Below are 72,089 nucleotides of genomic sequence, written 5' to 3' on the forward strand. Positions count from 1 at the left end.
CCAGCGCCAGCTGCAGGCTTCTAGGCAGGTCTTTGGGCCCTGGCACCTAGTCTTTTACCAATTAGGAACTCTTAGAGGGGTAATTAGAAAGTTTTGCTTCCCAGAGTGAGATGCGAGGCTGAATGATGGCTCCCACTGGCTGGGGCATAGCTTGGTCAGTAAGGTTGGGGGTTGACCTTCTGATTTTGTAAAAATATCATGTTAAAATATATTGTACAACAAACATGGCAGGTTAGGGGGTTTTAAGGGGAAGTGAAACGGGAGAGGAATGTGGATTGGTAGTGGTACCAAGGGAGAGAAATTACAATATTTTGTTAAATAATTTACATTTTTGAAGACTTTCAGCACCGAGAGAGGGAGAATTGCTGTCTGTGTGCATGAAAATAGCCCTGGTGAAATCCGATAGACGCCGCACCATACCCGGCTGAAAGCATCCAACTATTTACCAGTTCAATAATTAGGGGGGTGTAACACCCCAAACACCCCCTGATATATATGCCCATGTCCGCCGGGTACTAGCTGTTGTCTGACTTGCCATTGCAGCGGCTATGCCGTTTTTATGCTGGATTGTGATGAATGTGTAAGTGCATAGGGCACACCACCATGCGCTATGTTTGTGAGAGATTTCGGAATGTCCATCTTCCTTTCTGTGGCGTTGCCTTCTGCTAATGAGTTGAAAAGTCTTGTGACCTTACTTGCTTAGCGACTCTTGTACTCTGACTGTACTTCATGTTAGTCTGATGGCCTGCAAACTGAAGCATGGTGTCCATGAAGTGCTAACTGTGACATTGATTTAAGTGCTTGCTCAGTTATCACTTAACATTCGAAAGTGGAGTAGCTAAGCAAGGAGGCTAACCTTATTCCAGTGACAAGGATCTGTAAACTTGTGAATGGTCAAAACTGTGCCCCTCCCCAGGGGAGGCGTAACGAGGGGAAATAACTTTATTTCACCTCTTTTTTCCTCTTTCTAGGCGTATACAGTCTGCTGCACACCAAGGTGCAAGGGTGTCTGCGTTGGCACTAGGCAGCAATATTTGCACAGGCAGAAAGGACAGGAATGCACAGTATTTCATTAACACAGCACATTCCTTGCTTTCCCTTTTGACTCAGTGCAGTGAAGCAAGATGGCTTGCAGCACTGCCCTGTGCCAAAAAGTTGGAAATTAGGCCCTTAACGTCTAGTTGTGTATAAACCGCATTGGGCAACAGCCTTGATCACAACTGGATCAAATGTATTAGGGACAGCTGCAGTGGAATAGGGGGAAATGGGCATGCTGGGATTTGTACCCCAAATGTTTATTGTACAAGGCGCCGTAAGTGACACTTCAAAGCACACAGAACCCCTGCCAGTCAAAAGAGGATGGGATGAATGCTCATTTTGAGTTTGGGTATTGTCTCCCAAGGGAGTTTTGCTTCACTGTGCATTGTATAAAGTGTCATTATAATGAAAGAGCAACAGAAATGTGACGAGATTACATGGCAATATATATTTTAATTTGGATGCTAAGGCCCTGGAAAGATTTACAAACATTTTCCATTGAAATCAATGGAAACTCCATGACGAGTTACCCTTGTCATTAGCATCCAAGGGGTTAATGACATTGTGAAGTCTGCCATGGTGATAGGGCGGGGCACTGTAAAAGCAAGCATTGAGGCAATATTTGTAACCTCACTCTTGTTCAGGAACCTAGGAGTAATAGGTAATTAACATAAAATAACATGCATCTTTAAAACTCACATTTACCCACTGGGGCACCTTGGCACTGAATAATAGTTCTTTACTAATACCCAACTCAATGGTACACATTTTGTGGGGAGAACAACACTTACAACGCAACTTTTACATCGCAGAGCCTTTACAACGCAACAATTACAACGCAAACTATTACAACGCATTACTCTGGGGGGCGCTCTAGGATAGGGAATAGGTTAATTTACTATCCAGTAACCTTCCCTAGTGTCCACGGGGACTGGAGTTGGAATAGTAAATTAAACTATTCACTATTCAGCGCCCCAAAGCACTATGCGTTGTAATGAACTGCGTTGTAATACTTGCGTTGTAAAGGCATGCGATGTAAATGCATGCGTTGTAATGTCATACATCCATTTTGTGGCCTCAGAATGTGGCAGGCAGAGTGGACCCACCATGATTTGATCCCAGCAAATGGATCATTAGCTGCAATCAAAGCAACCGCCCGTGGCAAGAGGTGGTAAGCTTTCAAAGTTGTGGTGCATAAATAGAGTATTGAACTGGGCTGAGCAAGCAAGATTCCTTTAACTGGTGTTGGTAATCTGGCCAGAGGCATGGGAGGTAACATTTGCACAGCAGTGTGGAAAAAGTATGCATTTACCAGCACAATTTCCACATTAATTGGCCAACAGTTTGAGGCTCTGAAGGGGCAACAATAAAATATTTCAAAACAAATGTGGTTGCCTCTTGTAATAAGGAACCAACGATGGACTATGGGGCTTCCAAACTGTTTATAAATGATCCCCAATTATCACAGAAAGTGGCATGATGGGCAAAAAACAGCCAACTAGAAGAGGCTGCAAGTGATTAGAAGTGGCTAAGTAGAAATCAAGCATTACATCCATTACCTTGTTGACTGGTACGCCAAGTCATGATTCCATGCTCACAAGCTCACTGTGACTTAGGTCTCAACCTGCACTCTACTCAGGAGGGCCAAATATGGCAGCACTAGCCTGGGGCTCCTTGTGTTCTCTTCTGGAGGGGGCCTAAGCCTGCCAGTTCAGGATGGACAGTTCCCACAAGAAGCAGGGCCATTACTGATTTGCAGTGGCATGGTGGCAGAAGAAGGATAGATTGGGATATGGTCCAAGCAATCGCAAGTTGCTGAGAATAATTCAAGCATGTGTCATAAGCCCCGGTGTTCACAATTAAGTGCCGGTGCTGGGCACTGGAATCCACCGGCTCAAATTAAGCACTGTTCTCATCACTCATGGAAAATCTGCTGCAGTTGTTTTTTTCATGCACAGAAATTCAGGTGAAACACCCTGGACCAAGTGGGCTGCAGACAGGCAGATGATACACAGGCTGCAACAGGGGTATTTTCTAGTTGCATCTCAGTCTGTCAAGAGTCAGACAATAGAGCAGTACACAGAAGTAGCACAGAGCAGCAAAACAAACCATTCTATGCTTGTGACACCAAGGACAACATGGCAACCCTACAAGAAGTCTACCACCACTATTTCTTTCCCCTACTATTCATAAGGTCATGGTAATTGCATGCTACTGCCCCGGAACGGAACTAAGATAGTGTGCGAGGCACCTGCCGTCTTTTCCTTGATGTTTCAGCTCTAAAAGCACTAAAAGCACTCAACACCCTCTCCTCTGCTTCTCCGTTTGTTGCCTACCACCTCGCAAATTTTGCTTCCCCCCTTTCTATCGCTTCGTCCTACGCTTCTCCCAACTTCTCTTTCCCTTCCATAATTTCTTGTTCTCCTTCCCTCCTTCTCTGTCCTACAACTCTACTCCGTGTCTTCCTCCTGCTCCTTCCTCCTTCACTGTTTTCTTTCTCACCTCCATATCTCAGCTTCTGTAATTCTCCTCTCCTCCCACCTCCATTATCCTACCTCTGTTATTCCTTCTTTCTCTATATTCATTGCTCTCTCCTATTACCAATCTTCCCTTCGCCCTCCTGTTATCTCCATCTCTTGAGCACCTTCTACTCCCCTCCGCCCTTCCCTCCCACCACTCCATCTTTCCCTTATGTGTCTTTTCCTGTTCTCCTCTCATCACAGGGTCCAGGACAGAAGCCCCTCCTCAACCCTCCAGACCTCTCCCTCCAGACACCACCCACACACCCAGATAAAGGGCTAATTTTGGGAGTCCGTATCAAACCACCCATACAAAGAAATTCCACTGACCTAGGGCCATATGTATCAAGCAAATTCGCATTCGCCACTCAGACCTTTCAGACACTTGAATAATTTCCTCTTAGGTCTTAGTGATGGAGCACTTTATTCAAGAGCGAGGAATCCTGCAAGTGAATATATCTGTCACAAAACCCTTTAAGCCACGAGTTTCAGATGGACATACCCCTATTAGAGGCCGAGATGAGATGTCTAGACAGCATGTAGAACCGGGGAACCTTAGTTGGATATTATTGAGCAGCTTTCTAAGGTCATATGGACATGACTGAGCTTACTTTGAGTAGCAGTTAATGGAATGATATTAATGCAGGTGTTATGTTGTATGTGTGATCAGCAGTGGTGCAGAAACCCTTTCTGCTCCCTCATACCAGTTAATTCATGGCTTCTGGTTGTTTGCGGTTGATAGTAGTCCAAGGGACGTAGACCTATCAGTCCCTGCCCTACAAAGTTCTGTGCAAGGCTGATTTGCAGTTCCCTTGCTCCCCCTTTGGTTTGTGAGAGCAGTGTGGTATTTAGTGCATGCTCTTTTATTTATTTGCAGCCTTCTGTAGTGAGATCCAGACCCCGAGGGGTCTCAACTTTCCAAAAGCTCAACTGAAAAAACATAAACAAAGTTACAATGGAGTTAAAGCAAATATAGGAACTAATTAGTCTGATTACATGAGGTCAATTAAGCATGCATTAGAAGTTAGTGGTTCATAAGTAGATCATTTGGTTGAAAAATATTGCTGTAACATAAGGATTTTCAGTGCCTTTTGATGGTGGATGCGATGGCATTCCAGATTTTGCGGGCAGCACCTGAGAAGAATTGCTTTGAAGTTCTCAGTGTTTTTTACGATACAATGAGTTGGGTCTTCTGAGGGAACGGGAACCATCTAAATTGGTTAACCTATTGGAGAGAGAGTTTAGTGAGCCTTCTTCTAGGGGTTTCTGGATAATGCAGTCCAATTTGAAAGTACTCGGTGTTTTAATGGGAGCCAGACAGACAGCTCAGACAAGCCAGTCATCGCCAGGAGCGTTTCTGGCGGAGGTATCGGGATCCTATCGAAAGAATAAATCACAAAAGGAAGCTATCTCAATATAAGGAGGCTATCAAATTAGAAAAATCATTTTATTTCACAAAAACTGAATTGCGCAAATCTCCTATGGACTTATTCAAAGTGATTAATATGCTATCCTCCCCGCCTGCTCCATTATAAAACGACTGTTCACAGGATTTTTGCGATAAAATGGCCAATTATTTCCACTCAAAACTTTACTTCTAGAGGTCCATTCCTTTTTGGAAAAAACTAAACTTTGAGCTCTCAACTACTGCCCAACAGACTAACTCTCCACTTTTTAGCTTTCTCAACATTGACCACTTTTCTCCCTTTATCTGACTAACATACTGATAAACTCCTAGGGGTAAAAATACATAAGGCTCTCCCTTAGAACCCTGTTCCCTGAAGCTTATGAAGCTTGGAAGACAACTTATTGTCCTCCGTTAAACATCGATTCTTAATATAGTTATCTCTTCTGGACATTAACATTATTAGCTGTAAAACAGCGGTTGTTAAGCCTATACTCAAGAAACACAACCAGGAGCCCTCCAAGCCCAAAAACTAGCGACCCATTTACCTGCTACCTGTTCCCTCCAAGATTTTGGAAAAACACCTAAATACCCAGTTGAGCACCTACCTTGAGTAACAGCATCTACTTGACCCTTCCCAATAGAGATTTAGGACAGACCAGAGATCTGAAACTGCATTAACAGCTGCTGTCAGTAACATTCTTACCGAAGTTGATGCTGGGCACACTACATTGCTGATACTGTTAGACCTATCTGCAGCCTTCAATACCAACTCTTCGCAAGGCTGACTGATCGTCTACAGGAAATTGGGATGTTAGACTCTGCCTTAGACGTTTTGTTCTCATTCCTTACAGACAGGCTACAATAAGTGAAGATGGATAAATTCTATTCTGATCCTATATCTACTTTATGTGGAGTCCCGTAAAGCTCCTCCTTAAGTCCCACACTGTTCAACATATATTTCTCTCCACTGGACAAGTTGTTTCAATCGTTTGGATTGAAGGCCCAATTTTACGCTGATGACACACAAATAATTGTGTCCATTACAGATAATCTAGAGGCCTCAGCAGCAATTTCAACAGCTGCATGCAGGCTGTTGCCTCTTGGATGGCAAACAACTTTCTCCAACTTAATGGGGACAAAACCGATGTTCTCGTCTTCGGCCACCAACAAAATATATGGACTCATTCATGGTGGCCATAAATGCTTGGATCATGCCCTCACCCTGCTGCCTCGGCAAAGAATCTTGGGGTCATAATTGACAACAAGCTTTCCTTTGACCCTAGGTGAACAGAATGGTATCTTCTTGTTTTTTGGTCATTAGGACTCTGAGGAAGATCTTTCCTTCTTTATCTCATCTATCTTGAAAACAGGCAGCGGTTGCCCTGGTTCTGTCCAGATTAGATCATTGTAATGCCCTCCATCTGGAAATTAACAAGGGATTGTTAGAAATGGGGGTCTCTAGTTGGCAGAGGTAGGTACCTTTGACCATATAGAGACCCTTGCTTCTAGTCAGGGTAAGGGGGATACACACTTTAGATAACCCCTGCTCACCCCCATGGTAGCTTGGCACAAGCAGACAGGCTTATCCCAAAGGCAATGTGTAAAGTATTTGGACCAATACCCACAGTAACACAGTGAAAACACCACAAATGGACACCACACCAGTTTACAAGAATAAAGTATCTTTATCTAAACTACACAAGACCAAAAGAACAAAAATCCAACATACAAGACCTCAGTAGAATGTCTTTCAAAAAGTTGTTGCAAACATACACTTGTAGATGATGAAATGCAACACTTTACTCACAAAGTACCTAAGATGCATAACGCAAAACAAACAAAAGGGTCGCAGAGAAGGCGATGCGTCGATTCTTCCTGCGCTCCTGTTCAGATGCGACAAGATGGCGCCTTGATGCTTTGCGATAATCCAGTGTCATGCGAGAAAATTGCATCTTGACAGCGGTGCGTGCATGGCCATGTGGCAAAATCTGGTTTTCTGAGCCACGACAGGACCTCCAACACGCTTCACCCGTGATGCAATGACACCCTCGGTGACAGCAAGACGCTTCTCCGGTGTTGCGGCGATGATCAGAAGCAGCGTGCTTCCTCAGCGATGCGTTGGCCCTGCGGCACGCTTCTCCGGTGAAGCGAGGGCAGCCTCTGTGTGGCTTCAGGCTTTTCCTGTGATGCGAAGGCGAACACCGCCGGTCGCGACACGCTTCCTCGATGATGCGGCAGTGGCTGCTGCGGGGGCATCACACTTCTCTTGTTACATTGCACTTCCAGCTTCCTTCAGCAAAAAGGCCTCACACACAGTTATAGGCCCTCCTGGCATACTGGAACTCCCAGCAAGGAAGTTCAGGGAAGCTGGGGGTGAAGTCCTTTTGTGCCTGGGACTTCAGAAACAGGAGGCCAGCTCTTCTCAGGCCCTGGGAGACTTTTCTTCAGAGGGACACTGCACAAAGCAAATCCCTTCTTCAAGCAGGGGACACAACACACAGAAAAGTCCTTTAGTTCTCTCCTCAGTAAAATCAGCTGCACTCTGCCCCCACCGCTCTATGGGGCCTTGCGAAACCCTGGTGGGCCGACTGGAATGTGGCTGCCATTTTGTGACAGGCGGGCTGACTGTCCTGCTTACTGCTCCTTGACGAGTTAGAGGGCTTGCTAGATGGATGATCGCTGAGCCCCCTGTGGACAGCTTCGACAACACGCTGCAGAGAGCCAGGGGAGGCACATGAAGTTCATTTGCTATGACCCCAGCGCAGAACCTGTGCATGCTGCTTACTGACCCTTGAGCCCCTGTGGCTGCTGACGCAGGATCTGGCGGGCTAGAACATTGGGGTGTTGCTTCTCTCACCGGGCGAAGATACAGACTAGCTGGAAGCGAGGTGACACTCTTCTTCATGGCCCGTGATGCAGGGGGCCCACTACGGAGATTGCGGCAGGTGCCACTGCGCCGCATTGCGCTATCTGTGCCTGGAAGGATGGGACTGGGCACTCTCCTTGGGAGGCAGGTGAGACAAAGTCCTGGTGGTGACTGCCCTAGTTGGGAGAGAGCCTGGTGCCATCACTAGAAGACACCCACTATATCCCCTGTGAAGACGCGATATCGGTGCTGCAACTGCTCTCATGCAAAGATACGGAGAAGCGAGCATGAGGACACCCATGGGAGGTCAGGATGGGCCGAGTGGACAGAGCGCAACTGAAACTGACGTTTGACCAGAAGAGGCGCTTCGATCGAGGATGGAGCCAGGGAGCAGGACCAATCAACTGCAGGCCAACCCCAGACACACAGCAAGGGCAGTACTTCTCCTCAGTCTCGTCAGCTGAACTTCTTTGGCAGGGATTTCTCTTGATCACAAAGTAGTTTTGGAAACTTTAAATGCCTGTGTTTCCACAACAGGAGCCCAGCTCTTCTCAGGCCCTTGGAGACTTTCTTTTCAGGACACAGCACACCGCAAAGTCCTTCTCCTTCCTTTGGCAGAAATAGCAACTGCAGGCCAACCCCAGACACACAGCAAGGGCAGTACTTCTCCTTCAACTCTTCAGCTTTTCTCCTCAGCGAAGGTTCCTCCTTGATTCCAAAAGTAGTCTAACTTTCAGGGGTCTCAGCTCCCATGTTTATACCCCAAAAGTCTTTGTTCAATAAGTGTGAGAGGTCCTGGACCCAGTCCAAACTAGTTCTGGGTGCACTCTGCCAGTGCACAACTTCTTCCTTTGTTAATGTGGGCCAGGGTCATCAGACACATCACAGGGGGTGGAGCCAGCATTGTGGAAGATAGGCACAGGCCTATTCATGCCCAGGTGCTACTCCTCCCACTACTCCAAATGCAGCAAGGTCTATTCAGCCTAGTGCTGACTCACCCAGACTCCTGGAGCCAGCCCTGCCCCTGTCACTCTCAAACCAGACAGTCAATCCACAAACAGGCAGAGGCACACAGAAAGGATGAACAAGAAAATATCTAAAATAAAGAGGAGCCCCTTTGAACCAAAGGAATAGGGCACCATACAGTGATCAAAGAACAGTATCCTTTGGACAAAATTATATTATCTAGACATCATCCATTCTGTATGTTACATTCAAACCTAGTCTCTCACCTCCAGTTGCACCTAGTCCATACTCAAGAAGATTAAACAATATATTGCCAACAGATAATCAGAACACAAAAATTATGCAAAAATACAAACCGATTTATTGATTTAAAAATTCAAAAAAGATCCTCCCCGTCAGCTAGAATAGCAATCAACGGTACCCTCTCCAACCCGTTTCAACTCTATCAGGGCACCAGGCAAGGCTGCCCACTCTCTCCAGCACTTTTCCTCCTAGCCCTCGAACCCCTCCTAACTGATATCAAGTGCAACGAAGACATTGCGGGCGTCTCTTTCGGTGACACTCGGGTAAAACTAGCAGCCTACGCTGATGACATCTTAATCGCAACGGAAGACCCTGCTAAATCTATTTCTGGACTCATGTCCTCAATCGGTAAATACTCAGCCCTATCAGGTTATAAATTAAATAGGACAAAACTGAAATCAAGCCCCTAAATGTCCATACCACCAAGAAGGTCTTGGGTGACTCTGGACTAACATGGCAAACGGATGTTATTAAGTACTTGGGAATAGAATTCACTGACTCTCTTCTAAGCACACTCAGACACAATGGAACCACTACCCTTACCAAAATTAAATGACTCCTTGATGGTTGGTCCCCTCGTTTTATTACGTGGTGGGGTCGGGTGGAAACCATAAAAAATGATGGTATCCCCTTTAGTCAACTATCTCAGCACAATGTTACCCCTTACCCTCTCCAAAGAATTCCATAACAAGCTCGACAAAATGCTTTCCTCCTTCCTCTGGCAAGTTAAAAAAGCAAGAATTAGTCTAAAGAAGCTACACTTAGATAAAAACCTGGGAGGCGTCAATCTAGCGGACTTTAAGTTATACCAAACCGCCTTTCTGGCCAGACAGGGTTCGTATTGGATAACGCCACAGTCGGACTACACCCCGGTGTGGCTGACTGTGGAAAAATCCCTTCTCCAAGGCCTCGACCCCTCCCCCATTCTCACCATTAAACTTCGCCCCAGCCTAGGCTCAGGCCCCATCTTTAAGAATACCAAAACGGCCTTACTCCAGGTGAGCAAACACCTGCCACACCAATTCCGGAAATCAAAATGGGAATCGCTCTGGCAGAACAACACCCTAACATATAAAGGGAAACCATTGCATAACACCACATGGATAGCCAAAGGTATACACTTCCGGCACCAACTCTATGAGGGCTCGTCACCGCTCTCCTTTAGTGCACTACAAAATAGATATCAACTCCAACACATAGAATTCTATAACTTTTTACACATCAAAGTAGCACTCACAAAGGCAGACTTAAGTGATCTCACCCCCTCACTCCCTGGCTTCCTCACTACGCTCAATAGACTTGGCCATCAAGTTTCGAGAATCTACAAATTAATCCGCCCACAAAGTACCACCTTGACTGACTCCCTAAGATTATTTTGGGAATCTTATTCGTCCACACCAACTTCAGAAATAGAGTGGGCCAGGACTTGGGAATCCACCACACATTACAAAATCAGCCCTATTCTTTCCCAAACTAAGTTCTGGCTACTCCACAAAGCCTTCTGGACGCCCAAGAGACTATTCCTACATAACATTAGGGACGACAACACCTGCTGGAATTGCAGGGAAGAAATTGGGGACCTCGAACACTTAATACTCAAATGCCCTTGTGTCACCACCTACTGGAACAGAATCTTTGATTTCATCACCAAAGTCTTACATGTCTCGCTTCCGAGAGAATTCTCATCCCTCGTGTTGGGATTTACCAAAGCCTGGTACTTTGTGATTTATATAAGATACTCGTTAACCACAGCCCTTGTTCACAGATTGTGTGGTTTACGAGGCGTCAATGCATTTCGATGGCTATCTTATACCACCATCTTTATCAAGACAAAGGTTTTGACTCTCTTTGATATAAAGCTTGAACGTGATCAGTTAAAAACACCTATAATTGGCAAGGAAAGCCACTCTCGATATATTGGGCAAGTAATTTCTATAGATCTAGGGGCATAGCCTCCTCTGTTTAATCCAGATTGCACTGGGATATATCTTAGTGTCCCCTGGTTATGCCCCTAAAATGTGCTCGTGCTATACAATATAGCCGATGGGTGTATAATGTTCCAGGCCAAATGTTGGTATGACTTATGATTGAGGACAGCAATGTACAATTAGACTTCGGGCTACTTTAATCTGGGACGGTAATGGCAGTTTCCTCCTATAATTACTCAAAGATATTGCATTCTGAAATTCCCTTTTATAATTAGGGTCCTGCCAGAGCTTGAGTTTGGCCAGGATCTCTATGTGGTGATTACTCGTGCCTCTTTGGTCATCGAGTTCTAGGGGACAGCCAAAGCGTAACTCTTGTCCTTTTATTACTGCTTAGCTCGGGTGCGTGAGCTCAATTATCTTCTGCGTCCCTGTGATTAATCATAGAGCGACGGAATCATGTCTTGCCTCCTCGCTTTTGAATTCCTCACTGAGGCTGGCCGGCCGTGTCTTAAAGAACGGATGATGTCTAGATAACATCATTTTGTCCAAAGTATACTGTTCTTTGATCACTGACCAAGAACATAGCCACTTTCTAAAAGTGCTATTTTCAAACACAGAATTTAAAAACCATCCTTCCTAAAAGATGTGTTAGTAAATTCTGAGTTCGGGGGTAGCAGATTTCAAATTTCTATCTTGCTCCTATGGGAAGAAACACAGGTAAACATGTTACACAGCCTTCCTCATTCTGTCCTATGGACAAGATAGCCTTTCAATATTGAAAAATGAAATTGGCAGTATTTCACTATCAGGAAATGTTAAACACACTAGTTCATGTCCTACCTTCTACATACACTGCACCCTGGCAGGGGGGTACCTTGGGCCTACCATAGGGTTGTCCTAGGCGTAAGAAAAGGGAAGGGTTAGGCCTGGCAAGTGGGTGCACTGGCCATGTCGACATGGCAGTAAACAAACTGTGCACAGGCACTGCGGTGGTGGGCCTGAAACCTATTTTCAGCGCTACACATGTGGGTGGCACAATCAGTGCTGCAAACCCGCTAGTCATTTGAATTACCAGCCCTGGCACATTCACTGCACTTTGCTAGGGACCTACTGGTTAAACAAATACACCAATCATGGATAACCAATCACAATAACAATTTACACAGAGAGCATATGCACTTTAGCACTGATCAACAGTGGTAAAGTGCCCAGAATCCTATAGCCAACAACCACAGGTCAGGAAAAACGAAGAAGGAAGAAGCAAAAGGTTTGTGGATAACCCTGCAAAAAGGTCCATTTCCAACAGGGATCCATTCATAAGTTGTAGCTTGTTTAGAATGCTGCAGAAAGATTGATTTTAGACCTTCCAAAATTTCAATCGATCTCTCTTGCCATTCGCAAACTGCATTGTCTTTCTGCCGAAAAGTGAATTCTGTTCAAGGCCTTATGTATCGTTCATAAGGCACTTTTTAACGTTGGCCCCAAAGGTAAACAATTTCTATTCCAGCGCTACGTCCCTGTTAGACAGCTGCGTTCTGCCAACAAGAACTGGCTGGTAGTACCAAGGTTCAGGAAGGCAAAGTCGGGAGGAAGAGCCTTTACTGTGGCTGCATCCAAGCTTTGGAACACTTTACCTATATCAATTTCTTGTCTAGAGTCACACACCCTATTTCGTAAATAATTAAAGATCTGTCTTTTTGCCCTTAAATCTTTAAAGTACTGATATCTACCTTCCCCGACCTGGCTTCTGCTATCAGCGCCTTAATGCCTTTAGGCATTGTTTGCGCTCTATAAGTTGACTATTCATGCATTCATTCATTTATTCATTCATAGGGGTGATATGGTCAAAACATCTTGTGCCAGATAACAGGCAAGAGTTGTGTGATCCAGTTTTGAGAGGACTGTCGATCGAACAGCATTTTGAAATCATTGGTGGGTATTAGTGGTTTGACCCATTTAAGAAGATTTATTTGGAAACAGGGCATTCTTTGCTATAGCATTGATATGTGTGTGCAAGTTGAGATTAATGTAAAGGGTAAGCCTAAAAATGTGGCCTTGTCTGCAAGTGGGGGGCAGGGGTTTAAGCCAAGAAGCTTTGTTTAGGTTATCCAGTACTGGTGAGCCTCACAGCTTTCTAGTAGTTAGGCTAGGAAAGGGAGATTGGAGATTAAGCAGAGCTTTTTACAGTCATTAGGGTCTACATCTGGTTTCTACAGAAGTGGAGTGATCTGGCCTGCTTTAAGGCAGTCAGGCACTACACGTTCGCTTAGGTAGAAGATTATCATTACAGTAATGAAAAGGATTAGGGATATGGCTAGTTGTTAATGTTTTTTCCGGGACAACATCAGCATAGTCAGAAGAGGGTTTGATAGCTGACACTGTGATTTCTAGTGCAGGTTTGGTTAGCAGTTCAAAGTTAGTCTGTGTTCTTTGTATTTGCATGGCAGTACTTCAGGTGGAGTAAGGAGGAAAGCTTTTGGGATGGATAGATCAATTTTGTCAATCTTGCTGGAAAACAATTCGGGGAGATTGTAGCAAGATTTTTATTTGTTAGGGAGATTGAGTTTGAAAACTTCAAAGAGCATTTTGGGTGTCTTTTTCTCCAGCGACATTTCTCTTCTGAAGAATACTGCTTTGGCTTTGAGGATATTGCATTTGTACTGACTGCACTTACAGTTTAAGGTTTTAAGGGATTAATTAGAGGGGTTTTGTCACCAAACATATTTAAAGGTTCAGAGCATCCTTCAGTCCTCTAAGAGATGTTCAGAGAACCATTGTGCTGAGGAGGAGTTGTAAAGTTTTTTTAATTGAGTCGAGCAAGTTTGTTAGCTACTTTAGTCAGGTTGCGTTTTAGTTCTCCATAAGTTTCATCATGCCAGTGTTGTTTAATGATTGTCAGAGTTTTTAGGTACTTTTGAAACCTAGCATGGATTTATTGACATTGTTAATATCTCTGATCCAAGATCTACATTTCTTAGGCAGGCCACAAGAGGGGTGTTTTGTGCAGAGGAATAAGAAAGGGATTAGGAAGTGGTCAGACCAGTCCACTGGTATTGACGGTAGACATGTAATGAGATTTGTACTGCTGATGATAAGGTGTAGGCTGAAGTGTTTAATGTGTGTGTGGGGGAGGAGTAAAATTGTTAGCGATCAATGTTGATTAAGAAGAAAGATAGTTGGAAAACTGCTGATTCAGATATATCACCTCAGTGGAAGTTGAAATCTCTAAGGAAGATGTTATTTGAGTTGTTATTTAATCTTACAGCAATGCGTTTGATTAGTTATTCGACAAATGTAATGTGGAAAATCATGGACTTCTGGTGAGAAGTCTTTATTACATCCAATAGGTATTTGAAACCCAGAGTCTGGATTTATTTCAGGTTTGTTATTGGAGGGAGGATGTGTAGATAAGAGCTATACCTCCTCCTTTTTTACCAGATGAGTTTTTGGTGGCTGATGTTGAAACAACAGGGGATCGGAAGGTCAAGTAAGTGTTGGGATGTGCATTAAAGCCACATCTCAGTTGAAATTTGAAAGTCGAGGTTGTGGGAATGAATTGGGTCTGCAATTTCAATGCAATGGTTGGATGCAGATCTGCAGGTGTACAGCAGGCATTTAAAGGATGAACAAAGAGATTTGTGAATGGAAGAGAATGTGATGGGCACTTGAACAAGATCATGGGAGCATGAGTGGCAAGTTTTGGGAATTTCTCCCATTGTAGAGTAGTAACGGTGGAGGAAGAGCAGCTGTCCAGAGAATATAATATGTTGTTGAGGGTATCGCTGAAGGGGGCATAATTATCATCTAAAGAAAAGGGGATGAGGTGCTAGTCTGAGAGTGATCCTGCTCTTGATGGAATTGTAGGGTCGGTGCACACTGGATCGTTGTGCGATCAGGTCTGTTTTCTTGGCCATGGAGAGAACATCATGGGATCTGTTGGAGGATTTAAGGAGATTTGGGTGGGGGAGATAGTAGCTGAGAGAAATGCCCAGGGATCTCAGAGCATTTTGCAGTTGAAGATTGGAGAAAGATAAGGATTTCTTCCCTGTTAGTATGTAGTCCAGTTTTTCCAGGAGTACATTCTGACCAAAGGTAGGAGATGGTGTACATGGAAGATTAGGGGTGTTTGTTAAGTTGGCCATGTCAAAGATGGCTATATTGGTTGGGTTAGTGGCAGGTGATGAGGGGCAATCAGAGCGGTGGAAGGAAGAGCATAATGTGAGGTAAGTATTGGAGCTAAGGGAGAGTCTGTCTTCATGAAAGGGACGTGTTCATCAGTGGGTGGGGTGAAAAAGGTTAGGGCTGAGTGAGAGTGAGTACACGTCAGGAAAATGAGTTAAACTTTTTGGTGTACAAGGGAGTTCTGTTGAAGGGGTAATGATGGAGGTGATGATTCCCCTGTGAGAGAGAGAAAGTTAGAGGGTAGAAGTGGGGTAAGGGGAGGGCATGTGGTGAGGGGAGTTGCTTTCAGTAGGGGGAGTGGGGCTTTGAGGGGCTCATGAAGGGGAGGAAGTGTGGAGGTGAGATATGATATGGATATGAATGTGGGTGGGGGAATGAGAGCTGAGAAAGGGATAGTTACTAGAGGAGGAGGTTTGCCTGGAGAGAGACTGGTAATGGGGTGAAGTGAGATAAACTACTGATCAAAGAGTACCACTAGTTTATCTGTAAACTGGATCATTATCTTGCCATTGTTGTAGATAGAGATTGACAGTTCTCCAGGAGGACGAGAAACAGAAGGATGACAGGTTTTCTCCCATGTGAAATCTGCTTGACCTTGGCTACTGGTAGTTCTTTGGATAGAACATCTTCCCAGATCACGGGTAAGGGGATCAAGAAAAGAATATCCATCTTTAGTCAGCCTATATGGCCAGAGTATGAACGATCAATGAATAGTGTTTCCTGGAATTCTCTATTGAGCTTGTGGTTGAAGTTTTGTGTACCACATTTAGAGAGGTTGGAGGAATATTATTCTGAAAAAATTGGACCAGGTTCGAGGAGTTTTTCATAGCAAAAAGTAATAGTGGACTGTCCTATGTTTGGCATCTAAAAAGGGGAGGGAGCGGATTAAAGGAGGTGACTTTAAGGAGGGCTGAGTTTTGGGTCCTGGTGAAATATTTATTAAGGAGTAGGGGGCAGAAGTGTCCTGCATAATGGATGCAATAGCTTTTTAAATAAAGATGGTTAGAGTAAAATTCCTGAAGTTTCTAGGATAATCACAATGTGAGGAATCTCCTGTTAGGATATCCACCTGAAAGAAAACAGATGGAGGTGGGTTTGTTGTTTAAGAATGTTTATGAAAGTAGAGGGGGCTAGCAGTGAATTTGGGGATGCCTAGGATTGTTTATGCTTCTTTTATATTTCTTTGTATATTTCTATACTCATGAGATAGTGAACCTCATTACGTTACTTAGGGCTTGGCTCATGTTGAGTCATTTTAAGTCATTAATTGTGATCAAGGAGCAGCAGGGTCTTTATTCATTACTGATGGGTAGGACTAGATAAAGTTAAGAGCCCTTTCTATTATTAAAGTTGCTGGAGGCATGGAGGGTGGAGTAAATCACTGAAGGGAGGGATCAAGTCCTCTTTTTGTATCAAAGCTCACACTTGAGGAGAGGCTGGGACTTATTGTTGAATACTGGTGGGTAATCTGTTTTTTATTTTATTTGAGAGTCCTTTCTTAATTTTCATTGCTGGTAGGGTAGAGCAAGACCATTTTCTCGATCAGAGAACTGTTTGATTCAGTAGTCCTTCCTCTGTTTTTGTTGCTGGCCCCTGGAGGCTGCCCGAATGCAGCGGCTGTCGGCTAGGGATAGTGGGTTGGGAGCAGGAAAGAGATCAATATACTGGGTCCAACAGGCTCAGCAGGTAGTAGGAGCACACCCGACTGTCGCCCAACCCCACAAGGAGCACTGGGAGTTTAGACAGCGAGAAAAAGCACCATAACCACAATTGATGGGCCATTAAAAGCAGGACACTGTGTGCAATGGAGAAATGCTGGAAAAGGTGTCAGCAAGCACCTGTACCATACACAAGCATGATCCTAGTCAAGTGAGTAGGGAGAGTGCTGCCTCTCAGCCTCATTGATGGGATCCAGAGCGAAGCAGTGGCAGAAAACTCCAGTGGTGTTTTATCCGGGGTCCATGTAGGTCAGTCTCTTTAGGAGCGGAGAAGGAGGAGGTCAATAAGAGCATCTGGAATACAGGATTTACACCAGCGGTGATCCCAGCTGATCAAGCTTTTGTGAGATAGTCCTACACTTTGGCCATCTTGCCTGCTTACCCACTTGTTGTGTGCTGAAAAAGGCATTTGTACACAGGATGTCTGGGTCCTTCTACAATGCATACAGTTGTGGTTCTTTTGCATGTAGCATTTACTTATTATAGAAATGTCACCCAGCATACCCTTAGTCAAAGCCAGACTTCACAATGCAAGGATACAAGGGGCCACCCTCGACTGGATCCAGTCCTTTCTCTCCGGCAGAACTCAGAGGATCAGACTCCCTCCCTTCCTCTCCAAACCCACCGATATCAACTGTGGAGTACCCCAAGGATGATCACTCAGCCCCACGCTCTTCAACATCTACATGGCCGCCATCATCAGACAGCATCGGCTCAGCATAGTATCGTACACCGATGACACCCAGCTCATCCTCTCACTCATGAAGAATCCCAAAGACACCAGACTCTGCTTCCATGGAAGAATGAAGAACGTGGCAGCCTGGATGAAAGACAACTGCTTCAAGCTCAACTCAGAGAAAACCGAGGTCCTCATTATCGGAACCTGCACCTCTGCCTGGGACTACACCTGGTGGCACTCCACCCTCGGATATCCACCCACCCCTTCAGACCACGCACAAAACTTCTGCATCATCCTCAATTCCTCCCTCTCCATGAACTGCCAGATCAACGCCGGCGCCTCCACCTGTTTCAAATGCCTGTGCATCCTCCGCAAGACCTTCAAATGGATTCCCCCAACTGCAGAAGGACCGTCACCCACTCGCTCATAACCAGCAGACTAGACTACGGCAACGCCCTTTATGCCGGAATCAACAGAACTCTTCTGCACAAACTCCAAACTATCCAGAACGCCACAGCCAGACTCGTACTCTGGACTCTGCGTCATGCACACATGGCCCAACACCTACGAGACCTCCACTGGCTCCCCGTCGAGAAGTGGGTCAACTTCAAAATCCTCACCCATGCCTACAAATCCCTCAACAACATCGGACCCAAATACCTCAATGAGAGAGTCGCTTTCCACGTACCCAACAGGAACCTCTGCTCCACCGACCTCACTCTGGCAGAGGTCCCTCGCATCCGCAAAACCAGAGCTGGCAGAAGATCCTTCTCCTACATCGCGACCAAGACCTGAAACAAGCTCCCGGTGAACATCAGACGCTCCCCAACCCTGCACACGTTCAGGAAGGACCTAAAGACCTGGCTTTTTGACTAATCCGGAGCTGCCCCCCCTAGCGCATTGAGACCCTCGCAGGTGAGTAGCATGCTTTATAAACCCCTGATTGATTGATTGATTGAGTCCTGGAGCATTGCTCTGAAATGCCAGAAGTGGCTAGTGGGATCAAGAAATTTACACGTGTCAATCCATCAATTATTAATTTGATAAAGCACGACAACTCACCCGTGAGGGTATTAATGCGCTAAGTGTGGGGGGTATACTTTACCTGAATCATCCTTCCTTTCCCACCTTCAAATGTTTTGCTGTGAGATGTCTGATAATTCATGATCATTAGCTGAGGATGTGTATAACAATCCGTAGCCCTTCCTTAACAAACCAGGAACATGATCAGACTTCCAATGAAAGTCTTTAGCTCATGAATAGCGGAGTGCTTCAACTTTCAAATAAAGAATAACTTTTTGCTGCCCTGTTAGACCTGGCACAGCTTGCTCCTGTGAAGTTAGATGCTGTAGGTACTTGCCACTGCTAATCAATGATGTGCAAGTACAGAGGTTCCCTGTATACATTGTGGTGGTAATTGGTTGTCTCTGATTGGTATGTTTGCCTTACTAGCAAGATTCCTAAGTGATGTGCACTCTGTGTGCCAGAGCTAGTACTAAAGAAATGTGCAGATAGGGGACCAAGGTCTTCAGTGGAGGGCCTGTGTGCATTATGCTAAATTAAGCCTGTTGTCCTGACAAGTGCTACCACTTGTCAGGCCTTACTTTCTCTATTGCATAAATATGGTGCACCCCTGTAGGAAGTCCTAGGTAACCCCTAGGCAGGGTACAGTGTAGGTAAAAGGCAGGACCTGTGCCAGTGTGGGTGCAAGGCCCTAACAGTGGAAAATACTCCATTTCGTTTTCCCTGGTGAAAAGCCAACCTGCCTGTAGGACAGAATGGGGGAGGCTGGGTGTAGTATTGTTAGCCCAGTTTCCCAAGAATTAGAAATAGAACAGTGAAGTTTGGTATGTCGGAACTCACAGCGTCATAACGCACCTTTTTGGGTAGATGGTTTTTGTCGCTGTGGGTCCAGAAAGCGCTGTTTAAGAAAATGGCTGAGTTTGTGCTTTAGACCTTTTTGTGTGTCTCAGCAGAATGTGAATTGCCTGCCTGGATCTGGGAGAGGTGAGAAAGGCTGAGGGAGGTCGTGTCCCAGGGGAGGGGTGGGGATGGCACCAGGCTGTGCTGCACCTGGAGTGGGGAGAAGGAGAGGCTTTGAAAAGTGAAGAGGCCTGGTGCAGAGCCATAAAACCATAGACCCATTGCCCTCTGAGTGGTTAAAGATCCAGGCCACCAGTATCAAAGAGAGGACGGTGGCACTGGGGGGGGGGGATACGCAAGACTGATTTAGGGAGGGGTCAGGGACCCCTGAGCACAAGTAAACTTCAAAGACAATGAGGGGTATAACTAGAAGATCTGTAACCCCAAGACTTTGGTTGGGTTGTTGGTGATGCCAACGATGTCGTTGTGAACGGTCTCGGTATCGTTCATAGAAGTGCTGGGAGAGCTTTAACCACTTGGCTGCTAAGGTACATCCCCCTCTTCCCATTGACTTTCCATTGAAATCAATGGAAACTCCATGACGAGTTACCCTTGTCATTAGCACTGAAGGGGTTAAAGACGCCGAGGACGGATCACTGACAAAATATTGAAGGGCAAAAAATTGAACTACAAAAATATCAGAGCAAGAGTATCGATGTCAAGAATATCGACATCCTATCTACAACATGGTAAGTACAAAAATATCGGAAAATTTATTGATGTCAAAAATATCATTTTAAAAAAGATCGTTTTTTTAGTTAAAAAAGTATGTAAAATAAACGAAATAATACTTATAAATAAAATAAACATGGTTAAAAATATTTTATGTTTAAAATTAATAAGTAATATATATAAAATTTAATACAACATGAATTAAACATATACATATATAATATATATACGTACTTAATAATCAGTTTTAGTCAATATTTTAATAACTTATCAATTATTTCAAAATATTATACATTACTAATACATCTATACACATAAAACAATAACATAAATACAAATTAAATAATTATATATAACACATCAAAAATTAGATTTACTTTTAATAATTAATTACATGCTACATTAGCTCAAATATTACGAAAAATATTAAATATCAGAGGGAAGAAAACTACTATTACAAATCCAAAAAAAACAACAGTAGAGAAAGTGTTTGATAGCGTAGGGGTAAAAATTACTATTCCAACTCCAGAGAGTGCAAGAGTAGAGAAACTGTTGGATAGCGTAGGGGTAAACATTACTATTCCCACTCCAGAGAGTGCAACAGTAGGGAAAGTGTTGGATAGTGTAGGGGTAAAAATTACTATTCCCACTCCAGAAATTGCAACAGTAGGGAAAGTGTTGGATAGCGAGGGGTAAAAATTACTATTCACACTCCAGAGAGTGCAACAGTAGGGAAAGTGTTGGATAGCGTAGGGGTAAAAATTACTAATCCAACTCCAGAAAGTGCAACAGTAGGGAAAGTGATGGATAGCGGAGGGGTAACAATTACTATTCCCATTCCAGAGAGTGCAACAGTAGGGAAAGTGTTGGATAGCGTAGGGGTAAAATTACTATTCCAACTCCAGAGAGTGCAACAGTAGGGAAAGTGTTGGGTAGCCTAGGGTTAAAAATTACTATTCCAACTCCAGAGAGTGCAACAGTAGGGAAAGTGTTGGATAGCATAAGGATCAAAATTACTATTCCGACTCCATAGAGTGCAACAGTATGGAAAGTTTTGGATAGCGTAGATGTTAAAAAAAACATACATATAAATAAAATAATTTTTCTATTGATTAATGAATTAATTATTAATTAAATAACTCTAAAATATTTACAAATACCAATAAATAATTATGAAAAACATAATTGCCAATGAATAACTAATTAACAATTAATTAATAATAAATACCAGTGAATATTAATTAATAAATAATAATGGCCAAATAATAAATATTAAACAATAACATATTTTAATAACAAAGACATATTAATTATTTAAAAAAGTAATTACCAATTAACAAATACTGAACAATTAGATAATTTTTCATACCAAAATATAATTAGTATTAGTATTAAACATTAAACATTAATTACCAATTAATAATTACTGATTAATATATTAATTTAAAATATCAATACATAATATGTAATAACATTTAATTACCAAATAATGATTATATTATAAATTAAAATGATTACCAATTATTAATTAATATCCAATACTTTAATAATCAATACCCAACAATACATTTATTACTTACTTAATTAGATTTAAATTACTTCCAACACTATTCCCCTATAAACGCACAACACACACCAATAATACAAAAATACAATTAACATAATCATCAATTAATAAAAGTTAATTACCAATTAATACAAATTCATTACCAATTAATAATTAAATAACAATAATATAATGATCAATACCAATTAATGAAAATAAATTATTACTTAATTACAATTAAATTACTTCCCACCCTATTCCCATATAAACCCACAACCCGCTACAGAACTTAAACGCAAACATTTTTTTAAATGAATTTATAATTCCTAAAAATTAATAATTTGTTTAGTATAATTAGATTACTTCCCACCTATTCCCCTATAAACCCACAACCCGCTACGGTACTAAAACTCAAAATTAACTTAAAAAAACATTATTTACATATACAAATTGTATACATATATTTTCAAACCAGTAGAACACTTAGTAAAACACATATAACACATACATATTAAATACATAATAAAATACATAACAATAATATAAATATCGATATTAGTAACATCGATATTAGTAAAATCGAAATATTTCATATCGATATTACTAACTTCCATATTACTTACATCGATATGATTTTTTTTAATATTATTTACCTTAGGGTCGATGTTCTGTCCATTGATATTGTGTCCATCGATATTCTGTCCCTTCAATATTAGTGTAGGTTTTATTTACGATATTTTGACTTCTCACCGCCGAGGACTGGTCGTGTCTCTGGTGGCTCTGACCTGTCCGCGATCTGGAAGAAACCTCTGCCTCAGGAAGAGTTGCTGAATAGGCTGCGGGAGACACTTGACCCTTGCTTCGTGACCTGGGACTTGTGGGCAGTTTGTAGCTCTTGACCGAGGAGAGACTGAAGGGGTGCTGGAGTGGGTCATGTCCCCCCTTCTTCCCGAGCAGGACTTTGCTGTGTGCTGCATCCTGTACCCCAAGAGCCTGGGGCGAGCTGGCTCCCTGTTCGGGAAACACAGGAACATTTCGAGGAAGTATCAAGTGGCGCGGTGGTGGGACTCTGTCGTGGCAGCCTGGGACTTCCGAAGAGGGTGCCTACGGTGAACATGGGCACCCGGAGCGAATCAAGACTCTGACACTCAGGGTGCATGTCTTGGTTCGGCTACAGGTGTTGGAGTGCCTGTGGTTTGTGGGCATCGTGGAAGAGAGCCAAGATTCGGGACGCGCAGAGGGTGCGTGTCACAGTGCAGTCCAGGCACTATTGAAGAGTGCCAGGACATCATGAGTACTAAAAAGGAGTGAGTCTCCGACACTCGGGTCGGCATGTGGTGGTGCAGCCTGGGGGTTTCTGGAGAGCACCTGGTACCTCGCGTGCACCAGGAGGAGAGGTGAGACTCAGATGCACGTATGTGTGTTGTGGTGCAACCCGGGCTTTAGTGGAGAGCGCCTGAAGACCGTGTGCACTGGGAGACGGAGTGAGTCTCGGACATGCTGGGGTGTGTGTCGAAGGTGCCACCGGAGGTACTGGTGAGGAGTACCGGGGAACGGTGAGCACCGGGGAGTGAAGAAGTCCTAACAGTGCTGGGTAGGAGGGCCAAGTGATCTGTTTCTCGAAGGCAACATGAGATAGCACCAGCGTCGGGTGGAAAGCATCATGGTAGGAGTTTGACCGGCAGCCCTACAGGAACTGAACTACCGGCCTGAGCACGCCTTGCCTGTGGTGACAAGGTTTTGGAGTTAGGCCAAGCCGCTGCACCAGGAGAGTAGAGTGGGGTCGCACCCCCCCCCACAGTAAAGTGGATCATCGCCTGGGGCGGGGTGTGGGCCCAGAGGGACACTCTCTTGGGCTCTCACTGCTGATAGCTGTATGCGCCTGTTGCTTCGCCCCAGATCTTGGTCCGTGCAGGTCCCGGATGGGGCAGTACAGGGTCCAGGGCCCGGAGTGGAACTTGGGTGTCATTGCTGATCCGTGTTGGGGGCAACCAGACGCACAACTTCTAAAACAGTTGTATAACCCTTTGCATATTTGCTGCTAACAAACTATTGAACTATTGGACAATGTCTGACACTAGAAGTGCTTAACGATCTCAGGGGGTTAGTGTGCTAAGCACTGCATTATGTTTCTCTTGCAGGGTAAAGGATCATAGCGTAGCACACTGTATTGGTTGTTTACCGCACTGTACTGAATTGCACTGTGACGCATTACCTTTGTCCTTCCGTGCACAGGGCATGCTGGGGGTGATACGCATTGAATTGTCTTCCTATCGCAATGTACATAATTGCAGCTTGACCCATTAATATATTTCTTCCTTGAACAGGGAATGCTGGTAGCGAGCCGAGGTGCATTATCTTGTGTTGACTATGTACATGATCCTGACGCTACGCATTGCATTGTTTCATTGTGGCACTGTACAAGAACCCATCATTAAGTAGTGCAGTATTCCTTGTATTTTGTGTGGTAATCGAGAGATACGATGTACCAAACCTATTGAGAATGGTTAGAAGTCAGCAAACTGTTGGTTAGAAGCGGTGGTTGGGGATTACGACTGCCGAACCCACCGGGAACAATATTACTGAGTGTATATATGTGGGAGTTTTATCGTGTGGTCATTTTGTATATCTTTTCATATAAAGTATACTTGTTTTATACAAACACGTGTGGAATCCATTTGTGGTGACATCATTGGGATTGCTGCGGGCCTGGTTGCACTTACTGAACACTCGTGCTTTGGAGATCTGCCTGACTGCTCGTGTCAAGCTACTAAGGAGGTGAGCAGGGCTCTCTTGTACGGTGTCCTTTCTTGGACTAACGTGGGATGGGGGGTCCAGGTTGACAGCGGTGCACGCAGGAATGCCGGCTTCTAACATGGCCCTTTTATGTGTTTACGTTTTTAGGGCATTAAACCACACTCAAGACTTTATATCAAAAGAAATATACAGCCTGAGTAAGAATAGAGGCAATGAAAATAGTATAGAAAAATAAAACTTCTCATGTGTCACATGAGCAAATCCAGTGTAGAAAAAAACCTCTGCCGCCAAAGCCAATAAATTGTATTTCATATGAACTCTGTAGCACTCAATATCCGATGCGTGCCAGCAATAGGCATTGTTGGTAGCTTCTCTCTCCTAAACATAACCATACCTGGAATCTGGAAGATGCCTTGCTGGAGCTCCCTGACCGAAAGAAGTTGATGTTTGTCACAGACAGAGATGCAGCACTCTTTGTGAGAGGGCAAAGCAAGACTTACATGAAGCCTGCATGAAGAAAGTCTAAAAGAGTGAGTCCCTTGGTGGATCGGAAGACTTTGATGTTGATTTTTATCCTCAACTCATCAAAATACCCCACAAAGCAGTTGAGATTCAACTAATTCCAAATGTGTTCCACTATTGGAGTGAGGTGAGCCCGAAGTGTTCACACTCTGTCAAATGCAGTGACCAGCCTCATAGGCACATCTTTCTGTTGAGGTCAGGCTTCAGACCGACATTGAGGCTTTTCATCTCCAACTAGGTTTTTAACATTCTGGCCATGGACAGTTCCCCTGTTTATGGAATCATTTACATGTTCCCTCTAGCTCCAAAGTTTAGGAAGGTATGCATATTGAGTTTCAATACTGACCCCTAAAAAAATCCCCAGAGAGCAGTAGTCAAGTAACTGGGACCTGAAGGAGCCTCTGTCTAATGGTGCCCTTTGAAATTTATGAACCAGTTCTGAGAATTGGGCCTCTGGTTTTTGGTGCCATTATTAACTCAGTACTATGAATTAGAAAAGAGTTTGTTTCTAAATTGGTCAACATGTGTGAGTGTGCACGGTGCACCATTATGACCAAAGATCAGCTTCCCAACAGCCCCTTACAAAGGTATATGAGACTAAAAAAACTTGCCTCAGGCCCATTAACCTAACTTTTTAGACAGGAAATGATACTCTATTCTAGTAAGGTAGTGGTTTTGTTTAGGATTCTGTTTTCTGTTTTTGATCTAGTTAAGGCGATTGGGCCTCACATGCTTCAACTTACTGAGCTAGACATGAAGAAGTGGCATAGCATAAAGGATTTGATTGCACGCTTCTACACATGAAGTGTGTCTGTATGTGTGTGTATGTAGCATTGGGAATATATTACTTTTGGTACTGTTTACTTTGTGCCCCTACAGGCTCCCTAGTTCTGCATACATTCCATTGACCCCAACTTACATGTCTGGTCCTGAAACCACTGTGAATGGTCTGCTCTGTCCGGACCGAGTCATTCTCGCATTCCTTCCCCTCCACCTCTCACCTGGCATTTTGGCCTGGTGAATTGCCGCTCTTTGGCTGTCCACAAGCTTGACCTATTTTGTCTTTTAACTGACTCTAAGCCAGATGTATCATTTCTCAATGAGACATGGTTAACAGAGGACTCTGAGCCTGTTGTGGTTCAAGCTCTTCCCTCTGGGAAACACAATATAGGGCGAGAAAGGCCGGGTAAAACCGGTGGTGTGATACTGATTATACACAGAGAATCGCTAAAGTATCAAGAAGTTGCTCTTCGCGTTAATGCTCTGCCCAACGTTTACATTCTGAGGCATACTTTTGTATAGACCTACTGGCCCATATTATCAATTTTGGCAGGTCCTTCCTGAAGTGATTTCTGGATTAGGTATTGGCAGGCCCAACTTCACTTTACTTGGCGACTTCCATCTTCTTGTAGATGATATGAATGATTGTGCATCCCAAACCCTTTTACATGAGATAGACTCTTTGAAGTTAAGGCAGTTGGTGGAGAGTCTGACCCATGATAAAGGGAACACCATTGATCTTGTTTTCAGCAATATTCATGACCTTCAAGTCCAAACCCCTCTTCCTCTAACCTGGTGAGACCATTTTTTGATCCCTTTTTTCTTACTAAGTCTACCTTAAATGTTCCTCCCCTGCCGGTCAGGTGGCTGGAACGTCCCTGGTCCAAACTCCATCTGGAAAACTGGCTAGCGGTTCTGGGAGCATTTAAGTGGGGATCTCTGATCAAGTTGTGGCAGTCAGTTGTCAGTATAATAAATGGTTGGTGAAATCATTGTAAGAGACCCTCCCCCCCTAGGTGGTGGAAATACCGCCAGCTGGCCCATAAATCTCCTTGGTTCAATGACCATCTATTGGCTCTGAAGAAGGAGCGTAAGCGTTTGGAGAGGAAATGCAGAAGGACACTTGATGAGACTAGTAAATCTGTTTATGTACAATATTTATTAGGATCTAACAAGCAGAAATAAAATCTGCTCCAACTAAGTTCTTCTCTACTAAAATTGTTAATTTTTCCAACTCTCCTAAAGAGATCTTTAATATCCTTAACAATATCACTGAGCCTCTAATAGCCAGTTCTTCTCCAGTTGCTTCTGTGCAGCATATTAATGATTTGGCTCTTTTTTTCAGAATAAAATCCTGGCTATCTACTGCTCCTTTCCAGATTGCACAATTTCGTGGTGTCCTGCTGTAACATACACCTCCCTCTGATACAACATTTCCAATGCTCTCTGTGAACCTGGTGAACAATCTTCTCAACACACCACAATCTGGCTCACCTCTGGACCCTGCCTACCCCCAGAATTTAAGGCAGGGTTAAAATGCATTATTGATGTACTTAAAGAGATGCTAAACCTTTTCTTCTCTTCCGGGTGGGTCCCCCAGATGTGGAAGCATGCAAAGGTCAAGCTACTGCTAAAAAAAACCTTATCTGAATCCCTTTTGTTTGAGCAACATCAGGCCAATCTCCTTGCTTTTTGGAGTCTCCATTGTTTTAGAAAAGCATGTCAATAGAATGTTGTCTGCTTTCCTTGAATCAAAAAGGATCTCCTCCCCCCCACCCATACGGGTTTCCGACCTAAACATAGTATGGCAACTGCATTATTGGCTGTGGTCGGAAAGCTTAGGCATCTCCTTGATCAAAGTGAATTGGTGGTCATTATTCTTTTAGACCTTAGTGCAGCCTGCAAAACCCTGGATCATCATACTCTCATTCAGAGAGTCTCAAGGGTCGGTGTCAAGGGCACAGCACTAGAATGGCTCACCTCTATCTAGGAAAATCATTCCTTCCAGGTCTTGGATCAGTCTTGCTCTCCAACCACTCTTCCTCTGAGTTGTGGGGTTCCTCAGGGCTCCGCCGAGATTGTTCATTCATTTGGTTTGTAATTGGTCTCGTACACCGATAACACTCAGTGAGTTGTTTTAATTTCTCCCAACCCTAGTTCCAGTCACCTTTCTTTGACCCCCCACCTCCAAGCAGTAGCCAGTTTGATGGCTGGATGCAAATTAAAACATAATGAGCACGAAATGTAAGTGATGCTGATTGGTAATAACTTTGCTAGCAGCCTTCCCTGCCCCTCATTTGACGTCTTGAGCAAGTTACCAGCCCCCAAAAATGCAGTAAAGAGCATTGGGATGTGGTTAGACCTTAGTCTTACAATAGATCATTAAGCGATAAAGCTTGCCACCACTTGGCTGAAGCTGTTGTGAAAGGTTCGCAACCTTTTCCCATTTACAGCGAGGAGAGTGATCATCCAGGCTCTTGTGTTGTCCTGCCTTTATTATGGAAACACCCTGTATCTCAGTTCACACCGCTCTTTCATTAGGAAGTTGCAGGCTGTGCAGATGCATATTGAAAATTCCCAAACACCAGTCCGCTTAGACATCTCAGGGATCTCCATTGGTTACCGGTGGAATGACAAGTACAATTTAAGACACTCTGCATAATTCATAGGGCCCTCACAAGAAAGGACCCTCACTGTTGAGACTGTTAACCTCCCATAAACTCCCTTTCCCTTCAGCTTGTGCCATGCGGGTTCCAAGGATCCAAAGATCCCGATAGGGCAGGAGATCCACCTTGTTTTGAGCTCCTAAACTTTGGAACGCCATGCCTCTGGATCTGCGCTTAATAGAGCTTTTCCATGACTGAACCCTCTTGCAGGCTTATTATTTTATGGTGTCTCTTACAGTGATGGGAGGCCTCCAGGTAGCCATATGCAATACCAAAACATTAGATTAGACTAGCAAAGGTTTTCAGGTACCTTGGCCAGAGGTCCTCTTTCACAGACCCCAGTGTCTAAGCCTGGTTATAAATATTGTGTTTTTCTACTGATATTTGGCATGCATTGGCTTTGACTAAAGGACAACCTGGCCTAGCAGTTTGGGCTGGACAGCTCTCATTGGAGTAGGGTTAAGACTGATTTGCATCATATGACTGCCTTCAAACTGAGGTGGCATGGTGGGCAAAAACCCTTAGACTGGGATGTGGCCTTCAGCGATTGGGAGTAGCTAAGATTAATTCAAGCATTCAGTCCATTACTTGTTGCAGCTTTGCAAAAGTGGCAATTTCAAAATAGCAATTTAAAATGCAACTACAACATTAAAGAGGATTTTAAATTGCAATAAAATTAGGGCAAGAAGTACTTCTCTAGTTTTTCCCTAGCAAAATTTGGCACTTAATAAATAAATAAGGAAATGAGTCCTACATTATGCCTTACCATGGTAAAAAATGACTTCAGAGATCTTTCACTGCATGACATGTAAAATGTGAAATATAGATATCCTATTTCTTAAATACCATGCCCCACACCCTATGAGCTGTTTGAGTCTACCCTAGGGGTGAAATAAGTATTGAGAAAGAAGCTTAGGTCTCCTAAAATCTTATTTTGTTGGTAGAAATAGCAGTTTTAAAACTGTACCCACAGGCTGCAATGGCAGGCCTGAGACAGGTTTTACAGTGCTACTTTAGTGGGTGGCATAATGAGTGCTGCAGTCCATTGATTTAAAGGCCCTGGTTACATGTAGTACCATATACAAGGGACACATAAGTATATCATAAAATTCCAATCAGGTGTACACCAATTGTATCATGTTTGGAAGGGACAGCACAAGCACTTTACCACTGGTTAGAAGAAGTAAAGTTCACTGAGCCTTAAAAACAGCAAAAACAGTTTAAACGAATATAGTGTATTGAAGGCAAAATCTGGAGGAAGACCACACAGAAGATAGCTATTTCCCACACAAATATAGTCACTTCACACAGTGCTACCTCTGCTTTCATATCATGTCATTGTTTAAGGACATCAGCTATAATTAAGTATCGCTAATGGAGTTCACTCTTTAAGCCTCTGCTAAAGTGGGTTTGAGAGGCAACTTTTAATTCCCATCTTTTAAAATAATATCTGCTGGTCAGCAGCTAGTCTAAGAGGCCCGGCACTGGTTACACATGTACATGTGCACATGCATTTGCCAGTGCATGCAAGCTGAGCGAGGAGTACTGTTGCCTGTATCAGCCTGGTGTCTGCACACATGCATTCCTGTCACATATAGGATCAAGATTAATTTTGTTATGGCCTGCTTAGGTCTTCAGTTGGCAATCCAAAAAGGAAAGACCCTTTTTATTTTGCCTCTTGAATAGAATTTACAGTGTTTAACAGTTTTTACACTTTGTGCAATTTTCATTTTAACAACATAAAAACAACTATTGACGTGATGTTTACTATATTTTCTTGGATCCTAAATGCATATTGAATATCAATATCAGTTATTTTTTTGTTTATTAAAACTTTAGGATGTTCTCATATCCATTTTAATAAGGCTTTGAACTACCTAGCTGAGCCAAGTAATTTACTGTGCTGGCCAGTGGTGAGTCCTAATCCTCTCCCTGAACAATAGGCACTTTCTTGAGAGATTGTCCTTCTCCTGGAATAGGAAGGGAGTGGTGAAGAAAATCTCCATAAGGTGACAAGCTACATCACTCTGACAAGCCTTGGCATGTTGTTGAGACAGAGAAAGAACAGAAAACACTCTGGCACCAGTCACTCCAGCAATTCCCTATGAAGTCTTGGAGGGAAGACAGTAGGCTGACTGAGAGAAGCCAGTCTGAGATCAGAGGTCTGTTGCAACGAGGCTTGAGATCCCTACGTCAGGAACTCCCAGGATGCTGTATGTGGTGGATTAGCCTGTGGACTGCACTCATAAGTGTAATTTAGAGCTGGAGGGGTAATATGGCATCTCTGGTTTGGGTATGGACTCTCTAACTCTATTTTTAAAAAAGGGCAGATAATATGAAAATAGTGAAAAAACAGATGAACAAGGACAAACTCTCCTTCTGCGAGAACCCTGCCTGGAACGAAACCACACAGTATCTTATAGACTTCTGATGGACTCTGTCTCCAAGCTAGTCTCACTGCCAAAAATTAGGGTACTGTGAATTTAGGGGTTAGGAAATGCTGGCATGTAAAGTGTTTCCAAAATGTGGAGCTTAGTTTGCATTTAAGGGTTATTTGATCTTTGCAACCTTTTGTTTTTGTTCATCTCCTGGATTGTGTGGACCTTTTGAGGGTGTCCCATTGGTATTTCATTCCACCTTATAGCTTATCTTTCTTCAAAAGCTCTTGGAGTCAGATGTACAACTGTTTTTGCAGTCAGAAATGGGAAATCGGCCCATGTGCAACAGCAAAAAAGGGTGGTGGTATGTACAAATGCTATTTTGCGAGTCAGTGTCCCTTACTAATAGCGACTCAGAATGGTATGTACCATTGTTTTGCGAGTGCATTTGCTGTCGTAAAACACTTGCAGTTTGCCACCTACTTCAAGTAGGGGGTAAGCCATTCACAAATGGGAAAGGGTCCTTATGGGACCCTTTCCCCTTTGTGAATGAGTGCAAAATATTTTTAAGAGTAGGCAGTGGTACCAGGGACCACTGCTTGCCCTTAAAAAAATGGAAAGAAAACTTTTTAATTTTTTTATTTAAACGCATCCCATATTCTTTTAAGGAAAACAGGCTGCATTTGTGTTTATAGGCCATTCCCAATGGGTTGCAAATTGCAACTTGCCTCATAAATACTAATGAGGTAGGTCATTTGAGACCCCATTAGGAATCGCAAACAGTGTCTCAAACACCGTTGTACATTCCATTTTGCAAAACGTAAATTGAGAGTCGCAAAATGTCGCAATTTGCGGCTCACTAAATGGAACGGCCCTTGGTGTTTTATTTATATTTTCCACAACAGTTTGATTTTCATCGCAAATTGTTGTTCAATAGATTTAAATAGCTCTGCAGGTCTTTCCTCTGTAAAACGCAGGAGCTGTTATTAGGGTTGGAGAACGCCATGTTCATTAAACCTGCTACTCCCCTACCCACTCAGTTTGGTGGGAAACAATGGGTTTTCAATTGTTGAGCTTCAGTTGATTCCACCATTAGCTTTTTCTAACATGACAGCCTGTCCACTACTAGGGACCAGTTCGCACTGATAGTTGCCTTGCCTTTTTAAGGGCAGGATATGAGTCAGTGATCTACTGCCTGTAACCACTGTTCTTTACATGGTGGTTCCAGACAGGAAGCTCAATTAATGGTTTCTTCTTGCTGGAAGAAATCTTCCTGCACATCAACTGGCTGCACTGAAGTCTCTGTTTGCAAGGCAGACATCTCTAAAAAGGGGATGGTCCTCCATGAGTGAGTGGAGGTCATATTCATCAGTGACTTAGTGGGTCACCAGGCTATAGAACCAACAATAAATAATCCACTCTGTCTCCTGGTTTCAAGTGTAGTTTTATAGTTTAGTAAAATGATTTTCCATCTTGTCTGGTAATCTCTGTCTTATGGATCTTTCTTCTGCTACTATCAATGTTTCTACCTCACTATGTTCAACATTTTTTTTATGTAACTACGGAAGCAAAATGTAATTTCTCTCCTCTTTAAAAAAGTGGTGGAAGGGTCAACTGGAGGCTGGAACACTGGCAAAGGGAATAATCTGGTGAGTGGGAGTCAAGATGGGGGCCAGTGTAAAGAAGATCTCTGGTGGGCACTCTTGTAATTTAGTAATGAGAAGTGGGTCAGTTGCCCAAGAGTGAAGGGAGCTTAATGGCTCCAAATATTAACACATTCAGCAGACTAAATCTGATTGAACTCTTGAGGAGAAGCCTAGTGGCATGGAGAAAAGCTCTTTAATTATGCACTGAAAAAAAAGACAATCATTTTATATTACTATGCTCTTTAATGGGAAACCGCATTGCATGGTAGGCTGAAGCACTGAAGCCAATCCACAGCTGTGGAAGTGGGATAGCAACAGTAGTATGCTCCTAACTACCATGAAAGTATAGGATACAAGGCCTGAAGGGGAAGGGCAGGGACCCCTGTACGCGAAGGGTAAAAGGGTTAATAGAAAAATTGGAAACAGCTGTCAGGGGCATTCCTTTTTATACTTATGTGGTGACAAAGGGTGGTGAACAAAGGCTTTTTAAGGCTTTTTAAGGGTGTAAGAAATTTCTTTGACATTTTGCCCGTGTCTCCAGCAGATGTTTGGTGGTTAGGGGATATCACTGAAAGTTAGAAGGAGAAACTAGCACACGTGAAGTAGAGGCTAAAGGAGACCTGCTGGGGATGGATGCACACATCACTAGGATGGGATGGGAATCTAGAAAGCGGAGTATAGCAGTACAACCACCCAGGGGAGATAAGACAGGTGTGTGAGGACAACATATATGCACTTGGTGTGTCTCACAAACTAGTTGTAAAGTATGTTATTGCTTAATATGTCTTGCTCCCTTACCTCTTCCTCACCAACTTGAACCAGGCACTCACCAATCAAAATAAACAAACTGACTGTTATCTCCTGCATTTGTGTTCTGATAGAAAATAAAGAAGCTTTTACTAACTATACCTTTAAATTTTTTTATATTTTAGATCATTCTGAGACATCATGACCAATTTCAACAGCAGCAGCTTTGATTCTCCAACATTCCTCCTTATGAGCTTTCCTGGGGATGGTGTTACAAACCTCTGCATTTCAATTTCCCTATGCTTAGTTTATTTTCTCTCTATTCTAGGAAATGGCCTCATTGTGTTCATCATTAAGACAGACACCCAACTCAGAGAGCCTATGTACCGGCTATTGTCTATGCTTGCAGCCACTGATTTGGGCTTGGCTCTCTCTACCTCACCCACAGTGCTTAGTGTATTTTGGTTTAATTACAGAAAAATACATTTCTATCCCTGTGTGATTCAGTTGTTCATTATACAGACGTTGTGCTCAGTGGAGTCTGCCATTTTAGTGGGCATGGCATTTGATCGCTATGTTGCGATATGTAACCCTCTAAGATATAACTCACTATTACAACCAGTAATTGCCAAACTTGGAGTGGTTGCTATATTCAGAGGGGTGATCCTCATGATCCCACAACCTTTTTTGCTGGGAAGGCTTCCGTACTGTGGCAATGATGCTCTTTCTCATGCCTTCTGCTACCACCCTGATATAATGAAGCTCGCTTGTGCAGATATCACCATCAACAATAAACATGGCATGGTCGTAGTACTCTCCAGCTACCCTCTTGACTCATTCTTTATTTTGTTGTCATATGTGATAATTCTGAAAACTGTTAAAAGCAAAGCTCGGCAAGAGGAAAGCTGGAAGGCACTGAATACTTGCATCAGCCATCTCTGTGTTGTCCTCCTCTTTTACATCCCACTGATAGGTTTGACATTGGCCCATAGGTATGGGCAGAGGGACTCAATTCTTCTGCTTGTCATGATGGGTGGAGTCTTCCTTGTGATACCTCCAGCACTTAACCCAGTAGTTTACAGCATGAAAACCAAACAGATCCGTAATGCCATACGAAAACAAATCTGTGCAAAATATACTGAGAACCTCAACAGTAACCATGACTAAATCATCGGAATATGGATTACCCAAGACTGGAAGAGACAATAAAGCTTTAAAGGAAAACCTAGGAGACAGAAACTCTGCTGTTTAGCACTTCAGCCCCACCCACCGTCTTACAGTATGAGGGAGCGGAAAAATTGCTACCCTCAGTGCAGGAAATGATGGAGATCAATAGGATCCTAGATCTGGAAGCTATGATTGAGCCTGATCCAAGATGGTTCAAATTAAATATGCTCTGTTTGTCCTGCTGTATTTTGCTGACACCATGGCACATTCAGCAATGCCTACACATTGTCTGTTTTCCATATTAAGCAGAAACATCCAGGCTGTCATGGCAGGGTTCTTATTTCCACTTCCAACTGACCCTCCTTTTGCTTGAGTATCATCCTAACTGGGAGCTATCTGAAGCCTAACTCCTAGATGCCAGTTCCATGGAGGGAAACAAAGCCCACAGCTTGCTATCACTTCACAAGTCCTTATGAGAACTAGGATTTGGAGGCACTACCTATTTCCATGTTAATTACTTTATTCGAAACAAGTTTCATAAAAGTACAATATACAGTATCCAAAATATGCTATACATAAAATAATTCAGACGATGGGCAAAAGTTTTGACCTGATGAACCAAGCATTCGCCACATATTTAGCCACCCCACAGACCATGTACATTGACATGACATTAGTTTGAATGATACGCATGGCTAATCTATGTTCCCTCACCCCTAAATTCCTACAAACAGGTTTCAACCACCTATCTCTTGGTTTTTTGTAGGCTACACATGCAAATAGGAAGTGGCCCAATGATTCTTTCGGGCAGGGACAACCTGGGCATTTAACCTCTGTTCCACTATATCCCTTCCAGCCTTCTTTGAATGTGTTGAGGGGTAAAATACCATATCTGAATTTCAGAAACAGTGTTCTATCGCAAGGGACCTGGATAAAGTCCAGAAAGGGCTCTAACTTTCTAAGAGGCTTGTGGTCAAGGAAGGTACTAGTTAGATGGCCCCAATTTGGATTCCTAAGTTCTTTTGCAACTACCCAATCCCAATATAGTTTTTTAACAATTGTTTTTGGGGGTGGCATTTGTGAAATCCAACTCTCCTCCAGACCTATAGATTTCACAAGCCTCTTTAAATTGTTCAGCCATTTAATTTTATTAGCTACATTCAAACTAATCAGCTCATCCAAAACCTTGGCATAGTTAAAAAGTTCTGGGGTCCTTTTAAGACGAACCCAAAATAACAGGGGGCGAATTTGCACCAGATCAGCTATCGATTTTTTACCCAGGTCTAAAAATAGAGGTTTCAAGGGGGACGATAAAGGTAGCGAAACCATGTCTCTAATGAACTTATTTTCCGCCACTACTAAGGCTTTTGTATTTTCCGCCCCCCAAAGTTATGAACCATAAACTGCTGCTGCCAATGCTTTCCCTTCATAGACTGCCAGGGTAGGGGCTATGGGTCTGCTAATAGATCGTCGCTGGTTCTTAAGAATTACTCCTGCAACCCTTTTGAGGTTTAAAACCATTTTAGCGATATGGGCAGACCAACTCAAATTATTACAAAGTCTTACTCCGAGGTAATCAAATTCTTGTACCACCTCCAGCGTGGTGCCATTCAACAAGAGGTTAACCTTCCTGTGTTTCTTTTTAGTAGTTAGCACCATCAACTTTGTTTTCGAAGTATTTATTGTCAACCCCCTATCTTTACAAAAACTGCAAAAACGATCGAGCAGTTTTTGCAAACCCATGGGGGATTTAGACATAAGAAGGGTATCGTCGGCAAAGAGGAGAGTGGGTGTTTTCTCTCCTGCAAGGACGGGGGCATCAGCCGGGTCCTCCCTCAAATGGTCTACCACCCCATTAATAAAGAGGGAGAACAAGGTTGGAGCCATCACACACCCTTGTCTCACTCCCCTATTTACCGGAATCTTCTCAGTCAGTTGACCCTGGGATCCCCAGAGGATCCTAGCATAATTCCCTTCATGGAGTTTAATAATAAATTGTAGGAGGTAACTAGGAAAACCCATATCGGATAAGACCGACCAGAGCTTAGTCCGTGGAATGACGTCAAATGCTGTCTTCAAGTCTATAAAAGCCAGGTATAGACTGCCCTTAGTAATTAACACTGACTTCCAACAGACTGCACAAAATCTGAAGACCTGATCTATTGCACCTATATAGCTTCTGAACCCGGCCTGAAAATGGGACAAAATGCCTTTATCCACAAGCCAAGATTCTGTGCGATTTATGATCACCCTTCCAACCACCTTCTGGATAATGTCTATCAGACTTATCGGTCGGTAATTAGAGGGGTCATTCCTTTCGCCCTTTTTGTAAATAGTTATCACCTCAGCACCTTTCCAGGAATCAGGAACGGGGTGACCAGCCTGTATCAAATTCATCAGACACGATATATACTTAGCCCACACATTTGGTTCGTATTTTAACATGTCCCCTGGGAGACCATCTTGGCCTGGGGCCTTCCCGGGCAATAGTTTAGAGATGGCATCTAATACTTCTCTCTGGGAAAATGGGTCTATATTGTGAATCAAATTTCCACAAGGCATACTTTCGGGGATAGTAGCTGATTGTGATATCGAGCTATCCAAATTATCCTCACAATACAATTTTAAAAAATGGGAATACCATTCCTGATCCGTAATATGGTTTAAAATAGGTCCTGCTCCCTTGCTATCTAGAACATTAATTAATTTCCCAAAAATAACAGCATTTTTCCCACATGCTGCTTCCTTCAGCTGTTGCCAATGCTCTTCCTCCCAGTCTCTTTTTGCAGATTTTATACTACTTGAGTAATCTTTCCTAGCCGCCCGGACGGCCACAGAATCTTTGCTTCGTACTGCTTTAGTAATTGCTTTCCTTTTGGTTCTACAGTTCCTCGTGTACCATGGATTACTTGTAGGTTTAGTACCATTAAGGCGTGATTTTGCCATTGGCTTCTTACAAAACTGGGCTCCCAATTTGCTTATTAAATTACTATAGGATACCGACAAACTGGGACCGACTAAATTAACTGAGGAGAAGGCTAAAGCTGTCAATCTACCAGTTTCTTTGGATACTAAAGCCTTAATATTTTGGAGCTTCCCCTCATAACATTTGACGACATTCCATTTTAGCTTCCGATTATTATTTACAGGGAAGACTTCTTTGGTTATCATCTCAGTTACCCGGCTGAGATCTCGGCCACTTACCCACTTAAGCTGCATACATAAGGGGTTGTGGTCGCTATAGGAGGACTCCCTAACCACCATGTCAATTAAATCGGGCCAGGAATGTTCATCTAAAAGGATGTAATCGATACGAGAGGGGCACCCCAGCCTATTAAAGGTCATCGCTCCTGCGCGATCTGACTTTGTACGGCCATTTAGAGCCCAAAGATTATGATCTAACACCAGGGCATTCAACTGGATGACTCTCGATGACCATTTCTTAATTGGACTAAGATTTAGCGGGGGTAAGCTTTGGTTACCTTCCACTACGTTGGGTCCCAATACTTCTTCTACATCTAGAGGTTCGAATGTGCAGTTAAAATCCCCCCCGACCAGTATTTTAGATCTGGACGGGAGGTTTGACAACTCCACATCCAACAATTCCAATATTGGGGAAGCAAGCCCTCCCTGGAGGCCTCTAGCGTAAATACAGAAGATTTCATAACTATAGCCCCCTACACTGTTCTTTAAAGTAATGTGCAAGATGTCATTAGAAACATACTTGTTAGTAATAACACTACAATTCAGAGATGTTTTCACCCAGATATGTAACCCACCAGAAGGGCGGCCTCTTCCTAATGAAACAGCTGGAACATAAAAGGTAGAATAACCATTCAAGTATTCGGGGGATAGGCACCACGTTTCTTGAAACATGCAAATATCAAAATTGTTAATGAAAATGTTCCAATCAGGATTTGCTAAGTTTTTCTTTAAGCCTGCAATATTCCATGATAAAATATTAATAAGGGGACCCGGGGGCTTAGGTTCCATTTGACCTGTAGAAACTATTTCCTGCATACAGTTACCGACTACAACCGAAGGTTCAATAATATCTGTACCATTACTGATGAAGCCTGTAATAGCCACTCTGTCTACAGGCGATTTGACTTGATCTCCGGGTAAGGCCTGCACCACCCGACTACCCAATCGCTTGATGGGCTGGTTGGTAAGTCAATCGACTTCCTCCAAGCCATTAAAACGATTATACCATTGGATAGGGTGATCCAACTGTGGGCCCAACCATCCCTCCTTAAGCCTATTTCCACCATGATAAGTTCTACCTCTTCCTCTTCGCACTTCTTGCCAGTCTCCATTTCCAGCCTCTCCCCAGTTGTGGGAGCGTTGGTTCCCTTGGGTTTCAAATCTCCTCCAACCATTTTCATGCGGGGTTGCCCTTAGCCAACTCCATCTATTGTCATGGTTCCCCGCGGGCATATAAAAGTATGACAGGGGTTTAACAAGGATCTCGGAGTCATTGTTACGGCTATGCCCAGAGGAGATAAACTCTACAATACAAGGGTCTTCAAATGTGATCACCACACAATCTCCTTTGAGGTGTTTCTTTTTCTCTCCCACCCATGGTGCTCTCTCTACCATAACAATATTTTTGTTAATATTGGGAGGGGGTGGGAGATTCCTATCCAACCAGTGACAAACTTTATTTTTAAGGCCCCAGAATGTTTCGGGGCTATCTGTGGTAAGCTCAGGGACACCCGTTAACACTATCACAAATGGGCAGGCGTCAGACGGTAAACTAATATTCCGCCGTACCCTTGGTGTCTTCACAGGGGGTGGGTGCGGGATAATGCTTGGAACGGTAGAACTAGCTATTCCCGGAGGTTTATTAACATCTGCAGAGACTTGTTTAGTGACCACTTTACCAACCTTCCGTGCAGTTGTAACGGTTGGACAGGTCTTGGTTTGCTGGATGGGTGCTATTGAGGGATTCTTGACCAATGGCAGTGGGCTTCCCGATGTACCGGGGGTATTCTTCTGGATTTCTTGAGTTACTTTTACCCCCTTACAATTCAGCTCCTTTGATATGATTCCAAGTTGATGTTCTATACCCTGGAGTCTAACTTTCAGGGGCGAAAGCAAAGACCTAATAAGGGTCGCTAGAGAATCAAAAAAGGGCGCATCCTCATCCTCTTCACTCTCTACAGACTCATCAGGACTACCATTATCAAGAATACTAGCCAAGCTAGTGTCGGATACAGTTACTTCAGGTAACTCTAGGGGTAGGGGGTGGGATACTCGATGTGGCCTAACAGAGGTTACTGGGGCATCCACACTTATTCCTCCCTCCTGTGAACCATTTCCCACACCAGCTGTGTTCCCCATACAGGCTAAAGTATTTTGGTTAACTACGGTATCACTAAACACCTCTGTAACAGATGATATTGGGGAGGATATTTTTCCTACAACAGGGAGCCCTTCTAACTCTGGAGGGTCTGTATGTATAATAGCTGAGGTAACCATGGGAGCAATGAGGGTGACAGACTCAATTGTGGGTACTGGTAATATAGGTACCGGAGATATATTTATACTTTGGGGCTGGGCCATAGTCAATACAGGGGTCACATGAGTGGTTAATGAAAGGGGCGTATCCGATAAACGCAAATGTTTATTCGGAGTACAAGCCAGGGCTATATTACCCAGTGACGATCGTTTGGCCTGGAGCAAATCTTGAGAAACCCTCCGTTCCATCAATATAATGCCCTCATCAATTAGGGTGTTAGTGCGGAGGATAAAACTATCCAAGGTATTAGTAAGTTTTTTGGTTTTAGTGGTTTTTATCCCCGCCACCGCCTGGCTTCTAGTTTTTCGTGTTGACATTGTATTACATTGACATATGACATTGTATTACACCAGTAGATAACTAACACGGGGTACTCTAGTTAAATGGTAAAAGGACGTAACTTAATTAACAACCCCTATAAATATTACTACGAGAAAACTAATACACTCAATAGTGCTAAAAACAAAACAATGACATCCCATACAAAATATAACACATCAGTGACAACAACAATTTTATAAAACTTGCAAGGGGTTGTGGCCAGTCCAGTCCTCTCGGTCCTCGGAGGGCCTCAGAGGGCCCGCCCTTTGCCCGGGCTTAGCCCCGGGCTATGTCCCGCGCGCGTCCCGCGTGCGCGCTCACCTCTACCCTTAAATAGGAGGGTTGGGGGCGGGAAGAGACACCAGGTGCGCTGAGTTGTTGAAGCGCTGGGCACCCTGGGTCTCGCAGTCCCGGCCCCGGCAGCGTCCGCTTGTGACCTGGGTCCTCGTCGATCAGGAGCAGGGAGCAAGGCAGCAAGTAAAAAGCGTCTTTAAAAAACAAAGATCCACTGGAATGTCCCCAAAGGCTGCGAGCGGCACCCGCGAAGCGGGGGCCGCGAGCCTTAAGTAACTGGTATGAGCACTGAAGGGCGGAGGGCTGGGGGCGGGAAGAGACACCAGGTGCGCTGAGTTGTTGAAGCGCTGGGCACCCTGGGTCTCGCAGTCCCGGCCCCGGCAGCGTCCGCTTGTGACCTGGGTCCTCGTCGATCAGGAGCAGGGAGCAAGGCAGCAAGTAAAAAGCGTCTTTAAAAAACAAAGATCCACTGGAATGTCCCCAAAGGCTGCGAGCGGCACCATTTCAATTTAGGGTTCCACTGCAGAATTCATTCAGCATAGCAGCTGGAGCCCTATACGGTTGGTGCAGAGATCAAGAAGCATGGGAAATAAGCCCAACAAGGGCTGGTACAGGAAACATGATGCACAGCAGTTGCAGCGTAACACGGGCTAGTATGGCATTTAGCAAGAACGGTGTAGAGAGACCTACTAAAGAACCGGTTGCATATTGCCTTGCTCTCCCAGGCAGTTAGCTTTCTCTGAGTGTCTTTTGACCAGGAAATCACTGAGCTTCTCTAGCAGGACAGTCTCTCCTATATGGCTAGGGAGACTTCTTCCCTCTCTCAGCATAGAGTCTGGCTTTTAGGCACTTTGCAAACCCTTAGCTATTGCATCAAACATACAGACTTCAGATGATGATCCCTCTCCTCTGAAAAACTGGTTGTGAAGCAGAGGGTGCACAGACATAATATCGACTCCAAAATATCGTTTGGACATAATATCAACTCCAAAATATCGTTTGGAGAAAATATCGACAGGACAGAATATAGACAGCCAAAATATCGTTTTAAAGGTAAGTGAAGTAATATCGTTTTTAAGGTAAGTGAAGTAATATCGTTTTTATTTTAAGGGTTGAGGGTCAGTTTTGGGTTTTTGGGTAAAGGGGTATTTCTAGGGTTCAGGGTCAGTTTTGGGTTTTTGGGTGTGGAAAAGTAAATTTTGCCATGTTCTGTGTCCCTACGTGTCATCCATCATATGTTATGTGTGCATGATTAAATATGCATATGCATTCCCCATGTTCGATTAATGACGCAATTATAGTTGTGTCCATCTCTAATATGCCAGTTTCTAGTCCTCGTGAATACTACAAATATCAGGCCTATGTAAAGTTACGTTGCCACGTTTCTCAGTGTGCACGTTATTTCATTGTAAAGTCCCCGTTTCTAGGCCTCAAAAGGGCCCGGACATCAGATTCAGCTCCTGTCTCCTAAAGCCTCGCTGAGGAGCGATACAGCCCCCACCTGTATCCTCGACCCTTCACTTACTTCCTGCCTCACAGTGCCCGGTTCAGCCTGGCTCTGCCTCTGAGTCTGCCAAAAGTATGTTATAGTTCCAGTTATCAGTTCAGTCCTCCTTCTCTGCATTCCTAAGCTACTGAACTGCATCAATAGTTTCCGTCATTGTCTAGCCTTCACGTCTCCACGTTAGAGAAATACTGCATTTAATGGTCATTTAATATTCTTCATCACGTACTACATGTAGAATAATGCATGGTCCAGTCTTAGAATCAAGTCAGCCTTTCCCCTCCTAACTTCTAGTTTATATCAACATGTTCTCTAAACATCAGATACTAGATACTGCTTAGGTACATGTCGCCCTGACTCTCCAGACTTCAGTCTCTGCTCCTAGCACAGAGTTCATAGCCCCCAGCTTCTCCTAGTGATACGTCATTGCTAGTTTGCGCGCACCATCAGGTTAGAGGTCCCGGCTCCTTAGGTAGCCCCCTCCATGGTTTCCGCCCCATTCATGACATATTCTGTTACGTTTGCATCACATGTCTATGTATACGCCCTGTTACACCTCTCTTCACCCTTATCTTTCGCGACTGCTACGCGTCACACCTTCTGCTCCACCCACTGCTACGCCTATTGCAATGTAATGCTATGTGTTTGCGTTATGTATATATGCTCATGCACTGTTATTACAAAAGTCATCCTTTTCCTTGTCCCGATCCTGACACCAGCAGCGCTGCTGGGCCTTACCATCCTGTTCCTGCCCTTTATGCTGTAATAAACCTGCAACCTCCTACTACCTCGAATCTTGACTCTTATTTATTGAGCTATCTGTTATTCATTTATACATTCAAAAATAGGGTATTATTTATTTATTTACCACATAATGGCGCCCGAACAGGGACTTGCTCTTTCCCCACGCGTCGGTGAAGCCACGCCGACCCCCTGACCCTCTGCAGTCGTGACGGAACTCTTCTGCGCACCGGCAGATATTTCTGCTTCAAGTATCCCTCAGGCCCACGGAGGAGACGGAGGAGGCGGTCCAGCATCCAAACGAGACGGTGGAGGAACGCGGCGAGTCCCGACCAGAGCCCAAGCCGAGAGTTCAAGGTCCGAGGTATCTGGAGGCCCACCCGTAACAGAAGTCCGAAGTTCGTCCGTCCGACGTCGAGGCAGTCCAGTTCAGTCTGAGGCCTTCCGTTCTTGCTGCCCGGTGAGTACCGTTACTGGGGTGGTATCTAGACAGGGTCAATCTAATTGACTCTGGTCCGTGGGTTGGTGGTACACAGACCCACAAACGAAGTGTCCACTTCGGTGGATGCGGGTCCTGACGTGTCTCTTTATGAGACCGGTAAGTTTCGTACTGTTTCAGCAGTGCATCTAGTTCCTGTTCTAGTCAGTTCTGTTCTCGAGAAAATTCATGTATTCTGTGTTCCGTATTCCAGGTAGTATTCTGTTCGAACTGTTATTTTTAAATGTTCTTCATGTATTTTAATGTCGTGGTATGAATGGGGAATAAGTATCGTGTTTATTGTGTATTGTATTGTGTCTAGATTATAGTTCAGTCATGCCGCTCTTTTCGAAATTACGTCAGTTAAAAACCAGAAAGGGTCTGCTGGAAGCAGCAGTTCCAGTTCCGCCTAGGGACAGTCCAGGTCATTTTATGTATCAGAAGCATGGCATAAGCGCCGTACTGTATCTAGATTTATGGGTAGAGTATACCAAACAGTTAGAAGAAAAGTATAGATGGCCCGTATCGGGTACATGGGATGCCGAATGCATCATACGAGTAGAAGAAGCATTATGGAAAAAGAAAGCCAGACAGTCACAGAAAGATGCCATCGAGTTATGGCGCAAAGAAGCTCATAAAAGAACTGAAAAGGAAATCAGAAAGTCAGAATTAAGTAGAGAATCCTTAGAACGAGCACAAGAAAAAGAACTAATCGAGATAGGTGAACAAGTCAAAGCCGAACAGTCAGACAGACAGAGGCATGCCCTTATTAGGGGTATGTATCCTCTCTTTGCCGAGGGCAAAGCGACCCCAGAGGCATCCAGTAATTTCCCGCCACCATTAGTTCCGACCAAGCTACGTCACAAACAGACCGCAGCTGATATTTTTATTTCGTCCTATTTGGACGACACAGTCCCAGAATATGCAAATCCTGTTCGCGCTCCGCCAGTCCCTGTAAATCAGGCACTTCCCGCTCCTCCAGACACCGGAGTACCTGCTACGGTCCCCCCCGGTCCAGCCCGCCATACAAGTCCAGCCTGCATTTCCATTTCCCACTCTGCCAGGACGAAGAGCCTCAGTAGACGACTCTAGTTTAGGGGCCGCAGGGGGAGGTACTCCTCAAACCCCGCCGCCACACAAGCATTTAACGACAGTCGAATTACATGCACAAGCGTCACAGCGTACGCCCAGACATCAGACTGTAGCAGAAATAAGAAAATCCCTTGCCGAATGTGGCTATGATCCAGTCCCAGGCGAGGATAATATGGTTTTATATTCATTCCGCGTAAGAAAGGTGGCCGAGTATCTAGTCACCTTACCGAATATGAAAGAAGATCTAGACAGAATATATCGTTTCATCCGTACAGGGGATGATCCAGAAAGTATTAGCGAGGCCATGTCTCAAAGGAAAGCCGAGATCCAGCTTATGATATTAAAGTTTCTGATTAACTGTCTAATAAGAGAACAAGATTACCCGTCTAAAGATCCGGCCGAAATGAAAATCCTGACAAGGTGGAGTGATAATATAGCCGAGGGTAAGCACAAGACCGTCGGTGCTATGGAGAGTATGTACAAGAAAATCCGTAAAGAAATAATAAAATTACACGAACAGCGTAAAGAAGCACAAGTAAGTGAGAAAGAAAGTAACTCTGATACTGAAGAGGTAGAGGACGAGAATCCCGCCAGAATAGCGTATGTAGGAAAATCTAGATTTCCAGATCGCCATTTACGCCTAGAACACAAGTCTATTTTTCATTCTCCAGCACCAGAACAAGGTTCACTAGAACAAGTGTTTCAAGCTACCGATCACATTCTGAAATCACGAATCGGTTACAGTGAGTTAAGTACTATGCATGAACAAGAACTAGCCCGATCAGCAGTCCGATGGATTACTGATTCTACCACTTTTCCAGACGAAATAGTGGCACAAATGTTTCTGAAACTGCCCCCAGCCGAACAACGACTGGTGGGTATGTATATGATTCAGCACCTCATTACATTGTATGAGGGTCAGCACTCTGATCCAGGCCCGTTACATGATGTCCTGAACGAGTTACTCCAGTATAGATGGAAAGGTCTAGGTACCGATTTAATTAGTGTCATTCTAGAACAGCGTCACAAATATAGAACGTTTTTGAATCCGCATTTTGTTCCTGCCTCACCCCCAGAAGGTAAACCATTTTACATGGAGAGACAGAATCCGTTACGAGAAGTCCACCCAGTCAGAGGAACGGGTGGCGAACTAGAACGAGTGTTTGTTTACACTCCGATTACAAAGATGGAACTCCTCGAGATGAAGAAATGAATTCCCTGTCATGACAAAGATCCAGCAGGGTTCCATAGAGAATTAAAAGACATGCTCCGTATGGGAGAATACACGTATCCAGATATAATTAAAATGTTAAAGGTTCTGCTGCCCGCAGGGGTGTATGAAAAGCTCAAGGAAAAAGAATGGGAGGTGGGAGAGAAAAAGATCGATTGGGCAGTTCTAGAAGCTGAAGATAAGGCACGAGTACCAGGTACCGGTCTTGGAGATAAATGTAAAGAATTACCGGAATTATTAATACAAGTTTTACCCAGATTATTGACAACTAGAAAAGAAGACTGGGATGCAATCTCAGCCTGTAAACAGAAACAAGACGAAGATATTAGTGATTTTTATTCTAGATTTGAAAAATGTTTTAGCATCAACAGTGGCCTCAAGACGAGTAGTGAGTCATACCCTCACCTTTTTGTTACTAAATTAGTCGAGAATTCAAGTCCACAAATTAAAAATCGAGTTTTGAAAGTCGAAAGTACCTGGCAAGCTAATACCCCGTCCCAGATGTTGCAGATGCTTCAATACCACCAGAATAGAATCAGAGAAGAACAAGAACACGAAAGAAAACGTATGAAAGACACGAAGATGAAAGTACTAGTTGCACAATCTGTTCCTCAAGACAGTCAGAAGAGGGGTCCGAATCAAGCCAGTCATCCTGCAGCTCCCGTTAAAGGGAACTGCAATTATTGTAAACAGCCAGGTCATTTTATAAATGAGTGTGCAGTTCTGAAACACAACATAGCTACTGGTAAGACTAAAGAAAGACCACGTCCGCCTAGACAAGAACAAATTTCACAGATTCCTCAGCCACAGAATGCGCCACAGACAGTTACAGCTCCGCAGCCTATCGCTGCAACACAGCATGTCACACAGCAGATGTACCAGTATGCACAGTCTGAGTATCCAGAGTACCAACAGTATTCATGAAACAGCCTAGAGAGGGAGGTAGGCTTGCCTCTCATCGAGATACCTGTAGATCAAGAAGGTCCCTATGTTCACAGTCAAGTATTAGGGAAAGACAGAAAGTTTTTGATTGATACAGGGGCAAGTAGGACCACAATTAGTCACGCCGAAGTTCCAGGGGCTCCGCTCTCAGGCTCAAGAAATGTTTCCCTTGGATTTTCAGGAAAACCTATCGTAAATGAGATTTCAAAGCCAGTTACTCTAGAAGTAGGTCCATTGTCCCGCACTACTGATCTGTTACTTACTAAGTCATGTCCAGAAAATCTATTAGGCATTAAAACACTGAAAGAGTTAGGTGCAGTTATATGCTGTTCCCCAGAGGGAATACGATTGTTCCTACGTGACTTTAAGGGTCACTATGTATTACGAGATTTTGATTCAAGACTGTCTAATGTCCCGCAGCACTTATGGGCGCAAGGTCCAACTGATGTAGGTTACATGCAAATCACACCCTATCGTGTGACTCTCAAGCCAGGTGTAGTGTTACCACGAATCAGACAGTACAGATTGCCACCTGAGGCTGTAGCAGCCTTATCCAAAATTATTGACGAGCTCATGGCTCAAGGAGTGGTTGTAGAAACTGACTCCAATGTATGTAATTCTCCGATCATTCCAGTCATGAAACGTACTGATCCAAATGCACCCCCAGTATATCGATTAGTGATTGACCTACGAGAGCTTAATAAATGTATTATTCCGCAGTACCCAGTTGTCCCAGACATCTCTTCCCTATTAACGGCCATTGATTCCGAAGCGACGTTCTTCACTGTCATAGACCTCAAGAACGCGTTTTTCAGTGTCCCCATTCATCCAGACAGCCAGTTCCTTTTCGGATTTTGTTTAAATGGAAGGAGCTATATGTTCACACGAGCTCCTCAAGGTTTCACAGAAAGTCCTAGTATTTACAGTCAAGCACTTAAGAGACAACTAGACAACATTCACATGCCAACTGACACTGCCCTGCTCCAGTATGTCGATGATCTCCTGATCACAGCCCGTTCTGAACGTGCTTGCGAGCGAGCATCCCTTACAGTCTTGTATTTCCTAGCCGAGATGGGGCACAAGGTGTCCCCTTCTAAGCTTCAATTCTGTGTCCAGCAAGTGGTCTACTTAGGACACTTACTGTCCAAGAGGGGTAGACAGTTGACACCAGACCGTATCCAGTTAATAGCGAGTCTTCCTCAGCCCAAGACCCAGAAGGAGGTACGTGCTTTTATTGGCCTTACTTCTTACTGCAGACAATGGATTCCCCAGTATGCATTTCTAGCCAAGCCACTGATACAGTTAACGACACAGGAGGCAGCCGTACCGACTGTCCTCCCTTGGACATCTGAACATACACTTAGTTTCAATGAGTTAAAGAAAGCTCTATGCCAAGCTCCAGTTCTAGCGACACCGAACTACAGTAAGTCTTTTACACTTTTCGTAACTGAACGGGAAGGTACAGCATTATCTGTTCTCACACAAGATCAAGCAGGACAATACAAGCCCTGTGCTTATTTTTCGAGCACATTAGATCCTGTAGCCCAGGCTCTGCCTGCGTGCCTCAAGTCAGTTGCAGCCACAGCACTAGCTATCAGACAAAGTGATTCCATAGTCTTAGGACACTCCTTGACAGTACAAGTTCCACATTCCGTGGAAGTTCTTTTAAACCGAACACAAACTCAGCACTTGACAATTGCACGTTTAACAGGTTATGAATTGACACTGTTCCAGCCACACATAGAAATTAGACGCTGCAACGTTTTAAATCCTGCTACACTGTTACCATCAGTTAATTCAAATCCAGCCACACATGATTGCGTGGAAGTAGTTAACATTACGACAAAGCCAAGACAAGATCTGACAGATACTCCGTTACCAGATCCCGACCTGACACTTTATGTGGATGGTTCATGTATGAGAACAAGTACAGGAGAACTAGTCGCCGCGTATGCAGTGACTACTGACACTGAAGTTATTGAAACACACCGTATTGATACCCTGTCCGCTCAAGCAGCAGAGCTAGTTGCTCTGACACAAGCCTGCATACACGCCAAGAACTTGACAGTTAATGTTTACACAGATTCACGTTACGCATTTGGAGTTGTACACGACTTCGGAGTGCTCTGGCAGGAGAGAGGTTTCATGACTTCTCATGGAACCAAGATTCAGCATGGTCTCCTTATTCAAGCTCTGTTAGATGCCATACATTTACCGACATCTATCGCTATCATGAAATGCAAAGCACATACGAAAGTTACTGATATTATTTCTCAAGGTAACGATCTAGCAGATCGCACAGCCAAGCTCACAGCACAGACTCCAGACATTCCAGTTAATCAGACACATACTCCAGATCCGACCACATGTATGACCCTACACAAGATGTCATAGATATCCAGTTACATGCTACTCCCGAAGAAATCAAGAAATGGTCCGAACAAGGAGGGGTCCAGACAGATCAAGGATGGTTAACAAAGGGTAGAGCCACATGGTTTCTCCCCGACTCTATGGTTCAAGTCATTATTAATACCGCACATAGTCCAGCACATTTAGGAGAAAAAGCTATGTTAGACAGTATCCAGAACATTTGGTTCAACAAGCATTTACGAGCTGCAGCCAAGCAGAAAGTCCGTACCTGTATGATATGTTGTCAGTTTAATCCAGGTAAAAGTGTCCCGGTGGAACAAGGTGGATTCCAGCCCCCTGACCACCCTTTTGAAGTCCTCCAGATGGATTATATTCAGATGGAGCGATGTCGAGGTTTCAAGTATGTCCTTGTAGTTGTATGCGCTTTGTCCAGGTGGACAGAAGCATATCCAGTCCCAGATTACACAGCCGCGACCACTGCCAAGCAGTTGGTTCGTGAGTTCTTCCCCCGTTATGGACTCCCTAGAGTCGTATATTCTGACAACGGTCAGCCATTCTCATCTGAACTCATGAAGCATGTTTCCCTGTTGTTAGGGTACCAGTGGAAGTTTCATTGTGTACGCCATCCTGAAGCAGCCGGTCTCGTAGAGAGACATAACCAGACTCTGAAAATCCGTATCGCCAAAGTATGCAAAGAAAAAGGTGTGGACTGGCTAGTAGCTCTGCCAGTCGCTTTATTTTATATGCGCATGGTCGCACATTCCAGATCAGGTCTGTCCCCGTATGAGGTCGTTTTCGGCCGCCCCCCTAACATGTGGGGTACTCCTAGACCCCGAAGTATTACCGATGTTTCAAGTAATATGCTGACAGATTACCTAGCTTCCTTGATGTCTGCCCTCAACTCATGTCGTTCACAGGTTGCCGCCGCATTTCCAGACAATACCGAGGTGGCACCGCATGAAATCGTTCCAGGATCCATGGTATTGGTGAGGAATTTCGACAGATCAAGTCCGCTGGAGCCTCGCTGGAAAGAGCCCCGACAGGTCCTCCTCACCACCCGTACAGCCGTGAAGTTGGAAGGTCGCAAAGGCTGGGTGCACCTTTCTCATGTAAAACAATTTAATGGACTGAAACCCGTCTTAAAGAACATTTCCCAGGATTTGAAGGATTGCCAAAATATTGTTCTCAAGGACTGTCCCGCAAAAGACATTGCTACAAACCCTCCCCTGTTAGAGAAAACTCCGCAACAGGAGTATAAGTTAAAACTCCGGTCTAGTAAAATAAGTCAGTCAGTTTGATTGTCTAAGTCCTCCCCTAGGTGAAACGGTTAGACTGTTTCTGACATGTATAAAATAGACCCCCATAGTGAGAGAGTTAGTCAAAACTCAATTCGATGTATCGTTTTTCTATGTTTCATATTGTTTCTCAGCATTATGATTTCCTGCACCAGTTATGCATTTTTCTTGTATTTCCCAGTTCTTCATGTAAATAAGTCTGCTAATGCTACAGTAGAGCACACGTTTAGTGATCTGCCTCCTCATGAACTCTCTTACCGCCTCGCTATGCGAAATAACTCATTCATCCGCATGTTACATTACTCACACCAGTCCAGCAATGCCACTAATTATTGGGTGTGTGGTCGACTCCCCCCTTTCCAGACACCGAAGGGAGTTCTGCCACTTTTTCCTTATCCATTTTCACATAATGGTTCGTGTGGAGCATGGTCCACGTTAACGTCATCCTCAACAGATATGTTTTTTCTTAACAATACATGCTTTCCAGACAAGCAAGGTCTCCCCCACAGAACAGGTTTAGATCTAGAAAATGAAGTGTATAATTTAGGTAATTATTCTTCGAATTTCATGGTCTTGAATGTTCAGTCTGATACTACTCCAGACTTACCTGCTATTTCAGTACTGCCAGTCAGAGGTGAATTATGTGTCCGAAATAATGGTTCCGTACATGTAGGACATAGTGATTGTACTACTATTGTCAAGTATAGTGACAGTGGGAAATCTGCCCCTCGGTTGGGAGGGAACCTGTTACATTGCCTTCCTACTACCACCTGTTTTCCTAGCCCCACCTGATTATCATAGAAACACACATCTAGTACACGTTAGACATAGAAGGGAGTCCCCAATTGTCGATTATACTGAAACTGCTCTAGAACAGTATACAGATTTCAACAAAGGTTTCTTTTTCTTTATAGGACCTATCCAGAATAGTAAGCTAATCCGTAGGTTAACCAGAACCCTTGAAGCAGTAGTCAATGAGACTGCTTCTGCTCTAAGTAATTTAACTGAAGAGCAATCTGCTATGAGATTTGTCGTTTTACAGAATCGTCTCGTCCTTGACGTCATACTGGCCGATAGGGGCGGGGCCTGTAGAGTCATCGGATCTAGTTGCTGCATTTTCATTCCAAATAACGCGCCGTCTGTTTATTCAGCTATAACCAGACTCCATAAAATTGCCCATCTGTTACACCAAGATCCAGGCACCTGGACATGGTCCGGTTGGTTCTGGAATATAATTTCCGCATGGGGATGGAAAATATTGTCCTTCCTAGGTATTGCAGTAGCGATCATATTCAGCTGCTGTCTCTGTATACAATGTGGCCCTGCGATTTGCGGCATTTGTGCTACCTCTTGTATTCCTAGTCCCAAGCCCCGTTCTAAATCCCGTTCCAGGATAATTCGAGACGAGCAAATGATACTGTATGAAATGATAGATGGTATCATGAATATTGATGTTTCCTGATGGAAACGTAGTGACAAGGAGGGAATGTGGAAAAGTAAATTTTGCCATGTTCTGTGTCCCTACGTGTCATCCATCATATGTTATGTGTGCATGATTAAATATGCATATGCATTCCCCATGTTCGATTAATGACGCAATTATAGTTGTGTCCATCTCTAATATGCCAGTTTCTAGTCCTCGTGAATACTACAAATATCAGGCCTATGTAAAGTTACGTTGCCACGTTTCTCAGTGTGCACGTTATTTCATTGTAAAGTCCCCGTTTCTAGGCCTCAAAAGGGCCCGGACATCAGATTCAGCTCCTGTCTCCTAAAGCCTCGCTGAGGAGCGATACAGCCCCCACCTGTATCCTCGACCCTTCACTTACTTCCTGCCTCACAGTGCCCGGTTCAGCCTGGCTCTGCCTCTGAGTCTGCCAAAAGTATGTTATAGTTCCAGTTATCAGTTCAGTCCTCCTTCTCTGCATTCCTAAGCTACTGAACTGCATCAATAGTTTCCGTCATTGTCTAGCCTTCACGTCTCCACGTTAGAGAAATACTGCATTTAATGGTCATTTAATATTCTTCATCACGTACTACATGTAGAATAATGCATGGTCCAGTCTTAGAATCAAGTCAGCCTTTCCCCTCCTAACTTCTAGTTTATATCAACATGTTCTCTAAACATCAGATGCTAGATACTGCTTAGGTACATGTCGCCCTGACTCTCCAGACTTCAGTCTCTGCTCCTAGCACAGAGTTCATAGCCCCCAGCTTCTCCTAGTGATACGTCATTGCTAGTTTGCGCGCACCATCAGGTTAGAGGTCCCGGCTCCTTAGGTAGCCCCCTCCATGGTTTCCGCCCCATTCATGACATATTCTGTTACGTTTGCATCACATGTCTATGTATACGCCCTGTTACACCTCTCTTCACCCTTATCTTTCGCGACTGCTACGCGTCACACCTTCTGCTCCACCCACTGCTACGCCTATTGCAATGTAATGCTATGTGTTTGCGTTATGTATATATGCTCATGCACTGTTATTACAAAAGTCATCCTTTTCCTTGTCCCGATCCTGACACCAGCAGCGCTGCTGGGCCTTACCATCCTGTTCCTGCCCTTTATGCTGTAATAAACCTGCAACCTCCTACTACCTCGAATCTTGACTCTTATTTATTGAGCTATCTGTTATTCATTTATACATTCAAAAATAGGGTATTATTTATTTATTTACCACATGGGTAAAGGGGTATTTTTAGGGTTCAGGGTCAGTTTTCAGTTTTTGGGCAAAGGGGTATTTTTAGGGTTCAGGGTCAGTTTCAGGGTCAGTTTTCAGTTTTTGGGTAAAGGGGTATTTTTAGGGTTCAGGGTCAGTTTTCAGTTTTTGGGTATTATTTTATTATATTTTATTACTATATATATATGTTTGATAAATATTAAATAAAAAAATATTTATTTAACTTTCATTAATTATTTAATTATTATAAGTTAATTTAAGTAATTTTAAGTATATTTTAGTAATTAATTATTAATATTAATTTAATTTAACACTGTTTCTAGTAAATACGATATTTTTTACAACTATATTTTTGTAAACAATATTTTTAACTCGATATTTTTGTACTTACCTGTTTGTAGATAGAAACTCGATATTTTGACTGTCGATATTTTCTCAACGATATTTTTGATGGTCGATATTCTGTCCGTCGATATTCTTTCAGTGATCCGAAGCAGAGATCAGCCTTGGTCACACAAAGTCCTTCAAGTACTATGCAAAGCTACCCTTTGCTCTGCCTTGAAAGTAGGGGGGTTGGGTCCCAGTTTTATAAGCTAATCTGGACGGGTGCTATAGATATACTTTCTCAAACTTTAGAACCAATTTGTGGTGATTCTCTTTCAAGTGTCCTTTTCACACTGCTGACCAGACATAGCCTTTGTTTAAAGTGATGATTCTTACAACAGGTAGTACTGGGGCTGTGTCCAAGTTGATGCATTCACAATAATGGTACAATGTAGTGTGATATTTTTGCATGTCTGTCATTATTCTTCCTGAACAGTAATCAGAAACAAACAAAAGTTTAGGCCTAAATTACAAGCTTCCTCACCTTGCACAACAGAAACTACAATAACGTCCGTCACCCGTACCATCAACAAAATTGCAGTGCTCAGTTTGAACTAATCAAAAGCCCTGCGCTAACTGCCATAATGGAATTTCTAAAGGTCTCTCTATCTCAATCCTCCTTCATTCAGTGTCTCAATCTCTAAAGTCTGGTCACAGGAATACAGGAAATACACTTCCATTGTCTGGTGAAGTGCTCTTCATTCTCCATTTTTTATCATGCCAAGCTAATGGTTTACCAAATCGATACCCCTTCCCTGTGTACTCAGCCTCACACATATTACACATACAGACACACACACAGACACACACATATGCAATCAATATAAAAACAAAGGTCTGGTACCAGTATGGATTCACCAAATATGATATGCTGCACCACCACCTTATGGGGCATATTTACAAGAAAATTATGCAGCGCCATCTTGCTTCATCACTCTGCTTCATTAGGAAAGTAAAGGGATGCATCATATTTATAGCAATATATTGCATGCGTGTATTTCTCCTGCGCTGGTGCGCACGTGGCTGCCTAGTGCCTACGCAGGCATCCTTGCACCATTGGTGCAAGGGTACCTACACTGCAGGGATGATTGTTTATGTGCAGGAAGGGACACCTTCCTGCACAAAAACAATCATTGATGGTGTTTGCCTCCTTCTATATGTTCAGCACACACATAGAAAGAGGATAACATGAGGAGAAAGAAATTCTCCTTGTGGCACAAGTGTAATTCCTCCCTTTGGGGCGGCATTAGAATATGAGGCATTTCCATGTTTATGATACCTTTTAAATCTGTGAATGCGTCACATTCCATGGGTGTTGCGTGGTAACACCACAGCCACACCCATAGAGCGCCCCTTTCATGCCGAGTAATGCATGAAAGGGGGCCATATTTACAAGGCCATGAAAAGCCATGCAGAGTGGCTTTGCCTGGCCTTGTTAATATGGGCCAGCAGATTGCGCCACTGGAGCATCAAAAAAAGTTACGCTCCAGTGATGCAAGGCGCTTGTAAATATGCCTCTATGTGTTTGATCTAGGGCAGGGAAAGTACTGCTCTGTCCACTATGTGGTCATTCTTGGGGCACGACTATGAGTCACAGGACTGGTCCTGAACTCTACAGGGCTTATTTACAAGCTGCATGCGCCACCACTATGCCACGTTTTCCCATTTTAAAAGTGACGCACCAGCGGTGCACAGGGCTTGTAAATAAGCCTCTACATTGTTACGGAGAGGCCTAGGCATCTGTGGTCATGCTTAGATTAGTGGGGTTATAGGCCCAAAAATAAAAGTCAGTATACCAGATACACATTCAGTAGGGCACTCAGGTCAGGGGAATACACATGTACACCAAACAGAGGATATTCCATTAAGAACAATTATTGTTTACTTTAGTTTCTTTTATTGCAAAATATTGTTGTTCTGGTCCTGCACATATGAGATACTGCCCTTCTTTGCATGGCCACCCAGAGTTGCTGAATTTTATAGTTGATTTTGTAGATTCTGCACACTGGGGTACTCTGTCCAGTCCCCAGTGTATGAGATCTGGGCCCGAAAAACTTGATATTATTGTCAAATTAGCAAAAGGACTTTCGACTAAGGTCACAGAATATGGTGTATGAGCTACACACATGCCAGGTAAAATAAATGTTACCAGTATGCAGCAATAATTATTGTGCACTGCATTAGAGTGTCATGGAAAACATAGCTTCAGGATGACGAAGGTTACGTAGCTATTGCAGTTTAAACCTGCAGCCTGACCTGTCAAAATAACCTTTCTGACAGGGAAAAGACCTTCCTGTAAAATTTTAATAAGCCACCCTAAAGTAGGCCTTGTAGCTCACAAAGTATGTGGCCTTGTATATAAAAGTGGGACATGAAGATATTTAAAGCTACCAAGTCTGTACATTGACAAGCCCCTAAAAGCTATTTACAGTGTGAAGATTCCTTCTATTATATGAGGAAAAATAGAGAACAAATTAATACGTTTAGTTTGCTAACTCAGGTTTGGAACAAGTGAGAGTAAGGCTCACCCCATTATGTTTAATATTTATTTAAAATATAATTCAATGGTAACATCACCATTGTAATCAATATTTAGGAAAAGTAACTTTAAGGAAGTTACCTTTTCCTGTCCTAAAGTTCCTGGAGTCGAATTTGTATTAGTCCCGCAACAGCTGCCCCTGCCAGTGGTGGACTGTAATGAGACATGAAAACTGCTTCAAGAATAGGACAATTGCTGGGGACTGTTGGGCTGGATCTTCCAAGGGTGAGGAAGATAACACCAGTTAGCCCAGGACAACAGGTGAGGGAAACTAAAAAAGGGCAAGGGTGAGGCCTGCTTATTCACTGTTCAGTTTAAGAAAAGACCAGAGGAAGGGAAGGCCATTGTTCCTAAGGCCTTCATGCTGCTAGTTGGGTGCCCAGTGAGAGGGGGAGTTGGTCTAATAATCAATTTGGTGTAGCATAAGAGGATGGGACTGCGCCTTTTTTCAAACACATCCGGAGCTGGACAACAGGCTCCCTTTAGGGGCAGAAGGCTTGTTCCCTCTTGGTTTTCTTTTAAAATGATGTAATGTGTAATGGTTTGCAGTCACTCAATCTATGGACTTCCAATCGAAGCTCATATTAGATGTCCTTCTCATCTAACATGAGCTTTGATTGGAATTCCATAGAGCATATTATCAAGCCCATTATCGCCACTTTATCGGCAGTTTCCTGCCGATAAAGCGGTGATAATTTTATCGCCCAGGCTTGATAATATGGCCCAAAATTCACAATCCTATGGCGGGTGATCTCTATCTCCACTTCTGTCTTTTCTGTGCAGAGAACTACGTCACTGTGACAGAGGTATTCACATAATTACGCATAGGTCTTTGTACAGGAGAAGTGCTCAAAAATGGAGAATAGTTGCTCAAAATGGGTGGAGGTAAAGGACATTTAAAGAAGTATTTGGAAGGGCTTGGAAATACAAAACATACACCCGGAAAAGAGTAAGACCTTTTCAGCTATACTTCTGTTTTTATTACACCCCGAGCAGTGAAAAAAAGCTTCAATGTTTTCCAGCCCAGGCAAAACTAAGGGCCATATTATCAAGAAAGGGCGATACATTATCGCCGCTTTTATCGGCTGGAAACTGCCGCTAAAGCGGCAATAATGGGCTTGATAATATGCCCTTGTGAATTCTCATAGAAGCCCAGGTTCTGGTGTTAACCTGATATATACAGCGGCTACCACTACTGTGTGGTTATACACGAGTCAGAAAAACATTTATTGTTTTGCGAATTAACTTTAATGTCATTTGCAGATTCTTCAGAAAACTTTCCAAAAACAATTCATCCACCTCTTCCCAGGAAAGTCTTGAGGTGAAATGCCAAGTCGGGGCTAAGAAAAATGGGGTTCCAGAACACTTTTTCTCCATTCATTTTCGATAGAAAAAACTAGGCAACAGTACTAAAAAATGTCTCAACAGAATTATACCAAATTAGGCTGAAGGATAATCAGAACATTTGATTTTGTTGTCAATCTATGTAGTACCTTTTTAGCAACTAAGGTTCAAAATGTAAAGATATATTTGCTGGTTGTCCCTTGGCGTCCCATGGGACAAAACCCCCCAAAAAGAAACCGTTTTGATGGGTCACAAGGGCTTTTTAATCCCCTTGGTCTGTTAAGTCATGAGGAATACCCAAGGGACTGATTGCTATCATTGACTGACTACAACATGAAAGCAAATGATATGGCTACCATTACAGGACTTGGTCTTTATGTCCTGAAACTAAAGAAAAGAAGATATTTGAGTGAAGAGTGGGGGTTTCCGAACCTTGGCCCTTATGAGGATTGTTCCTCTAAGGTAAAAAAAAGAAAAATATATTGGCCTCACCCCATGAGACTCAGCAGGGACCTGGTATGGTCCAGTGGGACTCTGCTAGTAGTTCGGCAGGACCCAAAATATGCATTTAAAAAAATTATGAAAATGAAGTTCACGGTTCTGCGGCTGGATGGCTGCATGTGGGGGTGTTGACCTCACTTGGTGGGGTTTGTTCCCTGGCACCAACCCTCTGCTGAGCAAGGCTGAAGACTAAGTGCAGAAAGAGTTTTGCTGCAAACATATTTCAATAAGATGTTGCTTCACATTAACAAAAAATGAAAAACATTCACTGAAATAAACAAGGACTAAATTAAGTTATAAGTGAGAAATGCATTGGCATTTTAACTTATGTTAAAAAAGCTTAGAAATTCACTGAAAAAGCATTATGATTTAAAAAATAAAAACTAGTAGTTATAGTTCAGACCAATAGTTAGAAATTTTTGTTTTGCCAATAACTTTGGCGCTACTGGATGAATCTTTGCGAAATTTTGGAAAAACGTCCCCTTTTTGGTTCAGCTGCTTTGTTGAAAGTTTCAGATGGCTTCATCTCAAACCGCTGAACAGAATTACAATGAATTTGACAGAAAGCTTGAATTTGGTCCAGAAAGAATGCTTTTTGTGATTTGGGGTAAATCCATGCAGTAGTTTCAGAGATATTTAAGTTTAAACAGTATAGATATCTGGTAGCCCAAAATCCTACTGAAATGCTACTGAAATAGGATTGTCTGGCAGCACTTCAACCATGAGGTGTTGGAAGCCATATTGGGACTCGGTTGAACTGATTCTTACAAAAAATGTTAAAAAAAAGAAAAAGGGACAGAGTATAAACACCCTGGGGAAGATTTACAAGCCCCTTGCATCATTTTTGCATCTTTGTGACGCAGCGGCAATGTAAAAAATTTGGCCCATTTACAACGTGACTCATCTAGGGAGATGCATCACGTTGTAAAGCCCTGAGTCACATTATACCTGCCTCAAGTAAAATGTGTCATGCCTGTCGGGTTCAGGGAAGCATCACTCTCACGAAGACTTGAATCTACATTCAGTTTTCCTTTATTTTTTGTTCTGTTTGTTCACGTGACGCAAAGACGTGGTTGGCAATGGTTGGCAGAAATGATTACACGGGCCATGGAGCATGTGTAGTAGCAGCGCATGCGCGGAAATGTAGTGTTCCCAGCCTTAAGCCCGCCACAAACCTTCAGGAAACGCTTCGCGTTTAGCCAGAGTGTTACCCTTGTCGTTCCGGGTCACGGTGTTGGCGTCCGAGGAGCTAGTGGTTCGTGGTGGCTGCATCATTCCGTCCGGCGTTTGAGAGCCCGTTTAAAAAGTCCGTAAGTCTTTAGGAGCGACTTGCTTCTGATAGATTGTTCTGTTCTCGTTTTGCGTGTGTTAGGTATTACCACTGTTGACTTTTAGCTGTGGTGCTAGTTATTGGATTTTCTCTTGACTAAGTTTGTTCAAGAGCCTTTTGCCACGTGGTTTAGTGGTATTTATGATTTGGCAATACCTAAGCAGGTCTTTAGGTTAAGGATATACTTTAAGACGTTCTCAAGTTGTAGAACTGGTGAGTTGCACAGTAAACGTAGAAAACAGTATCTTTATTATAATTGCGCAATATTTATTGTGTTACTTCATATTTAGATCACGGCTACAGTGGATAGACCATAACAAGTCAGACATTCAATGTCCCAGAACGCTTCCTTTTTTCCTTATAAGTTTTCTCCACAATTCATAAGGTAAAGACACATTACTTCACACTTCATATCATGGGAACATAAAGGGAGGGGATCGTTTTCACTTATTGTTCTTGTGTTTTACTGCAGAGCCATTACCAGAGGAGAGTACATCAACTGAGAGAAGAGGAGTGTGGAGCGCCATTTTCTTTCCCTTTCTTACCCTTGTTTTGTTCCCCTGTGTTCCCCTTGGTTACTTGTCGGGTGTTAGTGCTTCTTCCTGGCGCCCGGGGGGTGACGAGGGGGAGACAGGGTGTTAAGCATCGTGGCTCCAGGACACTTCCGAGACAATCAAGGTGCGTGCATTACAGAACGCGAAGCCTTCATATAGATTTGTCTCCCGAGTGTCATGGATCTCACATTACAGGATGTAGCAAACATGGTGGGAAATCTCCAACGAGAAACCCAAACCATTGCAGATCGACTAGAGGCATTGAGCCAACATAGAGGAGAGGGAGCCAGTGCAAGTAATCAAACCCCAGTAGTCCAAGTGGTTACACCCCATACTATTCCTCTGGCACCCCCTGAGAGGTTCTATGGGGATCCCTCGAAATGTGCCGCATTTCTGACCCAGTGTCAATTGAATTTCCTCTTTAAAGCTTCATGTTTTCCCAACGATCAGGCAAAGGTGGCCTTTGTTCTATAATATTTAGGGGGGTCGGCAGCCAATTGGACTATACCCTTGATAGATAAAGAAGATCCCTTATTACTGGACTATGATGCATTTCGTAGAGAATTACGTACAATGTTTGATAAACATTCCTTTACTCATGCAGCCGATACAGAGCTATTAAATTTAAAACAGGGTTCAAAAGATCTTATCACCTACATATCCACATTTAACAGACTGGTGGTGGAGGCTGATTGGCCTGCTCATAAACCCAGTGCCCTTTTTTATAAAGGCCTGCGTGACAAATTGAAGGATGCGTTGGCTCACGTAGTGGATCCTCCTGATACATGCCCTGAATTAATCGACTTGGTGGTGAAACTAGACCATAGGTTAGGAGAAAGACGTAAGGACAGAGTCAGATATGACTACCCTAAAATAAATTATAAAGAAAGGAAACCAGAGCTTGAAGTTAAGACTGAAGATCCTGAACCTATGCAAATAGGTAGTATCAGAGGGCCTTTGAGTGAGGCAGAAAAACGACGTCGTAGAGAAAACAAGTTGTGCCTTTATTGTGGTAAGGCGGGACATTTTCTAAGAGAATGCCCAGTAAAACCCAAACAGTCTCGTAAGTCGGAAAACTAGCTGACCCGAGGGTAACTGAGACCTTACCGCCGGGTCCTTTGAGTCATATGGTCTCATCCTTAATGGCTAATGAAGGACACTTCTATATCACTGCTAGATTGTCCTGGCTATCTGAGTCTGTCACACAATCTGTTATGATAGATTCGGGGGCTTCGGGTAATTTTATGGACTATCACTGGGCCTTTACTCATAATATCCCTAAAGTGCAGAAAAAAGTCACAGAGGAAGTGTATACTATCGATGGGAGTCCTTTGAAATATGGGCCTATCACACATTCTAGTATCCTTTTGGACATGCACATAGAACTCACTGGGAGGCTCACTGGGAGGCTCTTGCTTTTGATATAATCGAATCACCTCAATTTCCGGTAGTTTTGGGTCTTCCATGGCTACGCCTCCATAATCCCCACATAGATTGGAAAAACTCCAGCATCACCTTTGAAGAGGAAGGCAGACAAGACATATCCACTGATAGTTCCAACCTTCCTGCTCCCTCAGTCCAGGTTAACGCCCTGTCCATGTTTCTTTGGCTTCATATACCCCCGTAGAACCAGACTCGGTGGAACAGCCTGATCTAAGTTTACCCACTGTGTATCAGGATTACCAGACAGTCTTTGATAAAGAACGAGCAACCTGCTTACCTCCTCATAGGGTATATGATTGCCGGATTGAGCTACAGCCAGGTGCTCGTATACCGACCAGTAGAGTATACTCTCTTACAGAGAAGGAAAACATATACTTAAGGGAATACCTCGATACCATTCTGGAACTTGTCTTCATCAGACCCTCTAGGTCCCCCGCTTCCTCAGCATTGTTTTTTATCCCAAAAAGGGAGGGGGGATTGCGCTGCTGCATTAATTACAGGTCCTTGAACAACATCACCATTAAAAACAAGTATCCCTTACCTCTCATCTCCGTTCTACTCGACCAGATAAAGGATACCAAATGGTTCACGAAATTAGATCTACGTGGGGCATATCACTTGGTCCGGGTTGCTGACGGAGATGAGTGGAAGACGGCATTCTGCACCAAGTGTGGGCTATATGAATACTTGGTGATGCCCTTTGGGCTTTGTAATGCTCCTTCAGCATTCCAGTATTTCATTAATGAAGTGCTGAAGGAGTACCTTGACAAAAGTGTTATTGCATATATCGATGACCTCCTAATTTATTCCAAGACTCTTGAGGAACACATAGGTCATGTGAAAGCCGTCTTGCATCAGTTACAAAACAATGATCTCTTTTGTAAGCTAGACAAATGTTTTTTCCATCGCCACCAGGTCGCTTTTTTAGGATTTATTGTATCAGCCACAGGTCTAAGCATGGATCCACGAAAGGTGAACGCTGTTTTGGAATGGCCACCTCCCAAAACTGTAAAAGAAATCCAACAATTCATTGGATTCACGAATTTCTATAGGCGCTTTATACATCAGTTTTCGGAGCTTGTAGCTCCTATCACTCGCTTGTTGCGGAAATAGGTCCCTTTTCATTGGTCCGAGGACGCAGACAAGGCTTTTAACATTCTAAAGAAGGCATTCACACAGGCCCCCATTCTCAAACACCCTGATCCAGCTAGTCCGTATGTGGTGGAGGTGGACGCCTCGCAAGTAGCTGTAGGGGGTATCCTTTCTCAGGCAGATGGGGCCACCGGTGAATTACATCCAGTGGCATACTATTCACATAAGTTGACTCCGGCTGAGGTAAACTATGCAGTTGGGGAAAGGGAACTCCTAGCTATCAAAAAGGTATTGGAGGAATGGAGACAATACTTACTGGGCACAAACCATACAGTTACTGTCCTGACAGACCATCGTAATCTACAGTATTTGAAGTCGGCTAGAGCCTTGTCTATGCGACAATTGAGATGGACACAATTCTTCAATGAATATGATTTCAATATACATTTCAGAGCAGGCAGACAAAACAGTAAAGCAGGTGCATTATCTCGCCTAGGATTTGAGCCGTTCCCACATGATGAAAAACCTCGTTGTATCATGGCACCTCAACGAATAATAGGAGCACTTACTGCTGAAGAGGAATTCATCCTGCAAGTAAAAAAGGCCCAACAAGACTCCTCTTCCCTAGAAGTATTGCAACAACACCAATCCATAGTCAAGACAGACCTCCATTATGTGCATGGAAGGTTGTTCATCCCCACAGTACCCCTTCAAAATCAGGTGATGGAATGGTGTCATGCACATGGGGTAGCAGGGCATCCGGGATACAAAAGAACAATAGAAATGATACGGAGATACTGTTGGTGGCCTCATATAGCAAAAGATGTACAACAGTATGTTAGAACATGTCATATATGTGCACAAGGAAAACCATCACACGAAGGATTAGTGGGGTTGTTACTTCCACTTCCCACACCTTTGGCTCCCTGGCAGTCTGTCTCAATGGATTTTATCGTAGAGTTACCTATGACACAGAGAGGCAACAACACTCTTCTTGTTGTCGTGGACATGTTCACCAAATCGGCTCATTTCATCCCCTTAAAAGGTCTACCCACATCTTCTGTTCTTGCCGGGGTCTTTTTGCAAAACATAGTCAGACTGCATGGTTTGCCCTCTGTCTTGGTCACGGATAGGGGTTCACAGTTTGTGTCCAAATTTTGGAAACAATTATGTAACTCTTTGAAAATGGAAGTCCGCCTGTCTTCTAGCCATCATCCCCAGACGGACGGACAAACAGAGCGGGTGAATCAAAGCCTAGAGCAGTTTCTGCGGTGTCAACTACTGCAGGACCAAAAGGAGTGGGATGAGCTGATTTGGTTGGCAGAACTGTCATACAATAACAGTCATCACTTTTCTACTTTGTTTTCCCCATTTTATGCTTCTTATGGTTTCCATCCTAAAGTTCTGCTCTTTTCTCCTTTGAGACCTTGTGCCATTCCTGCCGTACAAGATGTAGTCTCCCACTTGCAGACAGTACATTCCACCATCCATGACAATTTAGACAAAGCAAAGATGGAGTACAAGAAAGCTGTAGACACACACAGACATGCAGGGCCCAATTACCAACTGAACGATAAGGTTTGGCTGTCTACTAAGCATTTGGCCTTGAAGGGTGCATATAAGTTTAAACCCAAATATATTGGTCCTTTTTCTGTTATTCAAATCATCAATCCTGCAGCCATGAAATTGAAATTACCGCCCTCAATGAAAATACACCCTGTTTTTTACGTTTCCCTGTTGAAACTGGTACTGCCTGATACCCGCCTGCCTACAATTCCCCTTCCTCTTCCCTCAGTGGTAGATGCTAGTGATGAATACAAGGTGGGTGCTATTATTGACTCCAGAAGGGTTAATCGCCGCCTCCAATATCTGATACACTGGAAGGGCTTTGGAGTCGAGGAAAGATCTTGGGAACCTGCCAGCCACATACACGCACCGTTTATTGCGAGCGTTTCACAGGCGATACCCCCACAAGCCCAAACCAGTGGGGTGCATTGTGGGAGGGGTGTTCTGTATTGCCTGTCGGGTTCAGGGAAGCATCACTCTCACGAAGACTTTAATCTACATTCAGTTTTTCTTTATTTTTTGTTCTGTTTGTCCACGTGACGCAAAGACGAGGTTGGCAATGGTTGGCAGAAATGATTACACAGGCCTTGGAGCATGCGTAGTAGCAGCGCATGCGCGGAAGTGTAGTGTCCCCAGCCTTAAGCCCGCCCCAAACCTTCAGGAAACGCTTCGCGTTTAGCCATAGTGTTACCCTTGTCGTTCCGGGTCACGGTGTTGGCATCCGTAGAGCTAGTGGTTCGTGGTGGCTGCATCATTCCGTCCGACTTTTTGAGAGCCCGTTTAGAAAGTCCGTAAGTCTTTAGGAGCGACTTGCTTCTGATAGATTGTTCTGCTCTCGTTTTCCGTGTGTTAGGTATTACCGCTGTTGACTTTTAGCGGTGGTGCTAGTTATTGGATTTTCTCTTGACTAAGTTTGTTCAAGAGCCTTTTGCCACGTGGTTTAGTGGTATTTATGATTTGGCAACACCTAAGCAGGTCATTAGGTTAAGGATATACTTTAAGACGTTCTCAAGTTGTAGAACTGGTGAGTTACACAGTAAACGGAGAAAACAGTATCTTTATTATAATTGCGCAATATTTATTGTGTTACTTCATATTTAGATCACGGCTACAGTGGATAGACCATAACAAGTCAGACATTCAATGGCCCAGAACGCTTCCTTTTTTCCTTATAAGTTTTCTCCACATTTCATAAGGTAAAGACACATTACTTCACACTTCATATCATGGGAACATAAAGGGAGGGGATAGTTTTCACGTATTGTTCTTGTGTTTTACTGCAGAGCCATTACCAGAGGAGAGTACATCATATGAATGAAGAGGAGTGTGGAGCGCCATTTTCTTTCCCTTTCTTACCCTTGCTTGTTCCCCTGTGTTCCCCTTGGTTACTTGTCGGGTGTTAGTGCTTCTTCCTGGCGCCCGGGGGGTGACGAGGGGGAGACAAGGTGTTAAGCATCCTGGCTCCAGGACACTTCCGAGACAATCAAGGTGCGTGCATTACAAAATGTATTCAGGGTGGGTGTTACCACAGAAGAAAGCCTCGTAAAAGTGAGGCAGTGAAATCTACAAGATTTCACTGCGCCACATCTAGGACACCACTGTGTTATGTTATGTTATGTTATGTTAGGCAATTTGTAGAGCGCATGGCTGTCCCAGCAAAGGAACGTCCCAGCGCTAAGATACAGAGGAAGGGTGTGTCAAAATCTTATGTCTGCTTGAAACAGGCGTAAGGAGTGACGCAGCACAATGAGGCTGGGCCTCAACATGCATTGCTGGAGTTGTGTCATAGTGTTGTTATGACTCCAGCAATGCGTGACTTTTGCACCAACAGATGCGTCAGTATTTCTGATGCATCTGTCAATCCTTGCGCCATGTTACGCCATATTGTAAATAGGACGCATCCATGGTGGCGCAAGGGTTTCTCAGAGTGGCACAGGAAAAATGACAAATTTCTACAGATGCATCACTTTCTTGTAAATCTGCCCCCTTGACTCCCTAGGAATCTTGGGGGTGGAATCCCACTGGGACAGCGCAGGGCTAAAAAAATAATTAAAAAAAAACATTTTAGTGTGATCTGCGGATCTGCCCTTAGTTTATTATCTGTCCCCTGGTGGGTTAGGTCCTTGGGGCATTTTTTAATAATAGAGGTGGGAGCATGGGCCTCTATCATGGGGCTGAAATTTGCCCCAGGGACCGCCTCCTACCAGGGGCTTTATGCTAAAATAATGTGGTGGCCTCGTGGACCCACGCAGCCCTGATGGCCACTACCTCCTTGGGGATTTAATTTGAAAAATGTGGGATCGGCGCAGCCTTTAAATTGAGTGTAGAGGGATGCATGCCCCCCTCGGCCCCAGGAACCACAATCACTCGGGAGTTTTAAATTTAAATAATGCTGGGGTGTGCAGACCCCCCTAGCCCCAAGGACTGCCACCTCCCTAGGCCTTTAACCAAAACAAATGTGGGGGCCACATGGCCCCCTGCACTCCCTGGGACCAGCACCCCCCTGGGGCTAAATCAAACCATGGAGGGGGGCCGCGTGGCCCCCTCCTAGAGCCAATAAAGGCCTTGGGGACCACCAACCCCTGAGGCCAGTCTCCTGCAATGTCCTAGGGTGCCCACCCTCGGACATTGCAGTTTCATATGGCTTGGCAGGAGCACCTGCACTGGGGCCTTCAAGCTACCCGCGGTCCCCAAAGAAAATAACTATGTGCCCTGGGGAGGACCAGGGCACCCAGTATTGTGCCAGGCCCCAGCGGATAGTGTCACTGGGACAAACTCGGCCCAGGAGGGTAGTCACATGATCCCCCGTCCTTTATTAAAAAAAAAAGAGCGCAGAGACCAGGTTGCTGTAAGCGCGGCAACTCTAGCGAGGTCGGAGGACCAGCGGGAGCAAAGCACGAACAGCGGTGAGTGTCCAAGCGCGAGTGAGACTCGGTGGGCAGGTGTGGGCAGGCAAAACGGCTCTGACATTTGAGCACGGGTCGTGTGATATTTAACAACACGGAAAAACATTTATAGCAAGCTGCCGGTTGTGGAAAAGAGGGGAGCAGTAGCAAGTACCACTAACACAGTACGGGTGGACGACTCAGCCAGGACTCTCTTAAGAAAGCTGGAAAAACAAATGAGAGCTGAAGTGACAAAATGGTGGGAGAGAAAATCCCTAAGTAAATATGCAGAAGCTGGGCGAGTCCCACGGGGGCTAAGAATTTTATTGGCTCCTAACTATGAGAATCCAGATCCACAAATGTTGAGAAAATGGGGTGCACTGAATCTAGAGGCGTCAATGAATCTAGTCCATCTACTAATTGAATATGCAGAATCTGACAGACTGAAATTACTGGATGAAATTAAAGATACAAATGAGCAGCTGGCAAAATTGGAACCAAACGACTATATTGCAAAAACGCGCAAGGAGATTAAAGATAGGTTGCTGAAACAAGAAGAGAAAATCAAACAGCGCAAAGTATATAAATTCGCCCGTGACCTGGCAGACTATGAACAAGGTAGAATCTATACATTTGCTAAAAAATTCGATGTGGCAAAAAAACTGAAAGCAGATTCAAAAAAGACCACAGGGCATGAACTGAGTGAACAAGCAACTTGCTCAAATCAACAATCCCCTGACACCAATGATGTTGTAAGTGAACAAAGTGATAATAGTTCAGTCTACAGTGTCAGTGGAACTAATAGCACGGATGATGAGGATAATACTCCCAGAACCCTGAACCTCGGTGAAGAAATTGATTTTTTAATCGAGGACAGATTAAAAACACTGAGGCCACGGAAACAACAACAGTCACAGCCACTGGTGACACAAAAACCAGAAATGCTAAAAGGAGGGAAAGGAGCAACAAAACCAAAAGGAAGAGGGAAAAGAAATTATTGGCGCAATCAACAGCAACCAATATAATAGACAAAACAATCATCAATATGACATCTTTAATAATTGATGACAGGGAAGAACAAATCTTAAAATTGGGGTTGTCATACTGTCCTCCAAGAAATTTCAATTTTGCACAGACCCGTATAGATATCTTCAGTTATATCAGAAAACTAAAACTGCTTAAATTTTACAAAATCAAAAGTGGACTAGCTAAAAAATCTACTACGGAACAATCAACCTTTGACATTAGACTAATGGCCGCTGATGTTGAAGGAATAGTGGCAGCCAGAACTCTAGAAGAGAACATCGATGAGGCAATTGAAAGCAACATGTCCACCCAAGAACATTTACAAGCAGCTTCAATAGCTCAACTGGGGGCTGGTAAGAGCCCATTTAAGCCAAAATCAGTGTTTGTACCCATTATGCCCCAAGACGCAATCGATATTTTCCATGATAGAGTAACAGAAGATATAAAAAATCTACACTATCAAGTGAGTCATCACTCCAAAAAACTAAGTCAAAATCAAGTGGAATACAATCGATTAATGACTAAATTAGGTAACAACACTGAGATTATCATAAAAGCTTCGGACAAGGGTGGCAATATAGTACTGTGGCCCAAGCAAGACTATATAAGAGAAGCCAATCGACAGTTGTCAGATACCCTGTGTTATGTGGAAACAACCAACAAAGAATACACAAGGGCTTTGGAAACTTTGCGGAAACATCTACTTCAATGCAAGAGAGATAGTATGATCTCTAAAGAGGAATATACTTTTCTATACAATGATTCCCCTGTTTTGCCATCTATATATTTTCTCCCCAAAACTCATAAGGAGAGAACCCCAGTCCCAGGACGCCCAATAATATCGGCGATTGAAAGTGCAAGTGAGCACCTATCACAATACATTGATTTCTTCTTACAAGATTTGGTCAGGGATTTGCCTTCCTATGTTAAGGATACGGGTGATTTTTTAACAAAAATCACTAACATCAAATGGGAAGACAATATGAGAATGTTAACATTAGACATTGAATCCTTATACACTTGTATAGATCACCAAGTGGGACTTGATGCTATTAAACATTTCCTGTCTTCAAGACCTATCGAATATTACGAACATAACAAAGTAATTATGAGAAGTATTGACTGGTGCCTAAACAATAACTTTTTGGCATTTTCTAAAAAAATATACAGACAGTGTAGGGGCGTGGCAATGGGGTCTTGCTTCTCCCCCAGCTATGCCTGTTTAGTGGTTGGCTGGTGGGAGGAGCAGATACTGAGGAAAGAATTGTCGTCAAAATATGGTAACAATATAACAATTTGGTTACGTTATATAGACGATGTCTTTGTGCTGTGGAGAGGGGACAATGAAAGTGCAAATGCTTTTTTACAAGATATCAATGTGAACAAAATGAATCTGAATTTTACTTCAAACTTGAGTTGTACTGAGGGTGAATTTTTGGACACAAATGTTTATGTAGAAAATGGTGAATTACAAACAACATTGCATAGAAAACCTACAGCAGGTAACTCGACGTTACATGCATCTAGTGCCCACCCCAGACACCTAATTGACAGCATTCCCTACGGTGAGCTTCTTAGAATAAAACGCATATGCAGTGATGAGAAACAACAAACTATATGTATGCAAGAGGCTGTGGAGAGATTCCGTAGGAGAGGCTACACGGCAAAAACTCTACAAAGGGCTTTGGACAAAGCCAATAGTAGATCTAGGGCATCATTACTACCAAATACAGAAGAAAATGCCTTGCAAGAAAATGAGGATACCCCTAAGACACCTAGGCTGATACTAACCTACAATAACCAGCACCGTCAAATTCGCTCAATAATTAATCAAAATTGGGCGATAGTGCAGACAGATGCAGTCATAACATCAGAATTGCCTCAAAAACCCACAATAACCTTTCGGAGAGGCATTTCGATGAGAAATAAAATAGCCAAAAGCATCCCAGACCTGGGTACCAAGAAGAAGAGCACTCTTTGGTTACCAGAAAAAGAGGGTTTTTTTTAAATGTTCATCCTGCCGGGCATGTAAATTTGGTATAACTACCAAAAAATACACTACACCCTTCAGCCCGAGGGAATTTAAAATTCAGGGATGCTATGACTGCAAGACGGAATATGCAGTTTATATTCTAATGTGTACCTGCAGGCTTAGATATGTGGGTAGCACCAAGCAGCAGGTACACGTCAGAATTTTGCAACATCTCCGTGCTATCGTGAACAACGACAGCACGTATCCTGTTGCAAGACATTTTAAGGCAGTCCACCAAAACAACTTGGCAGATTTAAAATATTTTGTCATCGGAGCAGTAAATGAGAATCCGTGTGGTGGTAACAGAGAAAAAAGCCTTAGACAGCTGGAATCCAAATTCATTGTAGAATTAGATAGTAGACAGCCCGATGGTTTGAATAATACAGAGGACTTACATCATTTCCTCTAAGACAATATCCATATTTTTTTAGGTTAGGACATGTCCGTTAAAGTCTCTCTCAAACCCTTAGGTTTCTGAAAACAAGTCTAAAAACTGTACTGTGGCCCCAGTTTCGTTTCCACACTCTTTTCTAAAAAATACTTTTTCAATTTTGGTTTTAGTCTTTCACGTTATAAGCATAAATTATTTTTATCTTATAAATTTTAAAAATCTCACGAAGTTTGTAAATATTATGTCTTCCTTTTTCTTCTTTAAAAGGAAACATCACCATTATGGAATGGGAAAATATCACTGTTATTTTTTGCACTTTAACCGATAAAATACTCTTATGCTGCTATAAAACATTATATGCACTTTATTTGTGGGTTTGCACATGAGCTCTATTTTGCACAACTCTCCATGTTGCCTAGATCAACATTGATGAGGTCAGGTCCTTATTATCTGGGAATTTATTCCGATATTTATGTATAGCCATAAAATTGAGGTATCAACATTTTATAATATATTTCTATTTTTATATTGTATATAAAATGCATAGTTATTTATATATATATATATTTTTTTTTTCATATCATATGAGGGAAAGAGTTTTTTATATATATATTTTTATATGTTGCGGATACACTCATGAAAAATAATGGAGCTATACAAATAAGCGACCATAAATGCAAATTAGGATATGTTCTGTGTTAATATATCAAATATATCGGTGCACCATGTTTTATTTACTATTTTCTATGACTGAGCATTTATGCTGTTAGGTTGTTTCGATATGAAATACAACTATATTGGGTAAATTGGTTCAAGAGCTAAAAACTACAAAACCCAGCATACATTTGTATATAGTATTTTTTCTATGTTTAACACTTAGATGAGGTGAAAGCATCACACCAAAAATGTATAAAAATAAAAAGCGGACCATCTGTTTGTCACATTGAGAAAGAATACGGAGGTATTCGAAACGCGTCTGGCAACATTTGAAAAATAAAAGACCTGCTGATCCACGAAAATTAGAGTCTGTAATTCGTTCCTTTGGTTTTGTCCCGGCTGGGCTCTGCAGAGGGGATACGGAGATATCGCTATATATATATATATATATATATATATATATATATATATATATATATATATATATATATATATATTTATTTATTTAAAACACCAGACCCTGGGGAATATTTTTCCTGGGGCTGTAATTATGATTGAAAAAAAGAAAATGCTACCAGCACAATGCTGGAGGCCCAACTCCCTTTCTGCACCACTCTGCAAAAGCGCCTCTTGGCGCACTGCTGGTGGGGGGATGACATCCCCTTGCCTCCTGAGGGTGTCAGGTCTAAAATGGACTTCTTCCCCCAGCCAGTAGTGAACCAGGAGGTGTGTTTGTAGAGTGGCCTCCAGCATGGCCAGCATGGCCGCCAGCAACCTCCTAGCAATCTAGCCTTGTGAAACTTACTGGAGGTAACAGGAGGGTTAGGTGATCCCCAAGGACCTTCAGGAGTAAAGTGGACTTCATCCCCAAACCATTAGTGCGCCAGGAGGCGCATTTGCAGACTGATGGGGAACGCAGGCATGGCATCCAAAGACCTCCAAGCTATCGCACTGTGTGGGACTTACTGAAGGTGACAGGAGGAGTTGTTGGACCCCAAGGATATCCTTGTGGGCCAACAACCCCTCCTGTTACCTTCAGTAAGTCCCACACTGCGTGATTCCCGAGGGGTCTTTGTGGCAACACCTCCCTTCTCTGCCACTTTTCAAACACACCTCCTGGTGCACTACTAGGTGGGGGATGACATCCCTTTGGCTGCTGATGGTCTTTGAGGGCGAACAGCCCCTCCTGTTACCTCCAGTAAGTCCCACACAGAGGGATTGCTAAGAGGTATTTAGAGGCCACACACCGTTTCTTTACCACTCTGCAAACGTGTCTCCTGGTGCACTATTAGTTGGGGAATGAAGTCCTCTTGGATGCTGAAGCAACCAAGAAGCCCTCCTGGTACTTTCTTTAAGTCCTACACAGCGGGATTCCTGAGAGCTGGTCAGAGGCCTGCCCCTTTTCTTCACCACTCTGCAAACGCCATTACTACTTAAAAAAACATGGAAATTTACTGAAAAAACAA

At 43.4% G+C, this 72,089-nt stretch overlaps 1 protein-coding gene across 1 annotated transcript; it reads left to right on the forward strand.

Moving 5' to 3' along the window:
• The first annotated feature begins 33,445 nt into the window (after positions 1-33,445).
• LOC144773995 (olfactory receptor 51G2-like) lies at positions 33,446-34,411 on the forward strand. Its single transcript, XM_078659039.1, has one exon. It carries the CDS (start codon positions 33,446-33,448, stop codon positions 34,409-34,411), a length of 966 nt encoding a protein of 321 aa, XP_078515165.1.
• The last annotated feature ends 37,678 nt before the right edge of the window (positions 34,412-72,089 follow it).

This window comes from Lissotriton helveticus, chromosome 8 (genome assembly GCF_964261635.1).
Source record: "Lissotriton helveticus chromosome 8, aLisHel1.1, whole genome shotgun sequence".
Classification (NCBI taxonomy): Eukaryota; Metazoa; Chordata; class Amphibia; order Caudata; family Salamandridae; genus Lissotriton; species Lissotriton helveticus.

What these genes read in the sequence shown, in the direction of transcription:
- LOC144773995 (XM_078659039.1), top strand. Translation starts at nt 33,446, where the DNA reads ATGACCAATTTCAACAGCAGCAGCTTTGATTCTCCAACATTCCTCCTT.